The sequence below is a fragment of the Clarias gariepinus genome, chromosome 12, assembly GCF_024256425.1.
Source record: "Clarias gariepinus isolate MV-2021 ecotype Netherlands chromosome 12, CGAR_prim_01v2, whole genome shotgun sequence".
NCBI classification, from domain to species: domain Eukaryota; kingdom Metazoa; phylum Chordata; class Actinopteri; order Siluriformes; family Clariidae; genus Clarias; species Clarias gariepinus.
In genome coordinates, this window is record NC_071111.1 from 16807703 (window position 1) to 16879791 (window position 72089).

Below are 72089 nucleotides of genomic sequence, written 5' to 3' on the forward strand. Positions count from 1 at the left end.
ATTCAGACAACATATGCCAGTCCTTCCTGTGCACAAAACACCTGATTTCACTAATTAGTTCTAACATATCCGACTGAAGACTTGCTAATTAATGCTAATTAACTGAAATTATTGTGAAAACTGGCTATGTGACAATAGTATTCAGTTTCTATGTCATGTCCAGTCTTAAACTTGTTACAACCTGCAACATGTTGGTCGCTGTGTGTTTTTAAAAAAAAAAAAATAAGTGTCTGTGTAGCTGCCTGACCTTCCACACTGTCGCTATATACCAGAATTTTCATACAGTTTAAAACAGAACACCGAAACATTATTTTGCTGTACGGCCCAACCCTAGACTGGGACGTAACAAACCCAATAGATAACTGTTGGACAGTGGTGAATCATGTCATTGTCATGGACTGAACGAGGGACACCAGCCGGATCCAGCAGGTTTTAAAGAATAGAGGACTTCATACAAAATATTGATTGTTGTAAAGCAATTTCATTGCATAAAATAACTAATTATTATTTTTGCCAATTATTTTATTTGACTAATTTTTTTTATGAGAATGTCATTAACACATTGAATTTCAATGTCTCAATACTTCACTGGCAATCACTGTATAGGTTTACGGTTCTTAGCTATTAGGTTAGTCAGGGTGTATGATCAGACAGTTACCTCACCACTGTCATTTATAATATTACTGATTTTTTTCCCCATAATCCTGTAGTAGTCGTTTCTTTAGTTTTCGTCTTCAAATATTCAAAATGTGAGCTAGAGTTTAAGGCTAATACTATTTAATCCTTTTATACTATTTTTAAACTAGGTTGTCATACTGAAAATATTTAGTAGGTAGGCAATTACGTCTAATTTCACATAAAACAATCTTCCTCACTAAAAGATCTGAAAATAAGTGAAGGAGATCTTATCCTGGTGCTGGGTTAAGTGAAGTCCCTACAGCACAAAGTATGACTTAAGCCTAATAAAAAACATCTTGTTTTCTTCTTCTTCTCCTTAAATGACTTTTTTTTTTGTGCACCATGTCATCACATAATTTGCTAGCATCCCAAACAAAACCATCCAGACACTACAGCCAGCTGGAACAGAGCAGCCAAGAACATCAAGTCACAGACCACAACCACGTCAGTGCCAGAGCTTGAGGTAAAAGCCTCCAGACAAAGTGCTCGCTCAGATCAGAGCTGTTTGGGTGTTTAAAGTGTGAGGTGAATGGGAGATCAGAACACAGATGCATGCACTGGGCTGTGGATCAAAGGAAGGCAGAGACGCGCATTGCTGTATCTCTCTTATCTGCCAAATCTCTAACGATGGCTGTGCCAACAGCCCTCTATCCAGACTCTTTCAGAACATAAACACGGTGACTGAAGTGAGCGTGAGATCTACCTGTTAAGCTTCAGTTCTTCAGGAAGATAGAGTGCAAATTAGGAGGTTTCGTGCAAAGGGAGTCCGTCTGAATCAAATAAAACCACTACAGAGCGTTCAGCTTTAAAACGTCAAAGAGTTATTCTAATGTTTTTTGTTTCCTTTTTTTTATTTTTACATAACCACTGTCTACCACATTAGAACATTATGTGCCATAATTGTAAATAACAAAATAATAAATAAAAATTGGCCATGTCTTCTCTCCATAAAAAAAGCACAGAAAATTGTATTTACTTAAGGTGCACCTATATGTCTTAAAGCACTTGCTGACTTATATATATATATACAGTATATATATACACTACCGTTAAAAAGTTTGAGGTCACTTGCAAATTTCTTTGTTTTTGTTTAGTGATTTATTTTCTACATTCTACAACAATACTGGGGATTTCAAAACTATAAAATAACACATATGGAATTAGGTAATTACGTAACAACAAGAAAAACAACAGTTAGTTGTTATTTTAAGACACAGAGGTCGGCCTTTCAGTAATGGTTCTTGCAAGAACAGTATTGTCAAGTGCATTTGCAAAATCCGTCAAGCACCATAATGAAACTGGCTCTCATAAAGACCATCCCAGGAGGGCGAGACCAAAACCTACCTCTGCCTCAGACGAGAAGTTCATTTAGAGTTATCAGCCTGAAAAATGACCAATTAACAGCACATCAGATTAAAGGCGTTATGAAGTCTTTACAGAGGATAAGTAGCAGAAACATCTCACTAACTGTTCAAAGAAGATTAATATCTTTTTTGGACAGCATTCAGCATTCCTTTACAATGTAGAAATAAATAAAAATCAGTAACCATCATGGAGTTAGAAAGTGACCCCAAACTTTTGAACGGTAGTGCGTGTGTATATATATACTGTATGTATATTATATACACACACACACACACACACACACACACACACATATATATATATATACCTCAACTATGAGAGACCAAAAAAAAATCCAGAAAATCACATTGTAGGATTTTTAAAGAATTTTTTTGTAAATTATGGTAGAAAATAAGTATTTGGTCAATAACAAAATATCATTTCGAAACTTTTTTATATACCCTTTATTGGCTATGACAGAGGTCAAATGTTTTCTGTAAGTCCTCACAAAGTTTTCATACACTGTTGCTGGTATTTTGGACCATTCCTCCATGCAGATCTCCTCTAGAGCAGTGATGTTTTGGGGCTGTTGCTGGGCAACATGGAGACTGGCTAGGCCACTCCAGGACATTTTACATGCTTCTTACAAAGTCACTCCTTCAATGCCCGGGTGGTGTGTTTGGGATCATGCTGAACACTACATTGTCAAATTTCATGCTGATGGAAGGAGATTTTCACTCAAAATCTCACAATACATGGCCCCATTCATTCTTTCATTTACAAGGTTTAGTCGTTCTCAAACGAGGGAGATTATCATTGGTCTTGTATGTCTTCCATTTTCTAAGAATTGCTCCCACAGTTGATTTCTTCACACCAAGCTGCTTACCTATTGCCGATTCAGACTTTCCAGCCTGGTGCAGGTCTACAATTTTGTTTCTGGTGTCCTTTGACAGCTCTTTGGTCTTGGCCAAAGTGGAGTTTGGAGTGTGAGTGTTTGAGGTTGTGGACAGGTGTCTTTTATACTGATAACAGATGCCATTAATAAAGGTAATGAGTGGAGGACAGAGGAGCCTCTTAAAGAAGAAGTTACAAGTCTGTGAGAGCCAGAAATCTTGCTTGTTTGTAGGTGACCAAATACTTATTTTAGAGAGGAATTTACCAATTAATTCATTAAAAATCCTACAATGTAATTTTCTGGATTCCCCCATCCCCCTATTTTGTCTCTCATAGTTGAGGTATACCTATGATGAAAATTACAGGCCTTTCTCATCTCTTTAAGTGGGAGAACTTGCACAATTAGTGGCGGACTAAATACTTTTTAACTTTTTTGCCCCACTGGATTATTAGGAACACCTGTTCAATTTCTCATTAATGCAATTATCTAATCAACCAATCACATGGCAGTTGCTTCAATGCATTTAGGGGTGTGGTCCTGGTCAAGACAATCTCCTGAACTCCAAACTGAATGTCAGAATGGGAAAGAAAGGTTATTTAAGCAATTTTGAGCGTGGCATGGTTGTTGCTGCCAGACGGGCCACAAAAGCATTTGTGAAGCCACAACACGCACAACCTTGAGGCGGATGGGCTACAACAGCAGAAGACCCCACCGGGTACTACTCATCTCCACTACAAATAGGAAAAAGAGGCTACAATTTGCACAAGCTCACCAAAATTGTACAGTTGAAGACTGGAAAAATGTTGCCTGGTCTGATGAGTCTCGATTTCTGTTGAGACATTCAAATGGTAGAGTCAGAATTTGGCGTAAACAGAATGAGAACATGGATCCATCATGCCTTGTTACCACTGTGCAGGCTGGTGGTGGTGGTGTAATGGTGTGGGGGATGTTTTCTTGGCACACTTTAGGCCCCTTAGTGCCAGTTGGGCATCGTTTAAATACCACAGGCTACCTGAGCATTGTTTCTGTTCATGTCCATCCCTTTATGACCACCATGTACCCATCCTCTGATGGCTACTTCTAGCAGGATAATGCACCATGTCACAAAGCTCGAATCATTTCAAATTGGTTTCTTGAACATGACAATGAGTTCATTGTACTAAAATGGCCCCCACAGTCACCAGATCTCAACCCAATAGAGCATCTTTGGGATGTGGTGGAACGGGAGCTTCGTGCCCTGGATGTGCATCCCACAGATCTCCATCAACTGCAAGATGCTATCCTATTAATATGGGCCAATATTTCTAAAGAATGCTTTTAGCACCTTGTATATATATTCAAATTCAAAATGACTAAAAAGAAGGTTTTCAAAGAAAAAATATTTATATTTATATTGTGGAAAATAAAAATAATCCTGTATATTTTATATTACAAAATAATCAAAGCCCTTGATTATTTTTAGTCTCCTGAAAGTGGTACGATGACATCACAAGTTCTAACTACTTTGTGTACATGTAGTAACATCCTCATATGATAACAGTTGCGTATTACCCAAGGACTAATTCCTTCCTCTTTGAAGACATTGACAGATGACAGAGGAACATTAAAAATGACTGGTGTAATAAATATGACGTATACAGTAATACAATATGATGTAATATGGATTCCCCAAGAATAATTAATACACAGTATATATTTATATTTTTTATCAGATGGCTGGCAAACAAAACCAACTAGCAAATATCAGCAGTCTGTTTCTGGAACAAAGGGCATCAGGCAGGAATACACTCACCTGTTACTTTAATACGAATGATCATTTATACCTTTTATTCAAGCAGCCGTCATGTGACAGCAGTGCGATGCATAAAATAAGGCCTCTCTCATCCATAAGGAGTTTGTTTTTGTTTTCCACACCATTTTGTGAAACTATAGAGAGACCCAGAAGACCAGCAGTTTCTGTAACACTCAAAACAGCTTGCTTGGCACCAACAGCAATGCCAGGATGAAAGTGCCACAGAATGCCCCTGAGATCACATTTTATCCCTGTTTTGATGTTTGATGCAAACATTAACTGAAGCCCTTGACTTGTAACCACATGATTTTTTTTCTGCATTGTGCTGCTGCCAAACAGATAATTGCATGAAAAAGCAGTGCAGGTGTTCCAGAGATGCCAGTCCATTGCAGGATATCAGTGAAATCTCCATTGCTTTTTTTATTGCACAATAAAGGATTGTTAAAAGGAAGGCACATTTTTGTGAAAAAGCATAAAGGTTCTTGCGTATGAATCACAATCTGTGCTGCAGTTAACTTTTTCTCCTAAACAGTGCACTGTCGCTGATATCACAGAGCGCTCCCTCCTCCTTGCTCCCTCTTCTGCCTGTCTCAGGTTCATAAGAGGCCAAACGTCTGAGCTCAGCTGTGCCGTGTGGGCAAAATTTGTTCTTCTTATTGATGGTGGCTCGAGCTCCAGCTGTGTATAGGAAGTAGAGCAACCACATCTAAGAGACACGGATCAGAGGTTTGCCTCAGAAAAGAGGGTCTAAGCAAAAGCACATGCGACAGCTGCTTCCTATTCTGGATGTGTGAGAGGCAGGGGGAGAGAGTATAACTGACTTGGTAACACTGTTGTCTCCAGGAGAGTTTATATTAGGTCAGGAGAGTCATTCGGGTTAGAACCCTCTTTATATAAAAATAAATACACCCTTAATGACTGATTAATCTTTATAATCTATATAATAAGATCTTCAGTGACATCCAAAATAAACAGCTTTCATCAGCATGTTGGTCATTCCTATTTCCTACATTACCCATAATGCCAGTCGATTGCCTTCACTCTACCTAAAGAGAGCTTTGGAGCAACATGTAGTCCTTTAGTCTGTCCAGCTTTCTCATCTTCTTATTTGTACACACTGTTCAAACAGATCAGCTTCCAAAGCTACAAATCAGCACTGAGCTTGTCATCTTGTAGACTATTAACTAGCTGAGCTGAGTCTCTGTGCAACTGCTCCATATTGCTGAAAATTCTGAAACTTTGAGGTGGTTTTATGTCTCCATTTCTTATCCCTTTTGGATTTCTTATTGATATGACCTTGAACGCTAGTTTAAGAAAAAAAGTTGTTGCATATAAAATTATAAGTTGTTGTTGTTGTTGTTGTTGTTGTTGTTGTTGTTGTTCTTCTTCTTCTTCTTCTTCTTCTTCTTCTTCTTCTTCTTCTTTGTCTTTCGGTTGTTCCCTTTCAACTGTTGCCTATAATAATTTTTCAGAGAAATGTTCCAGTACATTAAATATAACTATAGATAAAAAAAGAAAAAGTTTTGTCTTGTTCAATAATGGATAAAATATGCAAATTTGGCTGTTATAAGAACAATAAAATACTCCAGGATGTGGTGTTATAGAAAAATCATCAATTACTATCATTAGAATATTAATAATTGTTATTAGAATTATTATTCCATATTTATTTCCAAAAACATTTTGAACTTTATTCGTTTTGTATAGTCACATCAAAACAACAAAAAAAAATTGATTATAATTTTGTGATATAAACATATGTAAATATACTCTATAGTCCAATCAAAATGCCACAAAGCCATGTTTAAACTTTAAACCACCACAAAGCATTTGACTAGTATGAACCGTGGCATTGATTCCTCTGCTGACTTTAATGATGATGGATAGAAATGTCAAAGCATATTTTCTAAGTCCTCATTCTTCATGTGAATCAGTGGGGAAGTGCCCAAGAGATGATGGAGGTAAATAAGAGGGATTGAGAGACTACAAACACACAACAGAAGGTGCAGGCTTTGTTGCATGCCTGAGCATGTTATAGATTTCTCTCTAAGAGAGTTCTCTTAAACAGAGACAAAGTAACATTTTTCTCTTAAAAGGGGAAAAAAAAACCTTTGGAAAAGTATGCTAGCTCTTTGTAATTTGGACTGCATGTAATTGAACACATAACACTCTGGCAGCTGACCAGATGAACATTTTATGAGCACAAGTCTTAACTGAGTGTCACTCCACACACTGAAATCATTGAGGAACAGAAGTGGGAACTGAAACACATCCAGCCCTCAGGGGTTTACAATGTCAAAATGTGGTTATATACTGCCACCAAGTGGTTCAAAATATCAAAAACTACCCATACTGGATAGTTGTTTTTTTTCCTACTGTTTAAACATTTCTGTACAGGTTACTGTTTTCCCTGCTCATCCACTTTAACTCAGTAAAACATGTACTCTAATTAATAAACACTATAATAACCAAGAAATTAATTCATTTTATTATTTATCATTAAAGAAACAATGCTGCTGCCACTACCACAGCTAGTACTACTATTATTATTTTTTCTTTTTATTAAATTAAATTGATGTTCTTGTTGTTAAACAAGTTGAACTTTACATGGTTACATAAACATACTTGAACCTAAAGTGTCAGCCAAAATTCTGTTTAGATCAGATACATTACCTGACTAGTCAAACAATATACTATAATAATAATAATAATAATAATAATAATAATAATAATAATAAAATATAAAAATATATCTTTTTGCAATTTATTTTGTTAAACCATTAGTGATTTTGCACATACTACTACTACTACTACTACTACTACTACTACTACTAATAATAATAATAATAATAATAATTATTATTATTATTATTATTATTATTATTATTATTATTATTATTATAGTATATTAATATCTATAGATTCCAGAGGAAATCCCAGAATAAATAATTTAATTCAAATTTATTTTGAGAGAAATGTTGCACTACATTAAATATAACTATAGGTTAAAATATGTTTGGTCATCTTCATTAAGCAGAAAAATAAGCAAAATCAATACTGGTTTTACAAAATAAATTGCAAATCCAAACTCTCTATACATTTGTTTAGCTTTGATTATGGTGCATAATGTTATGGCCAGTTCATAACCACAGTTTAAGTCCTGGAAGCCATCACAGAAGAAAAAAATGCATTGATGTAATAACTTAGTAATTCCGTACATTTGGTCACCACCTGCCCTCATTTTATTGCCACATAACATTGTTGAGCCAGGCCTGACCAATTAAAGCAAGCAAAAAAAAAAAAAAAAACATACAAAACAAAAACATAGCAACTGCAGATTTAGTAAACAGTCTTATTTTTATTATTGGAATTTAGCAGCTGTAGACTAAGATTTTCTTGCCTTGGCGTCTGTGGGCATGAATGAGTCTGGATGTTCTCCCCATACCTGTTAAGTTTCCTCGGGGTATTCCAGTTTTCGTCAACAGTCCAAACACATGCAGATTAGGCTAATTAGCGTTCACAAATTGTCCATACTGTGTGTTTGTGTGTGTGTGCCCATGTTGAATTGTCACCTCATCCAGGGTATACCCTGCTGCTGGCACTAAGTCTCCTGGGATTGGCTCCAGGCCCCCCGTGACACTGTATACACCATAAAGCAGTATAGACGATGACTGAGTAAGTGAGTGACTTCCTAGTCGAACAGTAACGCATCAAAACTGGAAGTAAAGCTAAGAAATACTTAAGCAGTACTACACGAGTGAGTAATCTTGTGAATAATTAAATATGGAGGTGGTGGACATTTCTGTAAATCTAATAAATTTCTCTTTATATCCCCACTTTTTCTGCTTTAAAATATCAGGTGTATTAACTTTTGGGTTCCAGGGTTAAATCCCAAATAGCCTTAAATGGTAAGCTAGTGCACTAAGGTGTACAATCACTTGCTCGACACACCAAGTAGGGCATTTGTTCAGGGGTTGGAAAGCTAATTGGGATTCAGCTTCGTGTTAGAACTTGATTTACGACAACTTAGATGCAATTATAAAAGTGCTTTTGTGACTGGTTTTAAATTTGTTTTTCAACAGGCAATAACATTACGAAGCAAAACATTATGTCAACTGGCCTGCCAGAACATGATTCAGTAAGACCACTGTGGGTATGTTGAGGTGTCTGGCACAAGGATGTGGGCAGCAGGTCGTTTGGGTGCTGTGGGTTGCAGGGTGGGATCTCTGTGGATAGGACTCGTTTCTCCAGTATATCGGATGGGTGCACAATCAGATTGGTTGGCAGGCTTGAGTTCGTCCACAATGGGCTGTGATGGACTGGGGCTCCTGGCGCCTTTCTTACATGAACTTTCATGGGATTGGACTAAATGGGCCCTGCAAGCAAGAGGTAACCTTAGATGCCCATGAACCTGTTTAACAGTTTAGAGTACAGTGTCATGAAAGAGATGTTGCCCCCTTTTTTTTTGCCTATTTGACACACTTAAATGTCTTTGATCAATAAACAAATTTTAATATTACACGAAGATAACCGTAGTAAATACAAAATGCAGTTTTATAATGATGATTTTATTTATTATGGGGGAAAAAACTGCCCAAACCTGCCTGGCCCTATGTGAAAAACTTATTGTCCCCAAGACTTTTGTGGGTAAATAGTCCATGAACCAATGAGACAAAAGTTGAATGTTTGGCTGGTATGTGTCCCATATCATTTGGCATAAAACTAACAACATTATACCAACAGTCAAACATGGTGATAGTCTTAGTGTAAGGGGTCTTCAGGACCTCTTTTAGAAAATCCTGGAGGAAAAAGTCTGGCCATCAGTTTGTGACCTCAAGCTCCAGCGCACTTGGGTTATGGCAGGACAGTGATCTGAAACACACCAGCAAGTCCATCTCTGAATGGTCAAAAATAGTCAAATAAGACATCCGGACTGAGATGACCTTAAACAACACCATTTATGCTTAAAAACCCTCCAATGTGGCTAAATTAAAAAAATCTATAAAGAAGAGTGGAATTTGTCTACAGGAATGTAAAAGACTCACTGTCAGTTAATGCAAATGCTTGATTTCAGTTGTTGCTGTCAAGGGTTACATAACCAGTTATAAGGTTTAGGGGAATGACTTTTTCCACAGGTCTGAACAGGTTTTTTTCATTAATAAATAAAATCATCATCATTTAAAAACTGCATTTTGTATCTACTTGGGTTTTCTTTGTGTAATGTAAAATGATTTAGATTATTAAACGATTTTAAGTGTGACAAATATGCAAAAAAAGAAACAACAACAAAAAAACAGGAAGGGCATATCTTTTTTAAGGCACTGTATATAATTGATAATTAATGTTAATGTTATGGCTGATTACTTTTTTGTGAATATACAATAAATATCAACTATAGTAACCACCTGGCAAACCTGCTACCAGTTATACTTACAAGGTATTTTGTTATGGTTGCATGAATATAATGTAAAGGACATAAATAAAATTTACATTTGTATTGAACTTACTTTTTCCATTAAATTTTAAACTAATTATTTATTAGTAATTATGTATGTAATTTATTTGTTATATAGGAGAACTCCCAGCCCTCCATCATTAGGGATTAAGTTTGACTTTACAGCACAGTATAATTTGCAATATAATTTTCTTCTCTACAAACAGCTTACTTAAACAATCATAATGAATTGAATTGAAATTTTTACTATGCATCAAAATGCTCTGATACATAGCAACTGTCAACCCTGCCCTTCTATTTCAGAAAAAAAAAAATTCTAAAGCAATTTTGAGAACAGGTTTTAAAAAGAAGCTAAGTGCATTTGTGGCCGGTCAGGAAGGTTTGGGAAAAACTGAAGCATACAATTTTTTTGCCAAGTACATTGTTTTTCTTTCACTCATATACAATATACTATAAACCCCACAAATTGTCAGAACTCAAACCAATCAACTGACAAAGAACAAAATGACAAACATTTGCAAAATGAACACAAAAGACAATGTGGTGTGACTTTATTTTACTTAACAAATAATAGAAGGAAAAAATTTAAAACCAGACAACAGATTTTTTTCATGAGCAGCAGTGCTAAGGTTTGACATCATCCTATTTTGGCCCAGAGTAATGAGTTGTCCATGTTCCGCTGGTATGCAAGTGCAGTTCATCAAGTATGTACAGTAAATACCATATGGTGGTCAAAATATTCAGAGCCATTACTGACGACTAGTGGCTAACTCGAGAAATGCCGCAACAGGTCACAAGTCTTGGTGTTCTGTTAAAATGTTTTCTGTGTTGGTGTTCTCATCATCCTCAGCAGGTCCTTCTTCCTGACTGTCTATGAGGACACAATAAAAAGAGAAATTTAGTCTCAGAAAATATGAGAAAAGTAATAATAATAAAGGAAAATTTATATATATATATATATATATATATATATATATATATATATATATATAAACACACACTGCGTTCCAAATTATTACACAAATGATATCTTTCTCTCATTTTCATAATTAGTCAATATAAATGACAGTCAGTATAATGTTCTAGTCATCAACTATTAGGATATAATTTGAATTTTATTGAACAAACCTCCTAATGATAACAATATTTATTTAAAAAAAATAAATAATTGAAATTGCACTGTTCCAAATTATTATGCACAACAGAGTTAAAACATTTTTAAGGTTGTAAAGAACTGAAAATGGGCTTTTGTTGAATTTGCAGCATTAGGAGGTCATATTTACTGAAATCAAAAACTATTTCAATCAAAAACATCCTAACAGGGCATGTTACATCTTAACATAGGACCCCTTCTTTCATATCAACTTCACAATTCTTGCATCCATTGAACTTGTGAGTTTTGGGACAGTTTCTGCTTGAATTTCTTGTCAGAATAGCCTCTCAGAGCTGCTGTTTTGAATTAAACTGCCTCCCACCCTTATAGATCTTTTGAGGATTCTCCAAAGGTTCTCAATGGGGTTGAGGTCAGGGGAGGATGGTGGCCATTTCTCATGCCCCTAGCAGCCAATGACACAGGGGTATTCTTTGCAGCATGAGATGGTGCATTGTCGTGCATGAAGATGATTTTGCTACGGAAGGCACAGTTCTTCTTTTTGTACCATAGAAGAAAGTGGTCAGTCAACATACTTTGCAGAGGTCATTTTTACACCTTTAGGGACCCTACAGGGGCCTACCAGCTCTGTCGCCATGATTCTGGCCCAAAACATGACTCCGCCACCTTCTTGTTGACGTCGCAGCCTTGTTGGGACATGGTGGCCATCCACCAACCATCCATTACTCCATTTATCTGGACCATCCAGGGTTGCACGACACTCATCAGTAAACAATACTGTTTGTGAATTAGCCTTCATGTATGCCTGGGCCCACTGCAACCATTTCTGCTTGTGAGCATTGGTTAGGGGTGGTTCGTGGAACTCCATAAGCACCAGCACCTTCAAATATCTGTTTGCTGTATTGCAATGGCATTTCAGCAGCTGCTCTTTTAATCTGATGAATTTGTCTGGCAGAAACCTTCCTCATTCTGCCTTTATCTGCACGAACCTGTCTGTGCTCTGAATCAGCCACAAATGTCTTCACACCTTGTTCAAGGCATTGCACTATTTGACACTTTTCAGCAGCAGAGAGATCCTTTTTCTTTCCCATATCACTCGTAACCTGTGGCCTGTTTAATATGTGGAACCACCTTCTTCAGTACTTTTTCTTTTATTGGGCTCATCTGGCAAACTAATTATCGCAGGTGTCTGAGATTAATTTCAGTGATCCAAAGAGCTCTAAGATACAATACCATCCATGAGAAACTAAACATTTAATGTTTGTGACACTTACATCCAATTTGCATAATAATTTGGAACACAGTATATACACACTACCCTTCAAAAGTTTGGGGTCATTTTCTAACTCCATGATTGTTACAGATTTTTATTTTCTTCTACATTGTAAAGGAAAATGCATTAATCCCTTTTGAACAGTTAATGGTGAGATGTTTCTGCTACTTATGCTCTGTAAAGACTTCATAACGCCTCTAATCTGAGGTGCTGTTAATTGGTCATTTTTCAGGCTGATAACTCTAAATTAACTTCTCGTCTGAGGCAGAGGTAGGTTTTGGTCTCGCCCTCCTGGGATGGTCTTTATGAGAGCCAGTTTCATTATGGTGCTTGACGGATTTTGCAAATGCACTTAACAATACTGTTCTTGCAAGAACTATTACTGAAAGGCTGACCTCTGTGTCTTAAAATAACAACTAACTGTTGTTTTTCCTTGTTGTTACGTAATTACCTAATTCCATATGTGTTATTTTATAGTTTTGAAATCCCCAGTATTGTTGTAGAATGTAGAAAATAAATCACTAAACAAAAACAAAGAAATTTGCAAGTTACCTTAAACTTTTGAACGGTAGTGTGTGTGTGTATATATATTGGATCCAACTTTTGTTTTTTCAATAGGAAGAGGGTCATGTGACACATCAAACTTATTGGGAACAGCGCTGACGTGGTATGAGTGAAACAAAATTTCATCTTTATCCAATCCATTTTTCCGATTTCTCATCTGTGATTCACTCTCTGATTACCGAACAGGGAGTGTATTTGGTTGTTGCCAAAAGAATTTCAACTTAACATAAACAAGGCGCAAGATATATATATATTTTACATTTTACACTATTTCCTGTGTCCTTAAAAATCTTTTAACCCTGGCTTGAAAACTGAAATGAACATGACACACATGTTAGACCTAAAATACAAGAGTAAGCAAATACCTGGTTCTGCTTGCTCAACACACACTCCATCGTGTTCCTCAAAGCCTCCTGCGCACCGACACTTGTAGCTGCCGTTAGTGTTGACGCACTCCTGGTGTTCCTCCGTACACACTGGGTCTGGCAGCTCGCACTCGTCCACGTCTGAGGGAATTTAAAAAAAAAATTTTTTTTTTACAAGTAACGATTAATAATATTATCAAATCTACAAATCATAAAACAAACACACTTATACGGCTTTGGTGTGTACCTGTGCAGGTGCCCTCTTCGTCCTTGTAACCTTCAGCACAGGACAGGCAGTTTCCAGGTCCAGGGCCTTTGCAGCCTGAACATCTGCCGTCACACACTGTGGTACAGAAAAGATAAACACGGTAAACGCAGAATCAGAAAAATTGGTGAAAAATGAAAGTAAATACCACTAGAAGAAAGCGGGTTTTTCACATTCTGTATCCAACCCACCCCCCCGCACTTTTTTTTTTTAATCCTCCCTTCGTTTTGTTTGACCACTGGTTTAGTTAAGAAAGCAAAAAAAAGTGTTGTTTCAGTAATTTCCTCCATATTAATGTGGCAAGGAGTCATATCATAAATCACAGCTCTGTGCATAATATCAAGACCTGAACAAGTGTTTACTAACCATTGCAGGAATACGAGCCATCCGTGTTGAGGCAGTATTCTTTGTCTTTGCATGGAGGGGGATCTTTGGAGCACTCGTCTATGTCTGAAATCACATTTAAACAAAAGAAATGCCACAAAACTCATGGGAGAAATGAGATCACATTAGGACATTGGAATGGTAGCACAGATAAAAAGTTCACAACATAACCCATAAAATATGCATGAAAAGTATAAAATGAGAATGTTTCCCACCAACACATGCTTCTTCTTCATCTTCTTCCCAGCCATCTCGGCATTCCTCACAGTCCTTATTAGTGGCTCCAGTGCAGGTCGTGCAAGATGAGTGACAATCTGCAAGCAGGATCACAAACCAGATACAGTACACAATTGAAAATTTAATTAAATCCGAATGCAAAGTGTTTATAAAGAGGTGAATAAATTTCTAGCTCAGGTGTATACGACAATTATGTTATGTAAAATTAATTTGAAATCTTTGATCTACGTGTTGCCATTTGATGTTGTAAAATGTTGTCGCTCTTCTGCCGCTCTAAACTATTGACACAGCATGTGTTCCTGTGTGGTAGGAGCAAATTATTTTTTAACAAAATGTTCAAGCTGCTGTTTTTGGAACATGCTTTTTTTTTTGACAATTAGAATTTTAGATATTATTTTTATAATGATAATTAATTTTACACTGTACTTTACTTTAAATGTTGAGTGTTTCCACACACCTGCGTGTTCCTTATAGTGAAAAGATTGCACAATAATAAATTTGTCTAGTAAAAACTGCTGTGTGTAGCACATGCATAGTTACAGCATTTAGGCGTCATAACTGTGATGCACATCAATATATACACACTTTTAACTATCTAATCAGCCAGTCACATGGCAGCAACTCTTCTGAATTTAGGCATGTAGACATGACCAGGATGATCTGCTGAAATTCAAATTGAGCATCAGAATGTAGGGAAAAATTATTTAAATGACTTTGGACGTGGCATGGCTGTTGATGCCAAAAGGGCTGGTCTGAGTATTTCTGAAACTGCAGATCTACCAGGATTTTCACACACACCATCTCTAGTAGGTATAGTAATATCCAGTAGGTTCCCTAGCCAAAATGGCTTGCTGATGCCGGATGAGAATTACCAAACTGGTTCAAGTTGATAGAAAGGCAACTGTAGCTCAAATAACATATTGATTACAAAATCTCAGAACACACAACAGTGAAGCAGATGGGCTACAGCAGCAGAAGACCACAATGGTGTCACTCCTGTCAGCTGAGAACAGAAAAATGACACTACAATTGACATAGGCTCACCAAAATTGACAATAAAAAAAAAAAAAAAAACTGTGAAAAAACATTGCATGTTTTGAGGAGTCTCGCTGTCTGCTGCATTTAGATTTAGATGGTAGGTTCAAAATTTGGCATTGACAACACGAAAGCATGGATACTTCCTACCTTAAGTGTAATGGTGGATATTTGGGGGATAAATGAGGGATATTTTGTTGCCATATTTTGGGCCGTTAATACCAATTGGGAATCACATCATACTGGTTTATTGTACGTCAATGGCTTTCACTGTCACCAAATCTCAATTAAATAAATCACCTTTGGGATGTGGTGAAACGGAAGATTCGCATCATGGATGTGCAGCGGACAAATCTGCAGCATCTCATGTCAATATGGACCAAAGTCTCTAAGGACTTTGTTGAATCAATGACATTAAAAATGAAGGCAGTTCTGAAGGCAAAATGGGATCCAGTGTATAAAAAAACAAATTCTCTTTTTACAAAGATTTTTATATAAGTCTGTCTGGGTTATATTTCAGGAGTCATGATACCTTATCATGACCAGATTCCACTGGCATTAACAATCCCTCCATAGTCTGTGCTGCTTACCTTTGCACAAGGAGAAGGTGTCGTTCCTCTCCTCACTGTAATATCTCTCAGCACAGTCCAGGCAAAACTCTCCTTTATATCCACGGTCACAAGTGCATTTTCCGTTTCCTCCCCTCGTCCCGTCGCCATCACATTTACCGTTTCCGTGGCAAGGTCGGTCAGATCCTCCTACGCATGCTGAACAAATTTTAACAAAGCATCATTTAATATTAAACAAAGAAAAGTCAAATAAACTAAACAAAGCAAAAACAATTGTCTGACTTACAGTTACAATCTGGTCCAAATGTTCCTTTGGGGCAGCACACTTTGATGGTTTCAATACAAAACCACTTATGCAAATCTGGATGCTTCGATTTCCTGCAAACAATTTACAGGAATTACAGTAAAACCGTCGGCAAGCTAAGATTCCAGATTAACATTAATTAAACAAACGACGCTTCCAGAGACGGATCTCCCATCCTGACCTCTTGAACCACCAAGTCTCGAAGTGCTCCTCGTATTCTTCTACCATGTGGTTACACTCAAAACTGCTGCTTTCACACAGACCCTCGAGAATCTCCACCAGCCGAATCTCACTGGAAACACACCACAGACACCGTCATTCGAGGATGTCACAGCATGCAGAACTATGTCAACAATGCACTTAAACAATGCATGACAGGTAACAGGAGAAAACACAAGTGAGCACCTTTACAAACTTTGCATGCTTGCAAACTCAACATTTAAGATCTGCATTAAGGAAAGGTTTAATCAAATATAAAGTTAATTCAGCCTGACCTGGTCTCATACTTTGACAGCTTTCTTTCTTCCCAAGCTGTATTTCCACCACCAAAATTTTTCTTTGCCGTTTTTTCAAACCCCTACGTGAATAAAAACATCAGCCATCATTTACTGATTATTGTAGTGACTTAACTAAAGCCTATACTTTCTCATTCAAAACAACTGCACTTGGAGATCACAGAGCACAGGACCTACCTTGTTAAAATTATTAGTTATTTGTTTACAAGTGGAACACAGAGATTCAATATCCTTTGCATTGCCAGATCCAAAGAATAAAACAAAAACAAGACACAAAAACAGACTGATCGTGCCCGACAATGTCATGTTTAAAGCATCTGGTGAACTACCAAACTCCAAAAATCATTATAATTAAAAATTAACCATAAAGGAAGGAAAGCGAACAAAGCCACAACATCGAACCCGAGTCAGCGAGCAGCTTTCATCATCATGAGAAAAGTTTACCCGTTAGTCGACTGTTATGTATACTGACGGATATGCAAAGCTTCACAATTCTCATGCCGGCTACTAGCACTGCTCCACTTCCGCATTAGTTCCCTTGCTACGATTGTGGCCTGTTTTGATTGGATGGTCATCACTGTCAGTTAAAGTAAGAACCAATCGGATGCCGCCACGCGCGGGCCTTCTATTTCAAACCGTGTGTGAGGCGTTGGATTTGTCATATTAGTAATATGGATTTGTACACTTTCTGCAAAAATGATGAATGAGATTAAAATAATAATAATAAAAAACAATGGTCATAATAACAGCTTACATAGCATCAGTATGTACATTTATTTACATTTGTTCCATGTTGTGTGGTTTGGTACATTACATTTTTATTAAAGGGACATTTTCAGGTAATATTCAGGACAAATGACAAACCAAACGGATATATATTAGTAGTATAGTAATAGTATATATATATACAGAATTTTATTATGAACGTATTAATTTTCGTAACCAGGTTAAATGTTATATCATTTATAATGTAACATCATGTCACATTTACCTCGATTATATCGGTCTCTGTAACTTCGCTATTGATCATATACATTAAACCCAGTTTTCAACATGTGCCAACTTCATGAAAACTACAAATCCCATAATCAGAATGAACAGATGATCCCGGATACCCGGATGTGGGGCAGGTCTTTGATTTAACCCCGCGTAATCAAATTGTACAGTTCCTGAAATAGACCTTATGTCAACCTTATGTAAGTGCTAACGAAAAAAAAATTAACGACAAGACCAATAAGTGCTTTACATTACACGGACTTATTCAGAAATTCAGGTATAGAAGACGTGGTTTAAAACCTGTTCATTTCCGACATGGTGACGTACAGGGCCAGCTGGGCGAACAGGTTTGTGGCGCGCATGCGCAGTTTAACTCTTTCGTCCAGCATGGCGCGGAAGCGAAGCATTTCCCAGGTCCCCCAGTTTGTTTTGTTAATATCCGTAATTTCTCTGCATTTACTCGTGTGCCCTTTTACCAAAGTCGAGGAAAGCTTTAATTTGCAAGCCATTCATGATATTCTTTATCACAGATTTGATTTGGAAAAGGTAAGAACTTTCAAACATACTTTTCATACGTATAGTAAATGGAATTTAGGGCTGGACGATTCGATTAAAACATATTGCTAGAATATTGATATAAACTGCGATATGTAACGATAAGATGTATAATTTTGTATACAAATAGATTTATCTAGGCTAACAACTGGACAAATGATCTCATCAGAGTATGTTTGGCAATGTTTATTTATCACCTGAAAATATGTTTCTTTAAAAAGTGCTTGAATTATTGATAAATTGTTGACTATGCATATAGTACCTGTAATAAATTGCAGCCTTTTGCAATTAAATAATTGCACAGGGCCATATTGCAATTTAGATTTTTATGTGATTAATTAAACATAAGACCGTATATGACAGATGGAGGGGAAAAAACGATTTTGTTATGAATCACTCTTTTTTTTGTGGCGATTCACGTAAGTGCCCACTGTCAAGTTGATTTTTGAGATTTGAGGGCATTTGAGGAGGTAAAACATTATAGTTTTTTCATAATTCTACAGGTGGTACACAATTACATTCCGTGTGGTAGGAGTGAATTATTTACTAAGTTTGTATTGAAATAATAATTATGCTTATAAAATCGCAATTTTAATCGAATCGGCAGCTAGGTATCGTGATGTCGTATCAGTAGGTGACTGGTGATTCCTATCCCTAATTAAAAATAAATCTATCTATCTATCATATATATATATATATATATATATATATATATATATATATATATATATATATTCCACTGTTGCCATATATATATATATATCTGATTTAGTTAAAATTAGTAATGTTGGTTTATAGAGGTTATAATATGTTAGGCTGTGTGATTGAAAGTTGTTTCACTTTGCCCACACTATATAGACACACGTCTGTCTGTATATGTGAATTCTGTCATGTTTGCATATTTCCATGGTCATCATCAGAAGTCCCCTCATCCTGAGGTGTGTTACAACAGCTATCTGTGCTCTCTCCTCTTCAGTACGATCATCATGAATTCCCTGGTGTCGTTCCTCGCACCTTCATTGGGCCGTTGTTCATCTCTGCTCTCAGCACACCTATGGCTGCTTTACTCTCCTACCTCGAGGCTTCAAAATTTTACACACAGATTATCGGTGAGCTTGTCTTCAAAGGATTACCTGATTAATGCTTTTTTCAATACATTTTTTGAGCTCACTGCCATGCGAGTGATCTTGTGTTCCCCACAGTGCGTGGTGTTCTGGGAATGTGCGTCTGCCTGAGTCTATGGCACATGCAGAAACAAGTGCGGAAACATTTTGGCTCTCTGGTCTCCGGCCTTTTCTGTCTTATGTGCACTTCGCAGTTCCATCTGATGTTTTACAGCACAAGGACTTTACCAAATGTGTTTGCTCTGCCTATAGGTGTGTGTACACATGCACATAATATCAATGAAATATGTATGTTATGAGAATTTGTTTATGTAGAACAAAGTACACATTACTTTTAACATGTTGTTTTGTTAGGGATACAGAAAAGCTAGATATGATTCTAACGGACCTTTTTTTTTTTACACAGTTTTGCTGGCATTTACATCCTGGATGGCCCAAAGGCATGGTCCGTTCATCATGCTTTCTGCTTTTGTTATCATCGTGTTCCGCTCAGAGCTCTGCCTCCTGTTTGGACTCATGTTGCTGATGTCGCTATTCAGGAAGCTCAGTATTAAAAAGTTGCTTTATTATGCTGTACCAGCTGGCATTTTGTCACTGGGTGAGTGTTGTTTTGAATGCATGGGCTTGGGTTTTTCACATCGTTGTTATGTGCAGTAAGCATACATTTTTTTTATTTATTTTTTTTGTAGGTTTCACAATTGGTGTTGACTCTGTGTTTTGGAGGAAGCTGCTGTGGCCTGAAGGCTATGTCCTTTGGTACAACACCATCTTGAACAAAAGCTCCGACTGGGGAATATCCTTTTTGTGACTAAAATCAGTTAAAAACTCTGTTCTGCCTACTGCATTTCCCCTAGCAAATACATATTAAGACTTTACAGTATGCAGTTGTGAAATATTAACAATTTATAATAGTACCAGATTCATCTGGAGTCACCCGAAAGAGGATGGCTTCCCTTTTGAGTCTTGTTCCTCTTAGTGCTTTCTTCCTCATGTCATCTCAGGAATTTTTTTTTTCTTGCTGCTGTCACCTCTGGCTTACTCCTTAAAGATCTAAATATAAGTCTACATGCAGATGTCAGAAAAAGCTGCTTTCTCAAAATATCTGTTGTTTAAAGCTGGATATACTGTAAGGGGGATTCAGGGTGTAAATCTCGCTTCTGGTCTGTCTGTACTTGGTGGGTTTCATGTGGTTACTCCAATTTTCTCACATAGTAAAAAGACATGAATTTTGGGCTAATTGACATTTCCAAATATGATTAATAAATATGATTTCCGGCAATAGGTTGGCACCCTACCTTGTGCCCCAAGTCCCCTGCCACAGGCTCCAAGACCCTACACATTATAGGCGCTATAGACAGTGGATAAATTCAGGTGATTCAGGGCAGTCAATTTATATAAAAACCCAGCATCAGCAAGTCCATTGGCTTTTTCCAGAGCTCAGGTTAATTTATCTGGTTGCACAATATAAACAATTTTATATGGCAAAATATACTGTACTATAAAATCTATACTTCTAAAATATTTCCTACTGTACCCTGAATGTGTGAGTTTTGTTTATGTTAGATGACAGGTTTTCATTTTTCAGATAGAAACAAATTACTCCAAAGCAAAATAATTTTATTAAGTTGATAAAAAAATAGATAGCATGAACATGTTTTCTGTGAGCTTATTTAGCCAAATTCTACCAAAGGAGAATATAGTGAATTTTACTATATGCTGCTAATAATTATGTGATGGCAATCCATGTACGAAGATTGAGCACAAGTTTGTATGTATTTGAATCATCAGTTGCCACCAACACTGATGCATTCGTTATGTTTCTCCTGTATTTTCTTAACCACCTCTCAGTAAACCTCCCCTTTTCTCTGGTATTTCTACTCTGCGATTCCTCGTGCTCTTGGCGCCACTATCGTCTTTGTCCCGTTTGGACTTTTGGACAAGCGGATGCACAAGTTGCTGATACCCGTCATAGGCTTCATCCTGCTGTACTCTTTCCTGCCACACAAGGAACTTCGCTTTATTATTTACACCTTCCCCATCTTTAACTTAGTGGCTGCGCGTGGTAGTGCCTACATGTAAGTAACAATTGACCATTTGCTTAGTAGGATGTGTGTACATTTTTCATTATTTGTTAATGAGCGGAACATAATGTTACATGGTGTAATGCTTGTGCCTGATTACGAGACTTTATTTCTTTTCTTTTTTCAGTTTAAACAACTATAAAAAGTCATGGCTGTATAAAATCGGGTCTGTCGCTGTAATTGTCCATTTGGTGGCAAATGGTGTTTACTCGACCGTTTCATTATACGTTTCACGCCACAACTACCCAGGAGGCAAAGCCATGCAGGAACTGCACGCATTAGTGCCGGTTAATTCGGGTATGTTCCTTCTAGTATTGAAAAAAAAACATTGTAACAAACATCAATACTGGTACCTTATCTGTATCTATTTTCTTGTTTAGATGTGAACTTGCACATAGATGTACTTGCTGCACAGACAGGCGTCTCACGCTTCTTGGAGTTGAATAGCAAGTGGAGGTGAGTAAAGATTTTTTTTAAAAAGCAATATGTATCTACAGTATTATATATATGGATCGGTATGTATTTGAAGCATACAAATCTTTTTTTTAAAGGTATGACAAGAGAGAAGATCTGACACCTACAGATCCACTTATGAAGACGTACTCGCATGTACTGATGGAGGCAAACACAACACTGATATCCCTACTTAGTGGTTCTCACAAACCCCTCATCTTCATCCAGGGTTATGAACGCTTGCTGGTCAAAGCGTCACAGTTTCCTCCACTCAGCATTAAATTTAACAACAAGCTTGTCCTTCTCCAGACTCTGACACACTATGAGCCTAGCTGATGCAGAAGTTCAGGACTTTGTGTTCGTAAAAAATCCGAGTATGCTGGTACGAGTTATCACTCAAAAATGTACTAGAATAACAATCATCTTTTTCTTCTCCAATAAAAAACAGCAGCAGAGCTAATCAGTGTATGAATCTGGATCGACCGAGAGTTGCATAGATGTGTTTTGATCTCTGATATTAACTGACACCCTCTGAAATCTTTATCATCTTCTTTTATTTTTACATTAGTCATGTTCTGGCGGGGGCTCGTGCTCCTTGCATTTTCGACCTTAAAATTGGTGTGCTAAACAGGAAATGTTAAATATTAGATGAGCACATATTACATCACATATAAGATGAGTGCAGTTTCCCTGAAATTGTTATGGAAGCACTGAAATTTTAGCCATATTGTGGGAAAAGTAGGATTCTATGTTTTTGGTTAAATAAAGAAAAAATAGCAGCTATATGTTAACTATTTACAGGTGACTACAAGGGACATATGACTGATTTTGTAAAAGCACCATACTAAAAAAAATATATTTTAACCTTTTTTTCTGCTTTCACACAAGTCCACATTTCCTTTCAATGTTTGATGTTTTTTCTTATAGATGGTTAATGCCACAAATTTCTCAAATTAGATTTTCTCTGCTAAATAAACACATGCGTGTTTTTTTAATAAAGAGCATCCTAGAGTGTTTTTATCAACATGGTGTTGACACAGAGACCGTGATGCCACACTGCACCTAGTCTTGACACTCAAGAAAAACTGGTTTGTAAGTCTAATCGCCTACCACGAGCCACCTGGGTTGTGTAACGGCTTGGTCATCTACTCACCACTTCCCTTTCCAAAGAGTGAAAACAAACTGTTACTGGCACAAAGTTTCCTGTTTAAGAATAGGAAAGCTCACACTTTTGCTTCACTAATCTAAAACAAGATTCATGTTGCAAATTATGCAATGCTGGAAAGAAAGAAAAAAAAAAGGAAAGGGTAAACATTTTATTAACAAATAACCACCAGAATTGCATGGTTTCAGTCCGACTCTATACCAAATTATTTTTTTTGGAAATAATTTTATAAAATGTACATCTTGACATTGATCCATAATTTAATACCCAAAGAAAGAAGAAGAAAATTGTGCCTGAGAAATTAATTTGCTCACCCTGAAATTACAACACCATTTTACATAATATTTTCGTTTCCAAGTTTAAAAAAAGTACTAATTCTAATGGACAGTACCATAATTCATAATATCACAATGAAATAATTAAATTAAAGACATTTAAACAGTTTTCAGTCACAGCATTTCTTTTTGGGTCATGTATTCTTATATATAAAAACAGTATTCAGCATCGGTTTGCATTTTACATATTCATTAAATCAGAAGTCAAAAACATTGTTGCACATCAAATAATATATACAGCAATTTGACCTGAAGTAGTTCGTATAAGGCACGAGGAGAGAGAAGGAAAAAACAATATCTGGCCATAAAAAGTGTACAGCAACACACACACACACACCCCAACTCCTAAATCTAAGTAACCCTCGCTCACTCGCTCCCTGAAAACACTTTTCACTGGGTAGAAGACCAACTCCAGTTATCAAGCATTGAACAGTAGTATGCATACAAAACATTTATTTAACTTAACATATTCTAGATACCAAATCTAAACCTCAGTGTAAAGTATTAAGTTTAAAGGGCCATCTCAGAAGTGATTTGGTCCTTGGTCGGGGTTCATTGGGGTCTAAGAAAGTCTTTTGCGCGCGCACACAAAAAAAACATTCTTAGTACTGAAAATATATCAAAGGAAGGTTGACCTTTAAAAATAAGAGTCTTTCAAGATTTTCTAGCAACGGTCGAGACTGATTGAGGGCACAGTTCACACTTGATGTGCTGAACAGTGTATCTGCTGGTACAATGCTAGGTGGACAACCCACATAGCGTACGGCTACTTTGGCAAGCTCAGGCCACAAGAACAACTTGAGATTCCAATAGTCCAAAGGATCACAGCTCTGGTCAAGTATATCTTCCTCCAAATACTCCAGAACAGCAAGCTCAGATGACTTGGGTCGGTCATCTTGCTTAATCTTTTGTCTAATGTCATCCATCAGTGCCCACAGGTTGTCCTTGTTTGTGGCTGAACTGTTAGACGGAGCTGGGTCTTCAGTGCACCCGTTAGACAACGGACGCTTTGTTTCTGCAGACGAAGACATGGATACCCTCTGAACTTCTCGTATGAGCTCCTGCTTATACTTCTCAGCTTCCTCCTCGGTGAACAGTGATGTTTTGTACCTAGGATCCAGCATTGTTGCCCATGTATAACGTGGATCATGAAGTGTGGGAGACATTCTGGTCACCATGGCTTCTTTTAGAGATTTAAGCATGTTGTCTATACCCATAGTTTCGTCAAAAAGCATGTCTATCTTGCGGTTAAGGATATGAATGAGCGGTATGACCTGGCCGAGCGTGGCCGTTCGATTGCTCATTTCCCTGCAGGCCACCTCAAAGGGTTTCAGAGCGTTGCAAACTGATTGCATCACCTCCCACTGATCACAGCTTACAAGTTCCCTGAAATTGCACACTAAAGACATTTCGTCAATGGCTTTCTTTTGCTCAACTAACCTTTCAAGCATAAAATATGAGGTTTTCCACTTGGATGGAACATCCTGGATCAACTGATTCTCAGGCAGGTTATAGGCTTTTTGAAGTTCCGCCAGCTTTTCCTTTGCCTTTGCTGAACGATGTACTCGTTCACAGATCTTCCGTGCGATGCTTAACAAACTCTGTACCATCCTCTGGCTCTTTATGGCTTCATTAATAATGAGATCTATGTTGTGACCAAAACAGTTCATGAGCGTGTGAGCATTGTCCTCCAGGACATTACCGATGGCTTGATTATCAGTGACTGTGAATCCGAGCTCCAGGCCTGAGGAAACAATCCAGGTGTTCCAAAGGTACTCGAGTTGCTTCTGTATGCTAAGCATGTTATAATCACAGTCGATCGGGGAAACACCAAGCAAAGCTGAGCAGTGGAAATCTTGCCCCTGAGGTCGGACCTGAGACTCAAACGTCACCCAGTGGGCTGTAAGAGTCAGGTATTCCTGCGTTTGGCTGCTTACCCATATGCTTGTTGTGAAATGAATAATTCCACTTTCAGCTTCTTTGAGGTGTGTAAGGACAACCTCTTTTACACTTTCGTACATTTCCGGGATTGCAGTGCTGGTGAAGTATGATGAAGAAGGAAGAGAATACTGTGGTTGGAGGTATTCCAGTAATCGGTTCAGACCAATGTTTTCCACCACAGCTGATGGCTGAAGATCGAGTGCAAGCATTTCAGCAACGAGTTTGGTGATCTTTTTGGCAACTGGGTGACAATCATCAAATTTCTCATTATTCTCCTCATACGCAGACACATCCATGAGCTTCTGTTTTACTTGAATTTCAGCTGATGAAACATCACCTGAGAGATTACTGTTATTTTCAAGCACATGCCCATGAAACCTCTGCATGTGTCTGAACAAGCAACTAGTGCCTAGGTTGGTTGTTTTTTTCCCCCTGCTTACTGTGCGGTTACAGTGCAAACAGACCACCTTTGTGGGGTCTGCAGAAGAAAAAGAAAAGTGATTCCACAGCTTTGAAGTCTTTTTGCTGAAAATGGTTTGCCTGTGCTGTTTCTTCTCGCCGACAGGGCTGTCCGTTGCGTTTGACGACACGTCCTCCTCTGCAGCGAGGGTGCTATGGAGTGACTGAGGTAAGGTTGCTTTGTCACTTGTGCTTTTTTGGTTCTTTAGGACATCAGGATGCCGTCTCATCAGATGGCGCATCAAACAGCTTGTGCCGAAGTCTCCACGCTTGCCACGGCTAATGACGCACGGACAGTATCGACATAAAGCCTTGAGTTGGTCAACTGGGGATACAATAAAGTGGTGCCATACTTCAGATTTCACTCTCTTCATTATCTTTTTGTTTTGTTGGAAAACTGAGCTTGGCTCTTGAGCTAGACTCGAGACTTCGGCAGAATTTTCTGGGGAGGATGACAGCTGCATACTTTCACTTTTGAAACCAAAAGACATGTTCAGTGAAGAGTCTTGTCCACAGTGATATGAGGCATCGTTTACCTCCTCTTTTAAATCCATATTTTCACGGTCATCCATGGGCACTTCATCTGACATGGTTTCAGGGGATGAAGAGGTACAAGGGGGTTCCTTTTTTATCTGTACAGTTTCCTGCATCTGCGTTTGTGATAATAGTGTTGGCGGTGTTGTATATGGTGGGGGAATTGTCGAACCTTGTCCGTTTTCTTCGATGACGATGTCTCGATGGGCCCGCCACATGTGGCGAATTAGACAACTTGTCCCGAGGTCTTTTCCATTTTTACCCCGACTGAACTCATTCATACAGTGAATGCAAACTGCTTTGGAGCTGTCTGCAGGAGAGAGATAAAAGTGTTTCCACACAGCTGAACGCCTTCGTGAATTTGCACTCTTAGGGGTAGATCCTGAGCAATCGGACCCGATGTCCATGGCATCATCACTGTGGTTGTTAATGGAATGAGGAGATGGTGCTGCGCCAGAGTCGGCCTTGGCACTCTTTTCCACTTTTGGCTTGACTTTTTGCAGGGACTCTTTGGATGCTACATCTGCTGCTTCTGCTGTAGAGGTGGATGGCGAGGTGTGACTGTTTGAGTTGGATTTACTGTTAGCTGCCAGATCGTTATTTGGTGACTTCACAGGAGGTATTAGAGATGAGGCAGAATTAGATGAAGTATTTGGCGAGTCACTGTCTTGCAAAAGTACAGTAGGGTGAGCCCTTCGCACATGCCTCATTAAACAACTAGTGCTGAGGTCTTTCTCATTTTTACCCCGACTGAACTCTTTCATACAATACATACAGATAGCTTTGGTACTATCGCGAGGAGATATGAAAAAATGGTTCCATGCAGGAGATTTTTTTCTTGGGTTAAGTGGGTTTCGAATAGACGTCAGAAGGCTTTGTGTGACCGCATCCATTGCAACATCGTAAAGAGTACTTGTGTAGCCACTCAGCAGGTTATCATAATCATCATCATTACCTCTAGTGACAAAGGGGCCTACAGCCCCATCAAAGAATAACTTATCGTCCTCCTGAGAACTTTCACCCGTTTCAATTGGTTCCTCTTTGATATGTACACTTGAGTCGTTTATTGAAATGTCTTTCTCTGTTTCAGTAGTCTGAGTTGTATCATCTGAAATGGCTGGAGAAGATGAACCGTCCTGCTTATCGCAGGTTTCGGCCTCTGGACCATCTTCTAAATGTCCATCATCCTGAGAAGATAAATTATTGAGTGTGTCTTGCAGGGGCGAGGATGCAGGCGAAGACTTCTTTGCCAGTGAAACCTCATGAGGGGTCATGCTGTATGACTTAAAAACATAACCGTCTTGCCCCTCGATTTTTAAACAGGTGCTTTTGACCTCTTTTCTCTTGTCATTCTCCACAGAACCATTGTGTTCAGAGTGTACGTCGTCAGTGTTTTGCGAAAGGCCTTCCTCCGCCTCCATTGTAGCAGACTGAAATTCTGCTAAGAAACTATACTTCATCTAATGAAAGCAGCTTGTCGAGTGTTCCAGTGTCATCTGTGTGGCTGTCTCTTTAAACATCCAGTTGAATGGCTACAGCAGCGTATTAAATTCGAATCCGGATGATGAAGACGCAGGAAACATGTCCATTTAGGAGAGTTCTTTACTCTGTAAATAAGAGAGGGGAGAGAATTAAAACTAATGTTTCAACTAAAGAGTCAGTTACTCAGTGATGATTATAATGTAAGCTATTTATTAAACAGACCAGGCCCCAGTTCTAGGTTTCTAATTTGCTTAACACATGTATGATGCATCGGAATTTTTTTTAAATGATCATGATTATTCAGAACAAATTTGTCCTTTTCCTGCATGTGAAATGTAAAATCTAATATAGGATTAAACTTTATGGGCTATTTAAATACTTGTAGTAATTGGATTGAGCAGATATATTGGAAAACTAATTCACCATATTTACCAAAGCATTTTTGTGTACAGTCTAATTTTGATTGGCAACAAGATGCTTGTGGTTCCAAAATCATGTGGGCACTTAACTTTGATCATGCTTGTCGATTTGCTATTTTGAGTTTTATAAATCAATAGAAGTGAACAGAATAAAAAAAAAATTACTTAACTGAGTTTTAAAAGGTTTAGTTTAAGATGCAGTATGGAGGAAACAATTCTATAGAAACCATCCCAAATATACAGTGTTTAAAGTCTTCAGACCCTTTCAAGTTTTCCCTATTTTATGTTTTACACTCATCTTAAAATAGATTAAAAACTTTTTTTTTTTCCATCATCATTCTATACACAATACACCAGTTTTAAATGTACTGGGAGTGTCTTGTTAATTTCTAAAATAAATAAATAATAAAGATTGAAATATCCCATTTACATAAGCTTTCAGATGCTTTATTATGCCACTTGCAATTGAGCTCTGGTGCATCTTACTCCCATCAATAGCCTGTGAGATGCTTCTATAGACCTGCAAGACAAGATTGTGCCAAGACACAGATCTGAGGAAGGATACCTGACAATGTCTGTAGCACTAAAGTGCTAAGAGCACAGCAGCCTCCATAATTCTCAAATGAAAGAAATTTGCAACAACCAACGGTCTGCCCAGATCGGGCTGCCCAACCAAACTGAGAACCTTCTAGTCTGATGGCGCAAAAATATAACTATTTGGAATTAGGAAATCAGGCACTGCACAACACCTTATCAAAACTATCCATACAGTCAGACATGATGCTGTGGACTGGGAGCCTATTAGGGCTGGGAGTCAGTATAGAGGGAAAATGGGATGCACCCATATATGAGCTATCCTGAGTAAAAAATAAAAAAAAATACTAATTATCAGGCTGTGGCGACAGTTAACATTTTAACAAGACAAAGAACCACAGCATACGGCCAAGGAAACACAGGAGCGTCTTCAATTCAACTTTATTTGTATAATCCTTTTAACAATGGTAATGTTAAAGCAGCTTTACAGAATTAAGAATTTATGGAAAGAAATTATCACATGTATGGAAAAAAGTATAGACTATAATTAGCAGTTTGTCTCTAAAGAGCAGGCCAAGGGGGTGACGGTGGCAAGGAAAAACTCCCTGAGATGACAATAAGACGAAACCATGAGAGGACCCAGAATTAAGTGGGTACCCACTCACTTGTGTTATATCAGATAGCATGACCATACAAGTAAAACCGTCCCTGCAACTCTGTGAAATCTCTTGCTACATATGTCATTTTCGTGTATTTTATGATTTAATTTTACAATTTTTGTCCACATGTTGAACTTTGTTAGTCACCTAGGAACTACTTGTTAAAGGATAGGTGCTATATAAATAATGTTTGATTGATGAACTGAAAGTTCTGGTGTGGCTTAGCCACAGTCTGGAACCCAATCGAGCATTTCTAGAGAACTTGGCTGAAAGTGGCTGCACCTATCCAACCTGGCTGAGCTAGAACGAATACGACAAAAAGAATGAGACTCTTCAGAAAGAAAGGTTTGCCATGCTTGTAGCATCATTCACAATCAGACTTGAGGTTGGCACTGCTGCCAAGGATGCTTTAACAAAAAAAATAACAATAACAGAAATTATGGGGCGGTGTTCAGTTTCAAGGTATACCGCAGTTTGAAACAAGTTCCTGTGGTTTGATATGCTTACGATTTCTTAAGAAAAGAAAGTGCAGGAATCTCTCCTCCTCCACCTCTGGTTGGTGAACCCCCAAACTTTTCCCCTTTTTAAAAAAAGACGAAGTTGGTTGAATGGGAATTTTTTTTTATTCTAAAAAACACAGATGCCACAGCTTGGAGGAGGAAGGTCATCTGGAGGAAGATGTGCTTGCGAAGGCTGGCTGCCAGAGGAGGTGATACTTTAAATATGATATCACATCTACAAGTGCACCAGATCACTCTATGCCAAAAAGTTAAAGTCTCCATTTATGGTTAAATAAATATTATGGCTTGCTACTGAGGCAGATAATGCGTTTAAATAATTAGCTAACATCAGCTAATTTCCCTCCAACATTACTTTCACAGAGCAGAGAAGTACTGATTATCAGCGAAATTCGAACTCCAATCAATTTAGCTTGTATCATACCTATACTTTTGTTTAAGTTTTCCACCTTGGTGTACATCTGTTCAAAATCACAATTTCTTTAACAGCCTGCTGACTCTCTGGTGTTCTCGAAATGGTGCTTGTTGTACAGAGAGCACGCGAGTGTGTGTGTGTGTGTGTGTGTAAAGTAAACACACGAGTCAACACACTTGCATCAGCACTGAAATAACAGAATCAATATTATTACAATATTTTATATTATTCTCAGTAGCAGCAGCAGTAGTGTATTTTATTTTTATTTTTAAGAATTTAATTATTTATGTTCTGAGCTTGTTGAGCTAGTTACTAACAGGAAGCTTTGAATTAAACTTATATGCATTAGGATTTTGCATCATGGCCATATTAACCTAATGAGGAAATATAAACTACTTAAACATTTGATTTAGTTTTGTTTTACAAGGAGTGTGCATACATGTTGTGCCAAATCCAGATTTTTTTATATACTGCACATACACACAAACAAACACACACACAGAGAAAGAGAGTTCAGCCATAACATTAAAACCACCTGCCTAATATTGTGTACATCCCCCTTCTGCCATAAAAACAGCTCTGACCCACAGAGGCATGAAATCCACATAACCTCTGAAGATGTGATGTGGTATATGGCACCAAGATGTTAGCAGCATATCCTTAAAAACCTTGTGTTGTGAAGTGGGACCTCCATGGATCAGACATGTACTCAGCAAAAAAAAAGAAATGTCCTCCGACTTTCAACTGTTTTTACTTTCAGTAAACTTAATGTGTAAATATTTGTATGAACACTAAAAGAGTCAACACCATAAGACATAAACTAAAAATGTTTCCCAATGTGTCCCTGAATGAAGGGAGGCTCAAAATCAAAAGTACCAGTCAGTATCTGGTGTGGCCACCAGCTGCTTGAAGTACTGCAGTGCATCTCCTCCTCACGGACTGCCTATTGCGGACAGTCTGAGCACTGATGGAGGGATGGTGTGTTCCTGGTGTGACTCGGGCAGTTGTTGTGGCCATCCTGTACCTGTCACGCAGGTGTGATATTCGGATGTACCGATCCTGTGCAGGTGTTGTTACACGTGGTCTTCCACTGCGAGGATGATCAGCTGTCCTTCCTGTCTCCCCGTAGCGCTGTCTTAGGCGTCTCACAGTGCGGACATGGCGATTTATTGCCCTAGCCACATCAGCAGTCCTCATGCCTCCCTGCAGCATGCCTAATGCACGTTCACGCAGATGAGCAGGGACCCTGGGCATCTTTCTTTGGGTGTTTTTCACAGTCGGTATACAAGTCTCTTTAGTGTCCTGCGTTTTTAAAACTGTGACCTTAAATGCCTACTTTCTGTAAGCTGTTAAGTTCTTAACCATTCCACAGGTGCATGTTAATTAATAGATTATGGTTAATTGAACATGCATGGAAAACATTGTTTAAACCCTTTACAATGAAGATCTGTAAAGTTATTTGGATTTTTACAACATTATTGTTGAAATACACAGTCCTGAAAAAGGGATGTTTCTTTTTTTGCTGAGTATATATCCAACATATCCAAAAGATGCTCGACTGGATTAAGATCTGAATGACCTGGTATTTCCTAATGGCTTTAGCCTCTTTCAAAAGGTGTTCAATTGGCGTCCAAATTCCACTGATCTCAATCCAAACTAATACCATTGTGATATGCTGGACAAACAAGTCCAATCCATGCAGGTCCACCTCACAACTTACAGAACTTAAAGGATGTGCTACTAACATCTTGGTGCCACATACCACAACACACCTCCAGAGGCCTTCTGGAGTCCATGTGTGTATGGGTCAGAGCTGCTTGGGTGGCACAAGGGGGAAAATACATATGTGGGTTGAATGGCCCTAAATTGTTTTATCCCTCTGTCTGAATAGATATGACAATTATAACAATTTCATATTTATTAAATAATACCATGCCATAACTTATGTTTGTTATCTGTGGAGAGTTAGATTTGTGCATAGACTTGCATATGGGCAGTAGTGACAACAGTAAATCAAGGGTTCATGCCCCTCACTGCCCTTAACTATATTTGTTCCAAAGGCTCTATATCATGGCTGACCTTAACTTCCTAACAAGCTGGGACATTTTATATATATATATATATATATATATATATATATATATATATATATATATATATATTTATTTATTTATTTATTTATTTATATATAATTAAAAAAAAAAAAAAAAAAAAAAAATCACCCACTCCATACCCTTTTGATGTAATAAAACCAAAGCATAGTTTACCATATAAAAGAAATGAGTGATGATAACGCAGTCCCCTCCAAAGTTTTTTTTTTCCTAAAAATTTTTGTGAGATGGAGATCTTACAAACTTACTGGCTATTAGAATGGACAGACCTGAGGCTCGTTCCATAAAATGGTAAATAATCGTGTCACATTATTTGGCTAAAGCATCAACCACAGAGGTGGTGTAAATTTCTGTAAATTGTAGTTATGGAAAAAAACGTATTAGAGAAAGCACATTTATATACAACTGTAAACTGAACTGAATTCTAATTACAACTGGTATTACTGTCAAAGCTGCTGTTATAAAACACCAGCATGTTCTCCCCAATCAGATCTATGCATTTACCTGGTCAGTCATAGATCAATACACACACAAAGTCAAATTTTTGGGCACACTTTCTAAATTCAGTGTTTTCTGATTTCATACTACATTGTAAAAACGCTGAAGGCATCCAAAATATACAGGTTTAAGTTCTGGTCTTGCTGTCCTGGAACGGTCTTCATGAGGTTTATCATGGTGCTTGAAGGGTTTTAAAAATGCACTTGACAATACTTCTTGCAGGAACTATTCCAGAACAGCTGACCTTTGTATCATAAAATAACAACTGACTCTTGGTGTTTTTACTCAATTTCTTAATGCCATATGTTTATTGGTTTATATGGTTGCCATTATTTCATAGTTTAGAAGAAAGAGAGAAAAAAAAAAAAAAAACACTGTTTTGTTCCAAAATGTGGAAAAATAAATTCAAATTTTGCCTGAGCACCTGGTACTGGTGGGTGTTTTTGTGCGTGTGTGTACATATACACACACTAATCGGTCACAACATTATGACCACCTGCCTAATATTGAGTAAAACCCCTTTTGGCCCCAAAATAGTAATGACCGGTGTTCTGACACTGTCTACTGAAACCAGCCTTAACCTTTTCCTCAATTTGAGCTACAGTAGCGCTTCTATCGAATCGGACAGTCACTTTTTGTATGTCCTAAGCGCTGCAGTCTGGAAAGAAACAACCCACAAGACATGAGGTTTTGGATTTGCCCTGACTCAGGTGTTTAGCCATCACAATTTTTTCGATATTTGGTTGCGGCTGGAAGTGGGTGGAATATATTACTGCAGCTCTTATGAGATGCTCCTGGTCTGCAGTGGTCAAGACTTACCAAACGTAATCCAAAGAAGGAAAACCAGTGAACTGATAAAAGGTGGCTTACTGATGCACATGGGGAGTGAAGGCTGGCCTGTGAAGTCCGGTCCAATAAAAGAGCTAGATCAATTTAAGGAGTTCAATGCTGATTTTGATAGAAAGGTATCAGAACACACTGTGCACCACTGTTATGGTCGCCAGAGCCTACTTAATATTAGGCGGGTGGTCATAATTTTATGGCTGGCCAGTGTATGCACACAAACACAAAATACTACGCGCTTGTCCTTTAATAATGTCTGGTTATTAGAATTTAATAAGCACAATTAAAATAATTTGCTCAAACAGGCTTCTTTGTCATGCCAGTGGATCTCTGTGAACCAGGACAACTAACCCTGGTTGTTTCATCATTACTGATGGTTCTGAGTCAAGTCTTGCACCTACAGATGCTTACTTTTTCCACTGGAACTTATCTGATTCACAGAATAGTGTCTGTGCAACTATATAAATGTAATGTACTACAAACAGATTTCTGCACTCAGCCGAAGAGAAAGAACTAGATTATAAACAACATATCTGTACTGTAATTTCTTATCTTAGTTAAGATTATATATTAAAATAAATGAGGCATATTTTAACCCTTATAGTACCGAGATGTTAAATCTTGAGCTGTAACCCTGCATATGGTGTAAGTGTTGCCTGTCAGTGTTGCCTACTTTAACCCGGAACTGTAGTACACTATTCTCCTCTCTCTCTCTCTCTCTCTCTCTCTCTCTCTCTGTGTGTTCCTACTCGAGTTACACCGAAACAAAAGCAATAAAGCGTGAATAATAAAACACAACGGGCAGCGATATGCGGAATAAACGCGTAATAACGCGTATTAGATGTACAGAATAGCGCACGGAAAAGGCTTCAGACGTAATAAGCTCAGCTCCGGGGAAATGAATTAACGTTAGCTTAGCCGTGTTGCTGTTTATGTTTGTATGAGCAGAGAGCTAATCACACACGCTTTTTCATAATGTTTTCATAAGTTTTCGCTGCCCAACACAAACCCACGTCTTTTTATATGATATTATTTATTTATTTAGTGTTTGTGTGGGTGTCTAAACAGTTTGTAAAATTAAACGGCCGTTATATCGAATTTAACGCTTTTCTAACCGACAATACACAAGAGGAGCACTGATGGAAAGTTGTTGGTAGTAGTAGTGATGATAATATATTAATAAAAAATAAAATGCTTAGGATAACTTTAAAATCGTCCAAAGTCATTATTAATCAGTCAATAATAACTTACATTAAAATAAAATAAAAATATATATACATAAAGATTGCAATATGGTCTGTACTACATGATAGTTTAAGTTTATTATTATTATTATAATTATTATTATTATCATTTGGAGTAGCAAGTTAGCCTGTTAGCTTAGAGGAACACATTTCACCTATTCGAGCTAATGGTTGAAGCTAACTCTGGCCACTGCACTGTCACATGGATTAAGAGCAGACTGACACACAGAGCAACTAAAGCAAAGCAAGACTTCATCCATCAGCCTGACATTACAAGTCCTCAGTTCAATGAGGTTAAGTTTTAAGCTGAATTAGGGTTAGTGAAATACAATGCAGAACAAGGGCATATTTAAAGCTAACTAGCTAGCTAGCGCGGCCCACATCACAGGGGGCAATAACCTGCCTGGCGGGGCAGAACCAGATCCTGGTGGTGGTAGAACCAGCCAGAGAACTGGATCTAACCGAAACCCCACACTGCTTCTTTCATTACAGCCGTTTAAAGTCTCATCTGGAAAAAAGGTAGAACAACTCACTTACCTTCAACTGACGGGGGGTAACGTGATCACCAGAAGTTGTTTAATAAGGTAAATAAACACGTCTGATTGATCCGAAGCGAGGTGATTATTTTCGTGGCTTTGTCTCCAGTGCAGCTTAAACACTCAGCAGTTGCAGCTCCGCTCAGCGTCGGGCGGAAGGAACGTGCTCCAGTGACGTCATGAGGGTATGAGGGCTTTCAACATGGCGGCGAAGGGGGGCAATAAAGAAAGGAAACAATAACAAAAAAACTAATCGTTTGCGTTACATAGCGAAACCGTAGTGGTAACCGGGCCTTGTATGTAAACTCTAAGTCAGTGCTTACGGAACAGACATGCCTACTGGCCATGCTCAGTGGCTGTATAGGGCGCTTTATTTAGAACAGTGTTGGAAGCACAATCTTATCAGGTTAGGAAGGCAAACATACGGGGTTTCTTGACCTGAAGGGTCTCTTTCAGGGGCACCAAGGCGCCAGCAGGGGTGGGGCAAAACAGGGGCTCTTGTGGGGATTTAAATATAGGCTTTTATCTTTTGATCTTCTGAATGGAGGGGAGCAGAAAGGCAAAAGCACCATATGTATATATGTGCATATAAACATGTGTGTAATGCAACAACAAAAATATTACTACTAATAATAATACTTATTATTATTATTATCTTTTGATTAGCTGATTCCATGTATTGTTTTTGTCACACCAATATAACAGCCACAATAAAATAACCCATATCCGTTTGCGCGGACAAACGTCTTTCTACAAAGGGCGAGGAAACGGTTAGGCCAAATTCTAAATATCTCTTTAAGAGACCTAAGTCCACTACGTACATATATAGAAGGCCGTTATTTCGAGTCACACTTGTTAGCGCACTTGTTTAGGGTGGTTGCATTTATTTGGCACTCAGCCATGTCGATAACGTGTTTTCTGACTCCCCTGAACGTGAAACGTCATCACGTCGTGCGTAGGGGGCGGTACTTTGTGTAGCAAACCCGTCCGCATTGTTGTGGGGGGGAAGGCGAAGCTTGTAGCAGCAGCAGCAGTAACAGCAGCTCTGCGTTAACAGGGAAGAGGACGTTGCTGAATTCACGGATGGCTTATAAACCCGGGTCCCAGCCATTTTACATGTTCTGGGGAGGTCACCGTGGATACCTTTTGGTGTAATTCATCTCCGCTAACAGGAAGTTCAGCCTGCGGCCCTTTGGATGAGAACATTGTGTGCGGAATCAGAGCCGCCGAGCAGGCCGTATCGCCATTGCGTTCAGCAGCCGCTGTCTCCGTCTTCAGCTAAAAGCATAGGACCTCCCAGGTAATACTGCGCTGTTTCTCTACAGAATGGTGGCGGTCTGCCGATCTGAGCGGTTGTAGGTGTTGTGATCGGCGTAGAGGCACAGGGCTATGAGATCTCCTAGTTGTTGTGACATGTATTTAAAGGTTCTCTAGCAACACAGTGTCAGGTTTGTTTTTGCTCAAGCGCCATTTGGTATTTTAGTGTTTTATTAGGAGCGTTTCAGCTGCTCGAGAAGCTTCTTCTAACGTACCAGACACCAAGAAGTACACAGTATGAATGAGATTCAACGTTTGGGGTCGTGTGTGTTTTCCCCGCCCCCCACCAACACCACAACACCCACACTGTGGTATGCAACAAAATCTGTCAGGAGTAATTACCATAGAAACGCTTCCACTCTCGTAGGACAGCCATGTGTTCTGGAAACTTCTGCTTCACGTGAAAGATGTGCACCAGTTTGTGTTCGTGTTGAGTTACTAACGCTGGTGTTTATTTATTCCTGTGTACACTGCTGTGCTACACGTTGCCCAGGTGAAGAGTGCACCTCTGATGGGTTCGCATCAGCGCAAGTTAGAGTAATTCTCATAACCTGACAGTGGTTGATTTTCCGTCTAATTCGCTTCATCGAAACAGCCTTGCTGTTCTTTAAAAAGATTTGAGGTTTTACTCTGTGGTTATCACAACAGCAACATGTGCTGCAGGCATCTGATAAAGATCTCAAGTCAGGCGAAGGTAGTATTTACAAAACAGCAGGACTCTCCACAGTTTATCACTAGAAGCTCCATTCTCCAAGACATTCAGACATCCAGATTTCTGGCTCTGAAGGCGATGCACCTACTCACCGAGGCCTTCTAATCTTAATTGATTTATTTGTAGCGAAAGTAAACTATTTCGTTTGCCATTTGATGCTTCTGCCAGTCACTATTTCTGTCTGCTTGTTTATTTTAGGTTAGTCTAAAGTTATGCCGTGCCTGGAAATTGTATCAGTTAATCAAATCTCTTTTCCTCTGCAGATCTTTGAGGGTCCACCATGGGGAAGAAAGCACGGAACAACAGGATCCCTGCGCTGCAGCGGGCGCCGTCTCCCATCAAACCGTCACCGAACAGGGAAACCCTGACATACGCGCAAGCCCAACGCATGGTGGAGCTGGAGGTTGATAGCCGCGTGCACCGGATCAGCATCTTTGACAAGCTCGATGTCATCTCAGATGATGACCCCGTGGCTCAGGAGATCATGGAATGCACCAGCAATAAGGAGAATACAGAGAAACCTCAACAGGCCCCTTTACGGTCAGCACGTCTCAAGAACAACCGCCTAAAAAAGAACGCTGCAGTAAACACCCAAGGGGTGCAGGCAGCGTCCTGTACCCTACCAGAACCAAAATTCCGCACTGTGGAGTACAACTTACCGGCCGTGCCGCGAAGACCTCAGACGTATTATACGTACGAAGAGAAAACCCCAGAGGAGCTAGACGAGGAAGTTGAATATGACATGGACGAGGAGGACTATGCCTGGCTGGAGCTGGTCAACGAAAAGAGGCGAAGCGAAGGTTTCAGCCAGGTCTCTCCCAATGTCTTTGAGTTCCTCGTGGATCGCTTTGAGAAGGAATCATTCCTAGAGAGCCAAGGCCAGCAAGATCCACAGTCTCTGGTGGATGAGGACGCAGTGTGCTGCATCTGTATGGACGGGGAATGTCAGGACAGCAATGCCATCCTTTTCTGTGACATGTGTAATATCGCAGTTCATCAGGAGTGTTACGGAGTTCCTTACATCCCTGAGGGCCAGTGGCTTTGCCGACATTGCCTGCAGTCTCCCACTCAGCCGGCGGACTGCATCCTCTGTCCCAACAAAGGTGGCGCTGTGAAGAAGACTGAGGATGACCGCTGGGGGCATGTCGTCTGTGCTCTGTGGGTGCCTGAGGTTGGCTTCTCTAACACGGTCTTTATTGAGCCCATCGATGGCGTAGCCAACATCCCACCTGCCCGCTGGAAACTCACCTGCTACCTCTGTAAGGAGAAAGGCATCGGCGCCTGCATCCAGTGTCACAAGGCTAACTGCTACACCGCCTTCCATGTTAGCTGTGCACAGAAAGCTGGCCTTTTTTTGAAGATGGAGCCCGTTAAAGAGACTAGCGATTCGGGTGACCCTTCCTTCACTGTGAAAAAGACAGCATACTGCGGCGCTCACACCCCCAACGGGTGTGTCAAGAGGCCACTCAATATATACAACAGCCCCAAAACCAAAAATGGACTCTGTCGGGCACAGAAAAAGAAAACGAGTCAGACAAAAAAACAGAACAACAAAAAGAAAAAAAAGGGTGTAGAGTCTGTAGCAACAGTCCCAACTATGACCATTTGTAGTTTTCCACCACATAGGTAAGCTTTAAATGGAAAGAGGGAAAGTCATGTACAGATGTTGAAGATGCATACTCACTTTGAATCACATTGTAGTGAGTCTGTATTATGAGTGATATTTTAAACTATTGAATAAGTTGTTAAAACAAAACACAATAAAAGCCTATAACATAAATCTTACAAAATAAAAGCTGCAACTGTTTAAGTAACAGTAAGTTTAAGGAATAACTCTGGCTATAGCAAATCTGTTCTTATTCTCTTTTGCTTTTCTGTCCAGAATGCTCAAATTCGGGTCCCTAATCAGCTGTGAAGCAAAACTCGGGTGTCTGTTTCATTTGTTTATTAATTTATGTGTTTGTTTGTTAATTTTTAATTAGTTCCATTGATAGAAAATATAACTTACAATGATCAAGTTAACATAGTTGTTATACATAGTTGTTATAATTATTAGCCTAGTCATCTGGTTGTTTGAATTGGATGGGTTTAATCAATTCTATTAAAATTCCAAACAAGTTGGCTATAAATACCAAACCAAGTTTTTTTTATACACCTTTAGGAAATGAATCCAATATTTTAGTAGTTTGATTATTTTATAAAAAAATCTGTATTGAGTGCACCTTTTGAGATTTATTTTACAGTTACGCGGAAAGAACAGAAATAACAGTTTAATCTATGCTGTGTTTTCATGTACTGTCTGTTAGTACATAAGGTGCTACTGTAGTTTACTGTTGACATAACTCATTAGTACCAGTCAGTGATGATAAATTTGGCAGATTTGAAATGTCGTTTATTTACATGTTTTGCCTAATTGTTTGAATGTTACATCACATGCTTTTTATCATCCTTTATAGATGTTTCAAGTTTTCATTAAAACCTGAAACATGGGACAAAGTCATTTGATATTCTTTGAATGTGATATGAAGAGCTTATTTTTGCCTAATCACTGAAACGATACTTTAATGTGAAACTTTATCTACATGGTGTCTGTTGTAGTAATTGGATGGCTTTATGAAGTTTTTGTTTTGTCTTTAGTCCTTGTATCAAGGCCAGGGTTATATATGACTGCAAAGTGTATTTAGAGCTTCCGTATTCATGCTAATCTACTCATGCAACAGGTTGGACTCGATCCTCAGTCAAGTTTCTCTCCAGAGAAAGAAGGCATTTGTCGAGCTGGTCTTGAACTATTGGACCCTGAAGAGGCAATCACGGAACGGGCTGCCATTGATCAGACGACTGCACTCCAGCCTCCAGTCCCAGAAAACTGCCCAGCCCGTGAGTCAGATGAGACCATTGCGCTCCATTGGCTTGAAAATGTTGAACAGTGTTATCTGAAACCATTGTGTTTCATTTGTTCAGAAGCACAGTGAGGACGAGAGCCGGGCACTGAAGGAGCAGCTGAAGGAATGGCACCGTTTGAGGCATGACCTCGAGAGAGCCAGGCTATTGCTGGAGCTTATCAGAAAGAGGGAGAAGCTCAAGAGAGAGGAGGTAATGACCTGGTTCGCTGTTTCACTTAAACACTTTTATGAAGAGCTCAGAACTCAGGAAGCCTATAAAAAAGACTGCAAAATGAACCTAAAGGGAAAAACTCCACTGTTTACAATATTGGACACGTGCTGAGTGAAAAAGAGCTTAAGGTTTTTTTTTTTTTAATCCTCATTTTGTTCTCCTTTTTCCAGTAATGTTTAGTGTCTGATGGATGAGATATCTGACACAAAACTAGTGACAGTATCAGGTGCTTACCTTCAAGTTCCAAAATGCATTCTAGCAGTATTGCACCAAATAATGCGATTTAAACTGCAATAACTGTTTAGTATTCAATCGCATTTGTCTGAACTAACACCAAATAATTGTTCCTGTTAAAAGGATGTTGAGCAATATTTATTTAATACCTCAAAAGTACAGTGCAAGAAAATTTATTTGTCCCTTGATAAATTTTGTTTTGTTGCATATTTGGCATACTTGATTAATGATTCAGATCATTAAACTAATTTTAATATTACACACAGGATACCAGCGTAAATACAAAATGCAGTTGTAGCAGTCAAAAAAAACTATCCATGGCCCTATGTGAAAAAGTAATTGCTCTATGCATGATAATCATTAATGAACTAGTGATTAACCACATTTTTTGTATAGCTGAGTTAAATTTCACTTCCCACTCCCAGATCTGTTAAATCAATAAAATCACGTAGAATTATTAACAAACCCTACATAAATTAAATTTAATAACAATGCGTATATCTCCTGTAATAAATTGAATTCTTTTAAGATGAAATAAATGCACACTTTAATTTTTATGCAATTAAGTGTGCAGCAGTAACATCATGTTACACAGATTTGACTTGGCAAGTGTCATTGTGGGTGATCCAAGTAAGTCTTTATTACAAAGTGAATCTTGAGAGCATATTAAATTAAGATTTAATATGCAATCATTCAGGGAGTTTTCCTGTTTAATAACGTTTCATAGACTTTATACAGTGTGAAGGAGTAGAGCAGGAATAGTGAGGATGTAAAAGACATTTATTCAGATGTCCGAGAATAAGTTGTCTCTATAACACAGATAATTTGAGTTGCATAGTCCAACCATTTGCATTGTTCTCATACTATGTACGCTCATTGTTCCTTGTTTTTCTTCAAAGATGAAACTGCAGCAGTCAATTTTAGAGGTGCAGCTCTCCCCATTAAGCATTTTGCTGAGAGCTGTTTTGGATCAGCTTCAGGAAAAAGACCAGGCCAAGATCTTTGCTCAGCCAGTTAGCATCGAAGAGGTAAGTAGAATACTCTGCATGTTTCTTTTAGAAAAAATAGACATAGAATTGTACCTCATTAAAGTTTTTTTTTTATGATGATCAGCTTAGGTAATCAAGTTTTACAAAAGTGTAATTGCTGTTTGCACTGAAACAGCTAGTGGTAGCATATTATATCAAAACTACATGCTGCAAGATAATCAATCAGACGCTACACATCATGTCCGTTACAGCAAAAGGCTCCAGGAAGTCTTAATACTGACGATCTTAGAGAATCCCAGACTTGCTCCCTGGTCAAATACGTCCCTGCTCATTGCTGACAAACCCTAAAAAACCTATTTATTTGTTTCACTTTTGAATACATGGAGCAGCTGTGAGCAGTCACTAGCAGAGGTAAGCAAATTATGTGAAGTAGTAGAAGATCAGGAAACTGCTGTAGCAGTGACTAGTGTTTTAACATCTCTTGTTCAAGAACGAGATTAAATTAACACTGGGTCATTTGCAAACCCATTATTTGTTGTGTGTGTAAACCTAATGTTTGTGATAGTGTGATACACCTCAATGCTGTAACTGTAGCTTATACTTTTGAACCCTGCCACCTGCTGAACTACACACTTCGACTTAGACATGAACTGGTTGATGATAGAGTGAGTTTCTATAAGGACTCTATAACACTGGAAGATTTTTTTTGTGTAGGGTGTAAAGAGAGAACCATATGTCATAGCTGAAACAAGCAACAGTGCTACTTTTTGGCTCTTCAGGAACTTTTTGAAAGCGTATACAAAGTCATACAGTAACTCTCTCCAAGAATTTAAATACTTGTGCTTTTCTCTGTCTGAACAAGTTGACAAGTACATTTCACCCACCTGGTGGGCTAACTCATAAATGTCCGGGTTGCTGCCTTCTGCTTACATTTCACTCCTCATATCTCTACCCACAAACATGACTATTCCATACTTATAACACGATTGCAAACCAATTATGCAGCAATAGCCTTAAAGCTTTTACTTCTTCTTGATTAAACCAGCCAATATGCAGATGTCAATTTGATTTGTATTGTGGTTTTGTAAATATTCTGATTCTTTTGACCATATTGTCATGCTGACTAAAGTGTATTGTTTTTCTTCTCCTTTTAATATATTCTAATTAAGTTGTTTTTAATTACCTTATATTGCTGTTCTTCTGCAGCTGTAGTGCACTCTAAACTTGTCATACAGGAGTGTGTCCTGAGCAAATCATTTGTTTAAAATAGGGAAAAAAATTTGAGTCAGCATAATGATTCTGTATTGACACACAAAAGAATCGTGTTTCATCACTTAATCAATTTATTTATTAACTGTTATTTTTCCCATTATTCCCTCTCATCTGTAATGAATATCTAAATATCCTCCTGTTGAGACATTTAGAAATCCGATTATATTGAAAACTAGATTTGAATCTCTGCATGTTTCTTTCAGGTACCTGATTACCTGGACCACATCACGCACCCTATGGACTTCTCTACCATGAGGAAACGCATAGATGCGCAGGCTTACAGCAACCTGGAGGACTTTGAGGCCGATTTCGACCTAATAGTTGCGAACTGCATGAAATATAATGCCAAGGACACATATTTTTACCGTGCGGCTGCCAGGCTGAGGGATCAGGGAGGAGTTTTACTTAGGAAGGCACGCCGGCACATCGAACGCATTGGCTTCGAGCCAGGCACGGGCATGCACACATGCGAACCACCCAAGGTCGAGGCACCTCCTTCTTTCTCTTGGGAAGATGGTAAGTACAATTTTTTTCCTTTAATATTGTAAATAATGGGAAATTAAATAATCTTTGGCTATTTAAAGTACAGTTTCTGACTCCAAGTTCCAACATTCTGCAAGCTGAGTGATCATGCTGCATGTACACACACACACACACACACACCGTTCCTTAGGATATTGCAAAGTTAGTGAATAAATATTTCTTTGTTTAAATGGAGGTGTTTAATGTGGTGCAATAAAGCATATGTGTTTCTCCTGCATTTACACTTTTCTTCTGTTAGTAGTGGCACATTTGTTTACTTAATGTAGAGAAATGATAAGCAGAACTATTGAACACAAAGCAAAAGCTTTACTTGGTCTACCCTGCTGCGACAGCTGTTATAATTCAAACATTGTGAACGTTCCAGGCGAGTTGAGTGAAAAGTATCTCATTGGATTAATGAGCTAGTCAGATGTGCCTCTTTTTTTTTCCATATTTCCTCACTAACAAACAGCGATTTCAGTAATCTAATACAGATGACTGGCATAATAATGATTCCTGTAAACACTACACGGAATAAAAACACTTTAGTTAACTTAAACATGATATAGCCGATGACTTCATTAGAAAAATTAAAACAAGAAACAAAAAAAATTGTAAAAAGGAAAAAAAAAAGCGTGATGTCTGACACAAGGCTTGCCTCAAAGTTAAGTTGGATAAATACAAAGATAATTCTTCTATAATATTATGTTCCTGAGTTTTCTATGCATTTAGGATTTCCCGTCGAAGGTGCTGCTATACCATTTTTGCTAACATGCCCAGCCCTGTAAGAACTGTTTACTGAAAACACAGCCGTTACTAAAAACACAACCTGCTCGTTTTCTCCCTCAGTGGACAGACTGCTGCTTCCAGCCAACAGGCAGCACATGTCGCTTGAGGAGCAGCTAAAGGAGCTCCTGGAAAAGCTGGATCTGACGACGGCCATGAAGACGAGCCCATCCCGCAGTAAACGGTTAAAACTGCTGAAGAAGGCCATCAGTGACTTGAGGATGGAAATGAGTCTGAGGAGCACATTGGCTCACTCCGCTGAACCCAGTAAACCAGCAGAGGAACAGACAGAAGAGCAGAACTCGGCTGAGGAAGGTTAGTGTGGTCTAAACACTACAGGTTTTTTTTTTTTTTTTTTGGAGGTGGGGTTTTAACACCATGGAGACACCATCATTTTGTCTGTTTGAGACAAACCTGCAATTCAGATTTCTTTTTCAAAGTGCTTCCTTAGCTAGAGCTTTCAACAGACTGATATGTTCTCCTACACCCACTTCGCATCTGCTCTTCCACACCCACTTTAATTAGGAAATGGCTGTTAATTAGTTGATTAGTAGTTAAGAACTACTGGTTTAAATAAGGAATAAAACGCGTGTTAAAGTATTAACATCCACACAGGCAGTTTGTTTAGATTGTCTTCACTAATAAAACGTTATTTATTTTTAACCATTTCTATGAGTCAAACTGGGACTGTTCCTGTGAACATTCAGAGTGTTAAAACATCTAAACTTGCAGAATAGATGCTGGAACTGTAAACACACTAATTCACAAAGATCACTTGCACATGACAGGCACTCAGCTAGGAGGTTTTGCCACATCCGCTGACCCTAGACCTCAGTCCAAACAATTTGCAAATGTTTGTACCCTTAAAGGAGTTCTTGGGAGGCCGGGGTGTTAGACTTATAGCAGGAAGTTGGAGAAAACTTGATGGTATCCAAACACTAGTGAAACTCTGAGATAAGTGCCTTAGATTTCGTGTAACAGAGCATTAGAGAAATAGTAAAAAGAATTTTACTTCCATTACTGTGTGTGATTATTTTATTTTGTGCAATCAAAAATCCTGGTTTGATTTGAACGCCCTTTGCAAGTTAGATCCTGTGAACACTTATCTGTATTTATAGCTGTTATAAGTATATATAACAGCTATAAACAGTGACTTTTCCCATCAGCTTGTTTGTTTTTTCTTACTCTCTAGTAGTTGAGGAGACAAAAATAATGCTTGTCATGTTGGCATGAAATTCCAGCAATGGGAATTTTACCATTACAAATTACTGACTCTAGAGACTTCTTACATAAAATGATAGAAACAAGTCCAATATATCAATTAATGATTGATTGTGTTTTTAGAATAAACATTTTTGAATGTGTTTTATTATTAGTTTATGTGGAAAGGGACCACATATATTTCTGTATAAACAATGAGGTATTATAACATACGAACAAGTGCATTGATATCGTCATTTATATTACAGCCAGAATTAGTTTCAGAGATGGTTTACAGGAAATAAAGATTTGAGACTTGATCCATGCTGTGGCGTAAAGTGATAGTTGTGTAAAGAAGGTGAAACCTGAATTTGTAACTTTTTAGGCATTGGGCTAAAAGTTCCAGCCGTGATCTAGTTCCTCATATCTGGATTCTCAAAACATGTTACAAGATGCTACAAGTCTTTTTTTTTTTTTTTTTTTTTTTTTGTGAACTGGACTAAGCCTTTTAGCCTTTTGTCTTTTTTTTAGGAGACAAATCATCCCCTCCAAAGCTGGAACCGTCAGATTCCCACCCCCCTGTCGTCCAATCCGACGGACCGTCTGAGCCACCCACGCTGAACCCTGTGGAGCTTACCTTGGAGCAACAGCAGCTAGGAAAGCCTGAGCGCACCGAGACGCTGAATGGACTCTCACGGGAACGGTTACTGATGGACAATGCTGATGTCAGTGTGGTGGCTACGTCCACCGTCGCTGAGCGCTCGGCTACTGTAAACAGGCGTACATCAGTGCTTTTCCGTAAGTCCAAAAGCACAAGCCCACAGAAGACCACGGGAGGGGATGAAGCCCAAATAGGTGCCAAGACCATCCTGTCAGTAGTCATCCCACGGCTGGAGACCCTGCTTCACACCAGAAAGAGGACGCGTAGTGCTAGCCGGGGCAGCGAGGGCGAAGAGGAGATGTCTACCAAGCGCCCCGGTACTGCGCAGTGGAGTTCAGAAGCACTGACACAACTAGATCATGACATCAGTAGACAGCTTGAGCTGCACTGTTTGGATAGTCTTTGTTTGCAATAGAGCCCCGAGTTAGGCTTAAGGTTAAAGAAATAAGGTGTGAAGACTTGGGAAAAAGAATATGAAATGTCCTGACTGCAGTTTGTTTAGCCCCAGGCAGAATCCACACTCCTCTGTGCAGATTTTGTTAGACATGTTGACCCTCTATCTTTCTCGTTTTTTTTTCTGAATCTGTCAGGTCTGTCGAATGGTTTTGTTCTGGGGAAGCAGAAAGCGTTGAATCCCAGCAGGCAGCAGGAGCCTCGTCGTAGATGCGCCTCAGAGTCCAGCATTTCCTCCAGCAGCAGTCTGCTGGGCAACACCAGGTACACACACACACACACACACACACACACACACACAAAAAATCCTTATAAGGCTTTTGTACTTTAAATATGGTTATCCTAAAAGAGATTTTTGGATTTTTGACTAAACCCTAAGTAAATACTTACTCAGCTAAAAGCTCTTATATTTGATAATGACAAAATGTACTTTACTTGCAGGGCAAAAATGGCCTTTACATTCAATAAAACTAACAATTAGAGATAGAAGGTGATTAAGTTATTTATAAAAAAAAAAAACATTTAAAATAGAGATTGGTCAGCCAGTGACCAGAATTGTCTGGTCTTCAGTTTGATTGGCCGTGACCGGTGATTAGCTGATCAACCTCAGATATAACTGGTTCTGTACAGAGTGCAAAAGCTTTCAAGTGGTGTAGCTGAAACGCATAATGCTTCTTTATGCTGGTATATTTTCACAGACTTCATCTGCATTTTCCTCCAAATTATGTCAATAAATCATTAGACATATTGCACCAGTCTTAAAAAGTTAAAAAACGCATGCATTTAATTACTCCTTAAACTTTTTTAAAGGTTTAAAATTGTAAAACAATCTATGGAATAAATCATACCTACAGCTGTGACAGGAAGAAACCAAGGAATTGGGAAAAGTACTATTTAAATTAACTCCCCATGCCTGATGTGGAGTATAAAATCTCATGTTATTCTTTTCTACACTTTTATGGTTTACATTTATGATTTATTTATTATTTAATAACAAATAATAATATTATTTATTTAAGATCTGAAATAAAAAATCCCTTGCATCCCCAAGGATAGCAATATCAACAGAGCTTTTGCTCATGCTCAAACACAGAAACCCACACACACACACACACACACACAGAAATACATGAACAGACGCATGTGCACAGAAACCTGATGAGGAATTTTCAGACAGCGCACAGCACTGTTGTAAGTGCTACACAATTTAGTGTGTTATAATTTAATTAGGTATGATGACAGTGACTTGCATCATTATTTCTTATGTTTGGTCTGCATTCTCTAAAACCTCCATGAGAACATTTTCATTTGTGTCTTGAAATTATGCTTATCAATTAATCTCACTGTGTTATAATATATTCAGTGTACTCTGTTTGATAATAAATGCAGATAGAAAAGAGGAAAGTACGGTACACAACAATTTTAGAGAAACTGAATGTTCCCGAGCTGTGCATATAACAATCCTTTAAAGCTGAGAGTAGTTCAGTTTGAATGCATGTTAATATCAACCGATTTTACTTACTGTAGCTTCAGAAGAGCTTCATCAATTATATGGTTGTAGAAGAAAAAATAAATGGTACTATACCAGCATGTTAAAACATATCTCTCTGTGTGTGTATGTCTGTATGGACTAATAGGACTCTAAATCTTTAAGCTTTGGCAGCAGTGACGTGTGTGCATGTGTGAGAGACATGGGGGGGGGGCTTCTGTTCAGTGTTTTGTTCATTTGAAGAGGTGACCCGTTGTGAAATATTCAGATATTTAGATTAAAAAACATTAGCTAATAAACCAAGCAGGACTGCTGTGCATGTGTTGTTATAAAGTGTAATAAAGCTGGTTTTATAGTTGGACACTCACTGCACATTCAAGTCTGTTTACTAAAAAAAGGACAAATCAGTTAACTCTGGAATGAACAGTACAGCTGAGTATATTTTCACATTTTTCCCTGGTAAAACAGCTGAATCTTATCTCTCAGAAATGCAGGTCACCAGGGCTTTATAGTAACAGAGTCAATTAGGGGGCATCTAAAAACTACATAACCTGGACAAGTGTAAGATTTTACAAGGATTAAACTTACAGCTACATCACAGGAGAGCTAATGCATTACAGTGTTAGGCTATAAAAAAGCAAAATAAATCCTGTTAATGTTAATTAATAATACACATTTTAAAAATATTGATTACACATATAAACCTATTGTACCTCATATAAACCCAAGGGTATTCTTAATAACTGCAGGAATCTGCAGTGGAGAAAATTGGGTTTTATTGCTTATTTTCATCTGCAAACAAATGAAACTAGAACTCAATTTTCATAGTCTGGCTGAATTAGAGTCTCTTTCTTTCATCAACAAGACAGCTTAATTGTAAATATTATATCATTGTATAACTTAGTCCGAGATAAATTTAATTAGTCTAATCAGAATTGTTTTCTAGGACTGGTAACTAATCAGACTCTCTGCTGTAACATCCATCACTGTTCTTGTTCTATCCTAAAGAGGTCTACTCTCGATTAAACTGATGTGTAGCAAAACCTTTGCACATTGTGATTGCGATGTTTTTGCGAGTTTTACCTTCGGTGCGTTTGTCACAATCTAACGATCTTACAGTAAGTTGTCTTCATCTTTTCCTAAGGAGCGCCCCTCTGGGTTTCCCGAAGTGCGGAAAGGGGAAACCAGCTCTTGTGCGCAGGAACACTGTGGATGACAAAAGTGAGCTTATTGCTTGCATCGAGACTGGAAACTTCGCCAAAGCTGCTAGACTCGCTGCTGGTGAGTAGGAAGCTCTCTTATCACTAAACTAAGATCTTAGTGAAGATCTCAATTTCACTGCTCTTACTGTTTAGGCTGTAGTTAGGTATAAGATATCAGTTGTGGTAGGACAGCCCCTGCGCAAATGATCCATTAGCACTGATCTGAGGTTTGAGTTGTTTTTTTTAATGCAATAAGCCATTTTTAGATTTTGTATAGAAGCTCAAAATTTTAAGGCCACTCTAGGTTTCTTGGTATTAGTCAGTTTGCAGAGGGTAAAAAAAAAAAAAAAAAAGAAAAACGTACATCACATAAATAAGTGAAATAATTTTAACAAGAAAAATGTGTTCAGGATTTTTTTTTTCCTTCTGTTGGCTGGTAAGAAATGGATCATAATAATACTACTACAAAAAAAATAATACTACTAATATTTATTATTATTGTAAAAAAAATTGTCTTGAAAAATCACACAAACATGGACAAAATGGCTGTGGCAATAAAAATAGACAATATCTATTTTATTTATTTATTTTTTCTTTAAACATTTTTCTTATATTTTATTCTTTATTCCTTTATATATTCAGAGCTCATGTTTTTTTTTTTTTGTTTTTTTTTTGTAGTGCAACAGTTTTCTTTTATTTTGGTTTCCTCCTTGTAGTTCAGATTAACAGCTCGAATGCTCGAAAAATCCAGCATAGTTCCAAGTTATACGTAATTATATATAAGGTTACTTTCTCACTGTATTGGCCCTTTATTGCTTTAGACAATGGTTCTTAAACTATGTTTTTTTTTTTTCTGCACTCAAGTATGCATGTTATTCTGTCCTGCTTTAATGAAAAATGCACAAGGGGTCTATTTGAATGGATAAAACACTGAATATGTGAAATTATCCTTACGCAAACTCTATTCACAAAAAGTTGGGACACTGTGCAAATTGTGAATAAAAACAGAATGCAATGAAGTGGAAGTTTCAAATTTCAATATTTTATTCAGAATAGAATATAGATAACAGATCAAATGTTGGCTCATTTTGGATTTCATGAGAGCTTCACATTCCAAAAAAGTTGGGACAGGTAGCAATAAGACGCCGGGGAAGTTTAAAGACGTATGAGAATCAGCTTTAGGACGAATTTGCAACTTATTAGTTCAATTGACAACATGATTGGGTATAAAAAGAGCCACTCAGAGTGGCAGTGTCTCTCAGAAGTCAAGATGGGCAGAGGATCACCAATTCCTCCAATGCTGCGGCGAAAAATATTGCCGCAACAACAGAAAGGAGTTTCTCAAAGAAAAATTACAAAGAGTTTTCACGAAAAGTTATCATCATCTACAGTGTATAATATCATCCAAAGATTTAGAGAATGTGGAACAATCTCTGTGTGTAAGGGTCAAGGCTGGAAGACCATACTGGATGCCCGTGATCTTCGGGCCCTTAGACGGCACTGCATCACATACAGGAATGCTACTGTAATGGAAATCACAAAATGGGCTCAGGAATACTTTCAGAAAACTTGTTGATGAACACAATCCACTGTGCCATTGCTATTGCTGGCTAAAATTCTATAGGTCAAAAAAGAAACCATATCTAAACATGATCCAGAAGCGCAGGCGTTTTCTCTGGGCCAAGGCTCATTTAAAATAGATTGTGGCAAAGTGGAGAACTGTTTTGTGGTCAGACGAATCAAAATTTGACGTTGTTTTTGGAAAACTGGGACGCCATGTCATCCGGACTAAAGAGGACAAGGACAACCCATCTTGTTATCCGCGCTCAGTTCAGAAGCCTGCATCTCTGATGGTATGGGATTGCATAAGTGCGTGTGGCATGGGCAGCTTACACATCTGAAAAGGCACCATCAATGCTGAAAGGTATATCCAAGTTCTAGAACAACATATGCTCCTATCCAGACGTCGTCTCTTTCAGGGAAGACCTTGCATTTTCCAACATGACAATGGCATACCACATACTGCATCAATTACAACATCATGGCTGCATAGGAGAAGGATCCAGGTACTGAGATGGCCAGCCTGCAGTCCAGATCTTTCACCCATAGAAAACATTTGCCGCATCATAAAGAGTAGGATGCGACAAAGAAGACAGTTGAACAACTAGAAGCCTGCGTTAGACAAGAATGAGACAAGATTCTTATTCCTAAACTTGAGCAACTTGTCTCCTCAGTCCCTAGATGTTTGCTGAATGTTAGAAAAAGAAGAGGGGATTCCACACAGTGGTAAACATGGCCTTGCTCCAACTATTTTGAGATTTGTTGATGCCATGAAATTTAAAATCAACTTATTTGAAATTTCCCTTAAAATGATACATTTTCTCAGTTTAAACCATTGCTACGTTATCTATATTGTATTCTGAATAAAATATTGAAATTTAAAAAACTCACATCATTGTATTCTGTTTTTATTCACAATTTGTACAGTGTCCCATCGTTTTTGGAATCGGGTTTGTACATCAGGTAGTGTTTAGTGAAAATGTTCCTTTAATTAAAACAAAATTTTCTGATGGTGTGCTCATTACATTCCTGAGTGTCTTTTGGCGTTTGCGTGTTGCTGTGTTGATCATATTCTACAAGCATGGCTTTGGAAATGTTGTGCTCTGTTTGCATCGAATCGCTCCTAACCAAATTGTCGTTATTCCTGCTTCCATAGAAGTTGGGAACAGCAGTTTGTGGATGCCTGCTAATGCTGCAACAGTTGTTTTGGAGCCTCTTAAACTAGTTTGGGCAAAATGTAGTGGATATCCATCCTACCCTGCCTTGGTGAGTGTGTGACTGACTGTGTGCTTAATATTACTTTTTTCCAGGAAACAAAATGTGTGGCAAACCTACTTCAAACCCTTGCACCATGTGTACTCATTGAAGCATTGCAGTTATTTGTTTACCAGGTGTAGGCTGGAACGATAATATGCATAAAATTGCTTGTTTTTATAAACTAGATGCCCACGTTTGTTTGAGCTTTTTAATATCCACTAGATGGCAGTATTCTTCCTTTTAATATACAAATGGAAATGCATGTAACAATTCAGTGGATCACTTAAGCAGTACCATTTTTTTTTTTTGTTAATATCATTTCTTTGTTATTTTATATGTCAAAGCAAACACATCACCATTAAATCATCACATGACACACGCACAGCTCCTCAGAAAGAATGTCTAATTGATTTAATGCACTGAAGCCATTAGGAAACAAGTAGCTGCCTGTGTTGTATACTTGTGCATGTTCGATGCCTAGATTTAAGGTTTAATTTAATGTTTGTCTCATGTACATTCTTATTTCTTATAGATAATTGACCCTCACATGCCTCGGGTGGGCTGCAACCACAACGGGGTGTCCATACCAATCCCGCCACTGGACGTGCTCCGCATTGGAGAGCAAATGCAGTACAAGTCCGAAGAGAAGCTCTACCTCGTCCTTTTCTTCGACAACAAACGCAGCTGGTAATTTTGGAAGCAACTGCCTATGCTCATTTACCTATTTATTTATTTATTCATTTATTTATTTGGTTATTTGTTACTGAGTCATTTTTAGATTATATATATATATATATATATATATATATATATATATAAAACTGCTTGAGAAGTATCTTTGACACCATATTACTAATTCACCGCCATCCCTACAACATTAGGGCATGGTTCTCAAAGTGGAGTCCAGGAAACATTTATGGGGGGGGTTGTGATTTTTAAAATGTTTTTGGTGCTACAGTATGTGTGTTTATGCCTGTAAAAAATGTCAAACAGAATCTAATAACTGGTCGAAGTTTTGCACCGAAAAAAAAAAAGAAAAAACAATGTGATTTTTTTTTTCTTTTATCACATTGCAGTTATTATAAATATTCTTTTTATTTTTTATTTTTACTCCTTTTATTTATACTGTGATACTATAATTGTACCATTTAGTATTTAGATGTATTTATCTAGGCCAACAGCAAATAATGGCACAAATGGTCTTATTAAAAGGATATTTATTTATATACTCAAAAGCATTTAAAAAAATAAACAAACGCTTAAATTATTAAATAAACAAATAAACCTTTTGCGATTATAAAATAGCACAGGTCCATATTGCCATTTTAATTTTTATCTGATTAATTGTTTATCACCACATACTGTAATACATGTAAGTGAAGGCTTTTGCACTTTTATCTATGGCCTAAAATATAATTAAAACAGCTTTGGGCAGTCTGACAGTGTGTACAGCTGTTTGTTAAACTTTATCCTTACTAATCAAAAATAAGCTTTAGATAGATACGTTTTTTTTTTAAGCGTGTGTATAAAACCATTATTGTTTTTATTATTTATTGTTTTTATTGTTATTGTTATTCTTATTATGGATTGACATCAAATAGGTTTTCCAAAACCATCTCACACATACGACAATGACTTGACGATAATGTGCACATACTTAAATATCATATTTATATATTGTCTACAATTCCATCTTTCTAGGCAATGGCTTCCTAAATCCAAAATGGTTCCTCTCGGCATTGACAAAACCATCGACAAGATCAAAATGATGGAGGGTCGCACCTCAGCCGTTCGCAAAGCTGTTCAAATCGCCTTCACGCGGGCCATGAACCACCTGAGCCGAGTGCAAGACGAGCCAAGCAGCGATCTCAGTGATGTCGACTAACAGCAGACACCACAGAGCACATGGGTGAACTGTAAAGCCTTAGTATTCTCCATGCCTTGCTCAGATCTTCAATTGTCTGCTGCCAAAGCTCTTTTTTTCCCCCCTTCTTTTCCTCCCCATGAGGAGAAAGTTGCTCTGGTGACTGCTGCTTTGATGACAGTGTGCTTGAATGCATTTGATTGTCTCTCCTTCACTGTGCCGGGCTCTTGCTGCCACCTTCACTGCCACTCACCTCCTTCATTTCCACCAGAAGTTCTCATTTTCACTCACAAAAGTGTTCATTTGTTCTAAGAACTCTGTAAATAATTGTAAATGGCTTCCTCCTAACTTATTCTGTAGAGTTGCCGCACTGGGTACTGTAAATTTTTTTTCTTCTTTTTTTTGTAGTAGTATTTATATAATATTATTTTTTGGTTGGTGAATTACCTTTAGCATCTCAGCGTCTTCCTCACTGATACAGAAGAAGAAAGAAAATGTTCAAGCAGGAAAGGACGCTTGATCAGGGCTTAAAAAAATAATGTGAGAATATTGATTTTCCTTTTTTATCATTTAAATTATTGAGGTTTATATGCATAAACTTCTTTTTGGTATTATGTCTTTTGTACCCAATAATGTTTTTATAACAGTTTTAGCCTATTTTGTTGTGATATATTTATATAAGTGAATATATATCTGTATACTTTAGATGCTCACACAAATTACCGTTGTTATGGAAACTGAAAGCGTGTTCTCATGAAACCAAAAGAGGAAAAAAAAAATGCTGCCCAGACATTTCATTTTTTTTCTTTTTTTTATATTATTTTTAAAGTTTATTTTTTTATACATCTTTAAAAGTTTTATTTGTGTTGGTTTAACAGCATTGTCCACACTGAAATGTTTTCGTTTGTTTTTGTCTTATGTATTGGTTGTGTAATTGGGACCTTCATGATGTTGTAATTGAATGACGTGGCCATGTTAAATTATTGTGGGTGGGGTGGGGGGTAACGAAGATGAATTAGTTTCATTTGGCACATTCCACTGGATCGCTAATGATAGCCTTTATATAAATACAGTTAGATATGACTGGTTAGTAAAATAATTCATTGCAGTCATTTAGTTGTCCTCTGGGTAGCGAGGGTAGATATAAGGGTGGAAAATTTTTATATGTTACAGGATTTTTTTAATTGGATAACAATGGTTGCTGGGATTTTTTATAGATAATAAAAAAGATGACTGACAATATATGAGATAAGAGTCTTCATTTGTTCTTTTCATTATATTGATCATCATGACAGGATCTTATGGTGGTCTCATTGCTTCCTCACAGCTTCAGGTTGACTTGTTTGGTCCTGGGCTCTCTGTGTCTGTGTGGATTTTTCTCTTATCCTCTACACAGATCAGTCAGTTTTTGGGAAATTCTCCCAGGATATCTATGTGAATGTCTGTCCTGAAACAAGCAAGCATTGCCTCCAGGTAAATTCCTTCATGTCCAGTATTCCCAGACTCCACAACTCCCACTACCCTGACTGAAATGAAGTGTCCAGTGCCTGAAGATGAATGACTTACTGAAGTGAGACAAGGTTTTAATTTATTTCCATTTCCACCATCTCATCATCCCTCCTTACTGATATGAATTAAGCGACCTCGCCACTAGATGGCACTGTGGCTACATGATTGGAAACAGTTGATGAAATATTGGGTTCTGTAAATGGGTGCCTCTCATATGTTGTAGCCCTCATTCAGCTTTCATAAGGTAAAAGCAAATACCTTTTTATGCATTTCATTTGCATACTTTCAAGAAGAAAATTTACATACCTTTCCATGTGCCAACCTCTTGCTTTAAAATATTAAAGTCAATCTTGTATATTATAGACATTTCTTTTTTCAGTCTTGGCCCTTTGATGGTTATCAGGTCTGTGATTTGCCAAGTCTTGCATGAGTTCTTTAAATTATGCACATAAAGCAGGCCTGGTCATTTTGCTATTCATAAACTCAAAATACCTATTGATATCAAGTAATACAGCCAGAAAATGTAAAATCTTTTATTTTTGCAAGTATGCAATTGACCGTGTCATAAAGGCCAAAATAGCTGTTGGTTATATTGTTTAGTAGCTTGAAGCATGCGTGCTGCTGAATGTTAATACGGCCCCAGCTCCACTTTTGTCATCTCTCTTCACCATCAGGTACTAATTGCATGGGGAAGTAAACGCCACGCTCAGGTGGAGAAGGTGGCAAGTGGAGCATGAATATCAATCTCCCACATCAGTGTTGTCAAAATGACTTTGACGACGCCTAAGTGCCCTAATTATCTCGGCCCACTCAGGAGGCCTCGCTTCATTCTGAGAGGCCTGGGAGCTTCACTGATCAAAGTCAGCGGGTGAAGCTGTATGATCCCTCTTATATTGCGTAGAAGTGTCATAAGGCTTTAGTGTAGAATGACAACTGTGGTGAAGAAAAGGGTGACTGACCTTGCTGTCATTCCTTTTTTTATTTAGCTTTTTTTTTTTTTTTTTTTGGTAAATTCCTTCAATTTTTTTTAACCTCACCCTACATCACACTGAGCTTATGAATATTGCTTGAGTTGCAAAAACGTCCTGAACGCTTGGAGTATTAAGCACATTAATCTCCTTTCTCCTAAACTATTTTAGGGTGGTCCAATGGCGTCACACCTCCAGGGTCAAGGGGTTCGAGTCTTGCCTTTGGGGCTGTGTGCGTGAAGTTTTCATTTTCTCCCCATGCTTGGTCCGTTTCCTCCAAGGTACTCCAGTTCCCTCCTACAGTCCTAAGACATGCAGAGTAGGTTAATTGGTGCTTCCACATCAACCTTAGTGTGTGAAGGAGTGCATGAGTGTGTGTGCATACTTGAGCCTTGTGATCAATTTGTACCTAGCCTAGTGCCCTGAGTGCCCTTGGATAGGCTCTAGGCATACAGCAACAATGTACAGGATAAGCAGAATAGACAATGAGTGTTTCAGTTTCCCATATAAGCATTTTAAAAACGATGCAAACATGACATCATTTGGAAATATTAAACAAATATATGTTTTTTGTTTTGTTTTAGATCTGCAACCAAGAAGAAATCTTTAAACAGTTTAAGTCATATTTCAGTCCCAAAAGTTTTACTGGTCAAGAAGAATCCAGCTATAAGCTCTTTTTTTTTACTTGACAGTTGTAACTGAGACAGACATAAAAGAACATAGACATGGGGGGAAAAGAACCAGAAAAACCTGAATAATTGAAAAGTCTAATTCGTCTGGTCTAATTACATTTTTTTTTATAAAAAGCTATAATGGCTGATCAAACTAAATGAAGAGATGACATATGAAATATCCATGGAAGCTTATTCTCTCTGAAATCTATCTAATCTGTCAAACGTTACTCAGCCTCTATTCTCCATGCATCGTCACTGATGAAGCCTTAGGGTAATTGGGTACCGTTTAACATTAAGATTCAATTCTCTGTCACATGTACCTTACAGCACAATGAAATTATTATCATTATTTTTTGCATATTCCGGTAAGGAAGTTGGGATCAGAGTCAGCCAGGATACAGCGCTCCTGGAGCAGATAGGGCTGATGGCTTTGCTCAAGGGCGAAACAGTGGTTCAGGGGCTTGAACCTCCAATCAGTTACCCAGAGCCTTAAATGTTTGAGCCACCACTGCCCCATTGGTATCCCAGTTAAAAATAAATAAGGAAATATTGAATCAGTTTGAAGCAGGTAGAGTATCGGAACATATTTTATTTAAACAAATACTTAAAAACAATAAAATCACTACTTTCCATCAAGTTTTACCTTCCCAGTCCACTATAACTACACTGAAATCCTGTTATTAAAAAAAATACAATTGAATCTTATTATAAAAAAAAATTATATTGAAAGTTCTTAATAATAATAAAAAAACAAATCAAATCATTAGCATGCTCTTGCACCATTCGCGCGCTTCCTAATCAAACGAAGTGTGTGCATTTGGCAGGTCTATGCTAAACCCTTTTAACCCTTGTTCTTATTTAAGAGCCGAAGGTGACCATTACTAGAAAAGAAACCCTTTTAAACTGAGACTGCTGTCTAAGATAGATTCCCAAATTTGTGCATGTTTTCTTACCTTAATTCCTAAGAGTTCAAGGTTTAAATGACACCCTAATTGAAAAGAGTTTAAACTAAGCCAGTAAAGCCCACTCCAGCTCCCAGATTGGCTCATTTTAGAACATTTCCTTGCTTCAACAAATCTTTAGTTTAACCTTGCACAGGTTTTGATAATGAGCTAATGTGCTGAGTGCAAAAAGAAAAAAACATTGTGCAGTGCAGGGTAGGATCTAGTTTGGGTATTGTACCAGGATGATAATAAAATAAAGCACTAAGGCAGAAATTGGAACCAAATCTGAGAATGTGTGGATTTGCAGGTTGGTCAGAAAACATTCTGTCATTGGAAACTCTGGACAGAATGGAAATACTGTACATAGTTTTACTTTTAACGAATATTCCCAGTACTATAGAAAGCACTATGCTACTGTGGGTTTTTTTCCTTAGCGAAGAAAAAAAAAAAAAAGCAGGAAGCAGGTGAATATAAATTTTTCCCAGTCTTTTAGAGCACTAATGCTAACACTGTATGAAAAAAACCCTCAAAATTGTGGTCGAGTTCCAAAATTCTAAATTTGACCTTTGTAACGTTTTAATTCGGAGCTGCCACTTTTAAGTAAATAGTGTAACAAATGGTATAAAATAATACACTAGAATGAGATGAAAGATGTTTAAACTGTGTAATTAGGCTGAATATGAACTATTCACAGAACATTTATTACATTTATATTATGTATAAAGAGATTAATAGATGTTCCACCTGGCTTATATGTTCAGCGTATTAAATGAGAAATATACTGTGAAGAAGTACGTTGTCTGACTGCTTGCCAACCTGCTCATAGCATGTTGCTTAGAAGGTAATGCAGCTCCAATAATCTTGTAGAACCCAAGAAAGAGAAGTGTTACACATTGCTTAATCCTTTATAAGCTTCAAAATACAAATACAAATTTTACAAACTAATATCAAACTGTATATCGTAACAAATAAACATTAAAGCATTTTTGGGTTTAAAATTGACGAGTGAGCCAATAGAACTGTCCACTGTGCCTTGAAAAGTGCGTACTGATCTTTGGTTGAGAGAGACACAAATACACACACTTGTTGGATTGTCATCAAAATGTTCTCTGGTTTATTCACAGATCAAATATATATAAGGGGATAGTCTCAGAAAGCTTAGAAAAATGCAAATTTTCCTTAAACACCAAAGTCTTAAATGTTCCTATATAAACATATAGTTGTAGCATGGTGGCTTAGTGTTTAGCACTGTCGACTGGCAACTCCAGGGTCAGTTTAAATGCACTTCTTGCATTTCCTCCGGGTAGTCCGTTTTCCTCAGTCCTAAAACATGTACTGTAGATTAGGCTAATTCTCATTTACTAACTCATCGTCTTTCCACTTTTGTTCTGTGTTTAGGATCGCGGGGAACCTAAAGCCTATCTTAGGAGACTACATTCTGGACCGGGTGCCAATCCATCACAGGGCACAGCGTACACACACTCACACACTCATACACACACTACGGGCAATTTGGAAACAGCAATTAGCTTAATCTGCAGGTCTTTGGACTGTCAGAGGAAACTGGAGTACTTGGAGAAACCCACCAAGCATGGGGAGAACATGCAAACTCCATGAACACAGAGACAGGAATCAAACCGGGACATTGGAGGTGCAAGGAGCTAGTGCTGATTATGGGCAATTTGGCAACACCAATTAGCTTAGCGTGAATAAGTGTGTGAGTATGTGTGTGTGTGTCCTGCGATGGATTGGCACCCCGCCCAGGGTTTACCCCGCCTTGTGCATTAAGTCAGATAGGCTCCATAGAGGATGTTTGATTGGATGAGAGAGTGTTGATCTTCTTAATTTTTATATAGTGACAGGATGCAACAAGATTAAACAAAGACAAAAACACTTTCTGGGCTGGACCTCATACCACAACCAGAGCTAATATTGTTGATTACTTGAAATTGTTACATAATAGACTATGCATTACCTGTTTGCAAAACGTGATTAAAGAATATTTATATTGTCCCTTAATTCCTCATCGAGGTAGTGATCTGGAACATGGATTTTCTCTCGGATTGTTTCATTTTTATTCTGAAAGTTTAGGTCACAAAAATAAACTTATAGGTCCCATGCAGACATCTTACATGGTGGGATCAATACACATCTGAATATAAGAGAAGATAAATTGAATCACCATTAGGTCTACACTACACTGTAATGCATAGCCATCAGATCATCATTAACCCCATCATTAAGACCATCATCAAAAAATCTGTCGAATTCTTTTAGAAAACCATTAAGTGCATCCACACTTAGTCACAGGTCACCTGTTAAACCATTAGGACCACTTAAATTGTACTATTTACCAACATAATAGATTATCACCACAATAAACCATAAATAACTCACAAATTCTGTTAAAAAATCACAACAAAAACCTGCATTTTTTTTTTATAAATGAAAAAAAAAATCGAATTAAAGGAGGTCTAAAATCTGCGATTATAAATTATTTATTTAATGATTTTTTTTTTTCATTCACATAAAATTCTCCAGTAATTTAACTGACAGCATGTTACTGGCCAAGTTTGTGTACGAGGGGTGTTCAAGTCAAACCAAGACCTTTTGCCAAGCAAAAAGGCAATTGCCATTAACAGCTGACTTTACACAGTATGATGATAAAACTCTTTGCCTCAGTAAACCATTTGAATGGCGCAAATGTTAAAGGAAGGCTGTAAGTCTATAATGGACGATCCTTCCCGAAGTGGCCTGGAGCCCACTGAAGTCATCCCCTGTACAGTTCTGACCTCACTCCAAGCCATTTCACCTTTTTGTTCTGTTCAAGAAGTTCCTGGGAGGCAAGTGCAGTCCGAACATGGCTCTGGCATACTGTGAAAACTATCCTTGATGGTGTCCATGCACTAGTGACACGCTGGGATAACTGCATTAGTGTAGCATACGATTATATAAAGAAATAAAAGGAATTCTTACTCTTATAATTGTGTTATGTTATTTTGCACAATCAAAAGTACCGGTTTGAAGTAAACGCTCCTCATCGAAAGGCTGGTAGTTAAAAAGTAAACTATTATAGTGCTAGCGAATTAAACTAATTAAACTGAAAGTACAAAAATACACTTAAAATACTCTCTCCAATTAAAAATGAATAAGCTTGAAACAAACTTAGCACATGGAGATCAAACACAAATAAGTTGGTCATGCTGGGAACCATGCCATGTGCATTTGTTCTCCGTGTACTTTTGGTATTGTTTTGTGTTTGCTTTTTTATTAGTTTATCTTCTTATACACTTGTGTGTTATACAGCTCCACCACAACCCTAGCCAGGAGAAAGCTGTTACTGTACATTTATGAATGAATGAATGAATGAATTAACACCGCTGCGCTGTTTAAAACCACAGAATAAAAACCTGTTTCAAACTAGCAGAGTCTGCTTTTAAAGGGATCTTGTTTACCCCATTTTTTAAAATATTTATAGCATAGTGCCAGTATGTTCAGACCAACAGGATCAAACAGAATCATTGCTTCTGTCTTCATGAGTGCATTTGTTACCAGTGATGTTTTCTCAGGATGACTGATGGATGAGTCTTCTCAAGCTCTCTATAGGTTAGCTTGTCTTTTAAATCTCCAGAACCACTGATTGTCTCCTTCGCCATCTACTGTATGAATTACACCAGCATCAAATTGATAAGGCATCATGAACTAAAACAGGATAAATCTATTCCATCTGTTGTAGCTCTCAAATGCAGGCTCTATAATCATATTTCTGATTAAAAATGGCAAGCCCAGACTCATTTGTCATTGATGTGCTTCCTCTGCATTGCCAAACTCTGCTGGTGGGCCACATTTACCTCCACACACGATTGATTTTTATGCTAATAGAGCCCTGGAAACTGTAACAAAGAACAGTGTGGCAGCTGCTGATGTTAGTACGGCAAAATTATCAGATGGAATAAATATTTAGATAGAGAAAATGGATTACTGACTAGCTTGAGTTGTCTTTTGGGCTCCCATTTCTTGACTTAAAGCAAGCTGTCTTCTGTGGTCTTCTGTGCTACCAGTGATGGGCAAAAGACTTGTGTTCATCTAGTACAAGCTACAAAGCCTCCATGTTCCCATTCTCATTGAAGATACATGCTTATTACTCAGTTATCTATAAATGTCACGATTCGGTCCACCTTGTAAACATGGGAACTCAAGCCACATCAGGAGAGACTTTGAAGTAAGGAATAATTAGTTGTGCAGTGAAGGTAATTAGATGAGTCCAGTTTTAAGTAAACAGACTAGAGATGACACAGACCTGACCGTATATTGTGGTGTTTTTCCAAAGCACAGCCTAATTAGAGCATGAACGGAAAATCAGATGCATTATTGTAGTGGAGGTTTTGGGTGCTGATCATGTTAGCTCCAATCAAAACTGGCATTTATTCTAGATGATAAACACAACAAAAGGGTTAAATAGCGTACAAGCATACACTGATCAGCTATAACTATAAAATCTAAAATTGTGTTGGTTTATTTTCTGTCACCAAAACAATTGTCAACCATCAAGGTGTGGACTCTGCAAGACCTCTGAAGGTGTCTCAGCAGCAAATACTGTAAATCCTGTAAGTTGCAAGATGGGGCCTCCATGGATCAACTTTGTTAGTCCAGCACATTTCACAGATGTCAAAGAAACACCCACATGATTGCCAGGCCATTTTCTTCCATTGCTCCATGGTCCAGTTCTGATGTTCACATTCCTATTATAGGAGCTTTTGGCAGTGGACAGGGGTCAGGATAGTCACATAACTAGCCTGTGGCTATTAGGCCCCATACTCCTGTGATGCACTGTGGGTTGTATTATAGACAGAAATAACTTTTTCACCAAATTGTGCTACAGAAGCTCTTCTGTGGAATTGGTCAACAACAGGCTAATCTTTGTTTCCCGTGGGGATTAATGAGCCTTTAATGCCCATGACTCCACTAGGTTACTAGCTCTCCTTCCTTAGTCTACTTTTGGTAGGTACTAACCACTGCATTCCAAGAACACCAGAGAAGACCAGGTTTTTTTGTTTTTGGGTTATGCTCTAAACCAGCGTTCTAGCCATTACAATGTTTTACTGATAAGCATCTGGTCCTTACGCTTATGCGTATTAATAATCATATCATATCAACTTTGTTCATTGTTTAGAGATCAATATAAGTAGATAATATACCAAACAACAATACCATTACAGCACAAAACATTATGCCCAGTATTGTGTAGGTTCTTCCCCCTTGTGGGAGGAGTAAGGAGAAAATGCAATGTACACAATAGCAGATTCCAGGTACCAGGAAGTTAATAGTAAAGATGGAAACCCCAATTTTAAAAAGACCCATATATAATTGTGTGACCCATAAAGTCTGTACACTGGGCATGAGACATGACTATAGAGTCATTTTAGTGTTTTAGCGGTTGGAGGAAACTAGAGAGCCTAGAGGAATCCCATGACGATTCAGATAGATGAGATAACTTCTTACTTAATCCTGAACTCAGGATCAAACCAGGAAACTAAACACTGCACTACCATAGCCTATTGAAGTGTGTGTGTGTGTGTGTGTGTCTGTGTGTGTGTGTGTGTGAGAGAGAGAGAGAGAGAGAGAGAGAGAACAAGAGTTTTATGCGCTCTCTTTCCCTCTCCTGCCAAGGTTAAGTGGACTTATGAATGTTTGTTATTAGCTTATACCTAGCCTGTCTCTGTCAACTGTATTATGAATGTGAAAATCTTTTCATGTGCACTGAAGGCATTTTGTCTCTTACTTTAAATGTCAATCTCAGTCAGGGTCTCCTTGATGTTTGCCTGGGTGTTCACACAAAAGGCGATTCTGCCTGTCCTAAGATAGCTTTCTCACTGTGATGAAATTGGCAGAAGTGTCATTAGAGTGAAATGCCTTATCTGTGGTGGAAAGGGCCAAAACCCTGATTTATCCCACTGAATTTGGAAGATATCCACCCTTCCACAGGACTCTGTCACTGTAGTCGAGACAGCGTGATGGCTGGAACTTCAACAGGATAGAAGTGTGCCATATTTTGAGAATGTAGCATTTGCAAAAGACTGTCCCAATGCAATATCCAAGATCGAATAAACAGAGCTGACCCTTGTGCATGCCTTTTATGCCATTATACCTGCGATGCAGGATAACAGACAGGCTCGAGCAAGCTTTAGATCTACTATCAAATCCTATTTTGCAGAACCGAGAACCCGCGGCGTTTCAGTCCATACATCCTCTGTCTGTCTCCATCACTCAGTCTGGGATGTTGCCTGATTACTAGTGAATAAAACACTGTTGTTCGTGCTCAAGTGAATTGATCTGAGGAGAAAGCAAAAGGCACAATGCCCCTCAAATTACATGGAGGGATGCTGGGTAATTACCTGAAGTGTTATCTGACCATCAAGTGCACTGCTCCTTGTGTCAAAGTGGCCTAATGCATGTCCGCTTTATTGATGAGCTTTGTTCAAATGTGCCATTGTGTGTGTGTGTGTGTGTGTGTGCGCGCGTGTTTAATTCCCCATTACGCAGTAATTCCCCAAACCTTTATTTGTGAATGTAGATCTCACTTTTAACTTAATGTTTTATCATGAATTCATAATAATCAAGGAGAATTTTGAAAACTTCAACTGGGTTTGAATAGCAGGCGGCATGATGCTGGGGTGGTTAACACTGTGGCCTCACGCCTCCAGGGTGTAAGGTTCGGATCCTGACTTCGGGGTCTGTGTGTGTGGAGTTTGCATGTTCTCATAGTATTTGGTGTGTTTCCTCTGCATATTCTTGTTTCCTCCCGCAGTCCTAAGACATGCAGATGAAGCTAATTGGCGTTTCCAAATTGCCTGAAGTGTTTGTGTATGCTTGTGCTCTGTGATGGACTGGGAGCCCATCCAGTGTGTACCCCACCTATAAAGAATGAGAGAATGAGAGTGGGCTGGATAGCGTCTACTTATGGTCAAGATACCCTAGATACCCCGCTAGGAGATGCTTATAAATGTTACGCAGACTTGATAATTGGATAATTGATTGGTTTTAAAAATTACAAACTCATTCAGTGTCAGGAAATGGTTGATCATAATCAGGTCATGTTTGATTTGATTTGAGTTCATTTGGACAACATTGGAAAGCAAAAAAACACCCTGGTTGGGATGAATCACACAATTGACGCCTGTCTTCCTATAGGTGAAAAGGTAAAAAAAAAAGAGGAAAGCCATGTCAAAAGAACTATGGGTGAACATTTAGTAATTAAAAAAAATTCTATATGTCTTTCTAGGACATTTCACCGCTAGGGGCCAAAAGTTTTTTAAAGGGGTGGAAGGCCGAGCCCTTTTTTTTTTCTCGTAATGCATTTGCCAACCCTGTCAAACAGTAAGCAAATAAAGAAGAGGAGTGGTGTCAGAGGCAGAGATGTGACACTGAAACATATAGTAGTGTTACTTTATTGAGCAAAGAAAAAACGTCAGGAAAGGAAAGGTATATTAAAGTGTTATCTCAAATGTGTACCAGCTGCAGAAGACAAGCAAATCATTTCGAAATTAAACTGCCACTTTATGCAGTGACCTGACAACCAGGTAATATTAGCACCAACTGGGGACAGTGCAGATTTAAGAATAGAAGACTGAAACCACTGTCTTTAAAAAGAAATTGACAAACAAACAAACAAACAAACAAATAAATGTTTTTCATTGTGAAATATGTGACCAGCAGAGAAAATGTGATCTAATTTCTTTTTTTTTTTTTTTTTTTATTCCATAACTGCTTTATATTGTTCAGAATTATGGTAGGTCTAGAATCTGTCACAGAAACACTGAATGGGATGCCAGTCGATCACGGGGCACTATTTGCACTCTCTTTTACAGCTACAGGTAGACAATCCGCCATGTTTTCTAACATGGGTTTAAACAAACAAACAAACAAACAAACAAACAAACAACAACGACAAAAAAAACTGGAGTACATGGAGCATATGCCAGTTTGGAAAGATCTTGATGTTAGAGCACAGGGTCTGCCATAAAATGTAATCTGAAGCAGAAAGGTTTAAGGGCCTTGCCCATGTACCCAAGAGAAGTAAATTTAATGTGCTGAGATTTCCACTCTTTACATTCAGTAGAAATACTTGTAAAATTCAAAGTAATATAAAATAAATATTTAAAACCGTTTGGAGCTCATGGATACGATTTAGAGAAAAGATTATCCTCCATGCATATTGCATGGTAGCTCAGTTTAGTATTCATTGTGATATGATAAATTTACGGGTTCATTTAGCATTATCAATATTTCCTAGACAATGGATAGAAGCAAAGAAGCACTGAGAGGACCAGTACAGTACTGTGGGCCTGTGTGTGTGTGTGTGTGTGTGTGTGTGTGTGTGTGTGTGTGTGTGTGTGTGTGTGTGTGTGTATATAAAGTGGCCCCCAGGCTGGACCCGAGGCCTCAGCCTTCAAGCACTGGTAGATTGGGCACCAGAGTGTGTGTGGGCAAGCGAATGCCTGAAATGGACTCCAGTGGGAAACAGAGTAATTTATATGCTGGAGGTCTAAGGTCTGCTGCCTGTGGGAGTAGAAAAGAGAGAGAGAGAGAAAGAGAGAGAAGAGACAAAAAAAAAACAGTGGTAGCAGAAGAAATGTTTCAACACTGCCATTAATGTGCTAATAATATAGAATATGCTGCAGAAAATATCCTGAAATTATGTAGTGTGTTTTCATTACATGTGTATGCAGGGCATTTTTGCCCAATCCCCTTATCACAGAATGTATTAAAACCTCTTCCTTTAAATGATTCGCCTTATTGCTTTTTCTTAGCATTCCTTTTATTTGCTCTCTAGGTATGCACTGATTTGCCTAAAATTGGGCCATAAGAGTAAGGACAGGATCACAGTCTCCACAGGCCACTCCATTTTGTATTCCCGGCCCCCCCCACCCCTTGCGGCTCGTCACGCCTAGAAACACCATGCCCTGCTTTGCTGTCTACACCGTACAGGCTGTAGACATCAATCTTTCGACCGTCACCGCTGGCACTGCACCAGCCCACTAACAGACCCATTATAGAGGAGAGTGTGAGCAGATCAGCAACCTGGAGAAGCAGTTAGTCTTAACCATACACAAACATGTCGAGATATCAGAGGATGCCAGTGTGTCGTCAGTCTGCCTAAATACGTCTAAAACTTTGCCAGCTGTGTGTCCATTTTTTCACAGTTTGATTAAGTGATTGAATAGTAACTTCATAGCAAAATGGGCATAAGCCTAATCAGAAAAGAAGAGCACTTCACAATAGCAGATGAAGTTGTGTAAATGAAACTGCAGCCAACAAAACTGACTTAACTCATGATTGAACTGATAGAGTTCAGTTAAGTAACTGTGGCCACAAAGCTGTAGAACTTTACATATATGCAGTACGTTTACCTTCAATATATCATAAATGACCAAACCTGCTCCAGCATAACAATGTACAAATTGTTACTCCTATGTACAAAGCAAGGTCCGTGAACACATAGTGTGCCAAGGCTAAAGTGTCCTGAACAGAACCCTGATGAAAACCTCTGTTATGAATTGGTACACCAATTGCTCACGAGACCTTCTTGCCCAACATCAATGTCTGACCTAACTACTGCTCCTGTGGCTGAATGTGCAAATCCCCACAGCCACGCTATAAAACCAACTGAAAAGCCTTCCCAGGAGATTGAAGGTTATTATAAAAAGAAAAGAGGCATATTTAAAAATAAAATAAAAAGCATATGCAGCAAAAGCATAATTGTCAGCACATATTGGTGTAATGGTCATTTATTGAAATGGAAACGTTATTAGTTAAAAATGGATGAAAAAGACCTAGATTCGTTAAAATTTTATTTTTATCGCACTTTTAACAACAGACATTGTCACAAAGCAGCTTTACAGAAATCCCAGTCTAGACCACTAATGAGTCACCCAGAGGTGAGCATGGCCAAGAAAACCTCCCTTTAAAAGCAAGAAAGGAAACCTGGAGAAAAGCAAGGCTCAAATAGGAAACCTCCTGTGGGTGACACCGGATGAGGGGATTTCGATGTTTCAGATGAATTATAGTACAATAGTAAAGAATTAATTATATTAAATATATACCGGATGCTAGGAATAAGAATATTGTTTGTGAGCGTTTCAGTGCGAAAGCAGCACAGAACTGGTTTTTGATGTCATGTACTGATGTATAATCACATCAGCAATTCTACAGAAGCAAGGCATCCAGATGAAAAATGTTTGTTATATGTGAAACTGGATACAGCTCTGCAGGAATGAGATTTGAATGTTAAATCAAATTCAAATTTGCTTTGTCACATACACAACCATACACATTACAACACTCAGTGAAAAGCTTATATGACTCTCTCCGTGACCTGAAAAATAGTAGAAATGCAGAGAAAATAGAATTACACAACAAATGAAAAAATTACACTTAAAATACAATCTAAAAATATAATTTTCAATAAATAATAATACAATTTTAAACTATAAATTACAAAACTAGAAAATATAATTGAATTAAAATAGCAATCAAAATGATTCAGTAACAAAATTTACAAATTAAAGGTATAAACACATGACAGCCACAGCATGATTTGAAACAGGGAGTTTCAATCATAAAACGATAAAAGCCGTGTATCAGCAGCAGTGTGATTTTTCCATGGCCCATTGTAAATGTGCAAACAAGAAATGTGCAACATAACAAACTGAGATACTGTGTACTTATTACACCACTCAGCCATAACATTATGACCACTACCAGTTGAAATGAACAGCATTGACGAACAAACTATACAACTGGAAATTTGTGACAGGATTATGGGTACCCAAGTCTTACCCATGCCCGTAGGAACTGACGGGCATCCTGTCCTGTCCGATCCTACGAAAAAGGCATTGCAGCCCAAATCACTGTAAAAAGTAAATAGTGACCACAATAAAATTCAACAGAACACCCAGTGCATCTCAGACTGCCATGTCCAGGGCCCAACAAGCAAAGAGCCCAAGGCCACCAACAAGGCCTCAAAATTTCCCAGATTCCAATCCAATCAAGCACCCATGGGATATGCCGGACAAACAAGTCTGATCCAAAGAGAGCCCACCCTGGAACCCACAGCACCCAAGGGACCCACTGCCTATGTCCTGGGGCCAGATAACATAACACATAACCAGAGCCACATCCCAAGGGGCCAGATCTGCCCTGGTGGCACAAGTTATGGTTGATCAGTATATAATTGTAGATGCTGATTGTATTAATTACTTTTCCACTAATTATTTTTTAAAAATCACACAGTAGATATTTATAAAACCAACTAATTCTGCCTAAGGAACAACATGTAAAAAATTTCTATTTTTATGTATAAAATAGGCTGCATTAATTAACGCATGATGAGATTAGGGGAATTTGCCTGCTTGCTAAGACAAACACACACACACACACACACACACACACACACACACACACACATAAATATATATATATATATATATATATATATATATATATATATATATATATATATATATATAAATTGTTTGTTACCATTTTGTTGTGCTCCTTATATCCCATATATGTGCAATTAGCTTACTTTTGATTATGTCATTGTTTTCTGTGGGTTAGTAGTGCTACTGCAGATTCCTTTTATTTTTAAACTACCCTGGGACAAACAACTGTTTTAGATGCTTTTATTGGCAGACCCAAAGTGATAGAAAAGGGAATTATTTGCTATGGCACTTCTGTTCCCTGAAAGCTCTCACACTTTTTGTTTATTTCAGTTGTGCCTCTAGAAGGATGTAGTGTTGAAATGGGAGATTTCAAAAACACATGACAGCCAACCACAAATCTCTGTTACTGATATGGATTTCCGCTATTTATGGACCTATCTATATTTAAAACAATTGCAATGCCATCATATTTAAAGAACAAGAGGGTAAAATCCGAGTCCTAACTTTTCATATTGCCCTCACTGCAAACAAGGTTGTTTTCTGTCTGTAGCTTTGAATTATGTTTCTGTATTCATGTTGAATTCCCACTGCTCCTTTTTTCTGCAGTGGTGTGATATGGAGTGCAGAGCAGGGAATAGAAACATCATGTCTCATCCTCTGAAAGATAAAATTATGAAAAAAAAAGGAAAAGGACCTGATGTTCCCAAAATAAACTTCCTCATTATGCATAAAGATGAGACTGATTCCCTGCCTGTTGATAACTCCCTTTGGTGATTGCAAACTTCTACCTCTGTTCATTGAGAGCACACACAAACACTGCAAAATACATGGTTCTCATGTTCTGACACACCAAATTGAGCAAAATTAGAATAATGAGCCAGTGTATTCTTCAGCAAGGCCTGATATTAATTGACCTTGAAGTTACAATCCAATATCTGTAGGTACACTACCTTATAATAAGGGTTCCTTATTCATTTTTATTTTCCACTATTTTGAGCTAATGATTAATATTTAATAATAAATCATATTGCATATTCCAGTTTAAAATAAACAACATTATTTAGCATTTTAAATATAAATGCATTCACATTTTACACATTCTTGTAGTTTTTTCAACAAGCCGTGTGAGGCTTTCCTTAATGCTTCTCATTAGATCTAAATGAAAATTCCCATTACAGTATTATTATTTGCATTATTTTATAAGGTAACAACGGTTACTTTTAACATACACTTTGGTTAATATTCAGTTGGAGCTTGAGCATGGTGTCAGAGATGTGTATATGTGTATTTATTTATTAATTTATTTTTGCTGTGTCATGCATTCTGCCACCTCATGCTGGTGGGTGGACTGGCGAAGAGAAGTTGTCCTTAAGTGTGAGTGACTGTGTATGTACTGTGTGAATGTATGTATTGATGAGCAGTGGATTGACATCGCATCCACACTGCATTTCTGTTTCATACCCAGAGTTGTAGGGAAATGGGAAGATGAATGGATGACTAAATTTTGCTTTAGAAATACATTATTAATATACTGTACATTAGGTCTATTTACATTCATCATAGAAAATAAATTCTATTATATCCGTTTATTACGAGGAGGTATCAAAAAATATGAAAATCACATACAGATATTATCGCCCTCCCTCAGACGCCTTAAAACCTGGCAGTAGAATTTGATATTGGTGGTCTAACCTGTGGGGACGAATTCTTGATGCACAGTGGAACGAATGTTGAAAAAGACAATGAGCATGCACTTTGTTGAGCTGCGGACCTGCCTTACCTTTTTTTGATCATGGTGATGATTGGCTCTTTCACTGTGAAGACTGGTGCTTCATTTCAGGGTCGTACCCATACACCCAAGTTTCATCACCAGTAATGATTTGACGTGAAGGATGGTTCATCGATGGCACACTGACAGAGTTCTTGGCAGACTTCGACACAATGTTTCTTCTGCTCCTAGGTCAGCAGCCTGGTGACAAACTTGGGAGCGACACGGCGCATGTTCAAATCACATGTGAGGATTGCTTGAACTGTTTGTTGGCAATGGTGGCAATGTTGTGGAATAGTCTCCCCAACAATCATCATGCACAAGTTGTGAAAGATTTTAACATTTTCGGGGGTTGAGATCTTTAAAAGGACATCCTCATCTCTTGTTGTCTTCCAGTGATGTTCTTCCTCTCTTGAAGGGTGTGTTCCACTCAAAACACCTCGAATGACACATTGCACTGTA

At 38.2% G+C, this 72089-nt stretch overlaps 4 protein-coding genes across 6 annotated transcripts; 2 read left to right on the forward strand and 2 right to left on the reverse strand.

Moving 5' to 3' along the window:
* Positions 1-10687: 10687 nt before the first annotated feature.
* Positions 10688-17297, reverse strand: creld2 (cysteine-rich with EGF-like domains 2). The gene is made up of 10 exons (XM_053508274.1): positions 16964-17297; positions 16766-16848; positions 16453-16563; positions 16254-16345; positions 15989-16165; positions 14342-14440; positions 14109-14192; positions 13725-13820; positions 13478-13618; positions 10688-11035 (listed from the first exon to the last, which is right to left on the reverse strand). Exons 1-10 carry the CDS (start codon positions 17090-17092, stop codon positions 10956-10958), a joined length of 1092 nt encoding a protein of 363 aa, XP_053364249.1. The 5' UTR covers positions 17093-17297; the 3' UTR covers positions 10688-10955.
* Positions 17298-18082: 785 nt separating this feature from the next.
* alg12 (ALG12 alpha-1,6-mannosyltransferase) lies at positions 18083-23019 on the forward strand. Its single transcript, XM_053508210.1, has 9 exons — positions 18083-18328; positions 19314-19446; positions 19540-19713; positions 19868-20059; positions 20151-20253; positions 21312-21536; positions 21670-21839; positions 21923-21998; positions 22094-23019. The coding sequence occupies exons 1-9, from the start codon at positions 18098-18100 to the stop codon at positions 22329-22331; spliced, it is 1542 nt and encodes a 513-aa protein (XP_053364185.1). The 5' UTR covers positions 18083-18097; the 3' UTR covers positions 22332-23019.
* Positions 23020-23664: 645 nt separating this feature from the next.
* Positions 23665-36057, reverse strand: zbed4 (zinc finger, BED-type containing 4). The gene is made up of 2 exons (XM_053509043.1): positions 35690-36057; positions 23665-28036 (listed from the first exon to the last, which is right to left on the reverse strand). The coding sequence occupies exon 2, from the start codon at positions 27887-27889 to the stop codon at positions 24098-24100; it is 3792 nt and encodes a 1263-aa protein (XP_053365018.1). The 5' UTR covers positions 27890-28036; positions 35690-36057; the 3' UTR covers positions 23665-24097.
* A 183-nt stretch (positions 36058-36240) lies between these two features.
* brd1a (bromodomain containing 1a) lies at positions 36241-55553 on the forward strand. 3 transcript variants are annotated; one of them, XM_053508558.1, is made up of 13 exons: positions 36241-36270; positions 37981-39343; positions 40438-40594; positions 40679-40810; positions 41965-42093; positions 43530-43842; positions 44698-44949; positions 46366-46812; positions 47086-47212; positions 49582-49718; positions 52356-52465; positions 52989-53143; positions 54158-55553. In XM_053508558.1, exons 2-13 carry the CDS (start codon positions 37998-38000, stop codon positions 54339-54341), a joined length of 3489 nt encoding a protein of 1162 aa, XP_053364533.1. In that variant the 5' UTR covers positions 36241-36270; positions 37981-37997; the 3' UTR covers positions 54342-55553. The 3 variants fall into 3 exon arrangements, with proteins under 3 accessions (XP_053364533.1, XP_053364534.1, XP_053364532.1); XM_053508557.1 differs by lacking the exon at positions 36241-36270 and adding an exon at positions 36635-36988; XM_053508559.1 differs by lacking the exons at positions 36241-36270; positions 46366-46812 and adding an exon at positions 36633-36988.
* The last annotated feature ends 16536 nt before the right edge of the window (positions 55554-72089 follow it).

Coding starts and splice junctions, on each gene's coding strand:
- creld2 (XM_053508274.1), bottom strand. CDS start 17,092: ATGACATTGTCGGGCACGATCAGTCTGTTTTTGTGTCTTGTTTTTGTT. Junction 13,821..14,108: donor TGGCTCGTATTCCTGCAATG/GTTAGTAAACAC, acceptor TCTGTACCACAG/TGTGTGACGGCAGATGTTCA. Junction 13,619..13,724: donor CGAAGAGGGCACCTGCACAG/GTACACACCAAA, acceptor AAATTCCCTCAG/ACGTGGACGAGTGCGAGCTG.
- alg12 (XM_053508210.1), top strand. CDS start 18,098: ATGGTGACGTACAGGGCCAGCTGGGCGAACAGGTTTGTGGCGCGCATG. Junction 18,329..19,313: donor ACAGATTTGATTTGGAAAAG/GTAAGAACTTTC, acceptor TCTCCTCTTCAG/TACGATCATCATGAATTCCC. Junction 20,254..21,311: donor AACAAAAGCTCCGACTGGGG/AATATCCTTTTT, acceptor CACCTCTCAGTA/AACCTCCCCTTTTCTCTGGT.
- zbed4 (XM_053509043.1), bottom strand. CDS start 27,889: ATGAAGTATAGTTTCTTAGCAGAATTTCAGTCTGCTACAATGGAGGCG.
- brd1a (XM_053508558.1), top strand. CDS start 37,998: ATGGGGAAGAAAGCACGGAACAACAGGATCCCTGCGCTGCAGCGGGCG. Junction 40,595..40,678: donor CCCAGAAAACTGCCCAGCCC/GTGAGTCAGATG, acceptor TCATTTGTTCAG/AAGCACAGTGAGGACGAGAG. Junction 47,213..49,581: donor AGTCTGCTGGGCAACACCAG/GTACACACACAC, acceptor TCTTTTCCTAAG/GAGCGCCCCTCTGGGTTTCC.